Below are 72,089 nucleotides of genomic sequence, written 5' to 3' on the forward strand. Positions count from 1 at the left end.
ATACAGTCTGAAAAGAATAAAAAAACTATCCTATGAAGAAGGCACCATCAGTGGCGTGCTTGCAAGGGAGCTGAGTCAAGGCCAGAAAAATCTTAGTATCTTTAGTCATCCTTAGAATATTTCCTGCAAACAGAGCCTATGGGCTTGCTGCAAGCGGAACTGGAACATCAGGCTCAATCATCATCATCACTTCCTTAGGCACTAAGCCTGTCTATCTCAGCTGTTGACGGCAATCAAGAACAATCTCGTCATAAATGGACAGCACTCATTTGTGCACCTCTGTATCAAAAGACTTTGAGACTCAGTAAGAGGCAATTTATTTCTCCTTGTTGCGCAAGAGGAGTGCCACCCACTTCGGGGAGCTAAGACAGAGATCATGAAACGTCCCTATACTTTTACATTGTTTTTAAATTTGGATTTATTCTTTACTAAATTGCACCAATAAAGAAATAACTCAACCATCTAATTACTTAAAAGTCAATAGCTGCTGTAAAAATCTTAAAATCGTTAACATTCAAGAAAACTTGTTGTAACTTTTCAAGATCGAGATCTTTGCTTAATTTTGATGTTAACAAAACTTGTTATTTTGTTTCTAATAACCTACCTTAGTGCGCAGATAGATGAAACTGAAATGATCAGTTTAGAGCCAAAACTAAAGCTCTCGGAGATGCTAACTGAAAGAACCAACTAATTCAACGAACTGAACCAGTTCAACTGATTCATCGCAACCAGCTCCACTGAATGTTCAGCTGGTAGGTAGTTCAGCAGAAGATCATCAGAAGCCCGGCCAGCTGATGAAGACTTCAACTGATGAAAAGCCCAGTCAGCCAGGTAAACTGAATCAGTGAAATCAATTCAGCTGACGAGTCAACTGATTTCACTATATCAGTTCAAAGACCAGTTGCTGATCAGTTTTAAGAACCAGTTCAGAACATCAGTTAGGAGCAATCAGTTGCAGATCATGACAAGCTTACTTAATGGATTACAGCTGTACGCAAAAGTACAAAAGCAATTGTACTATCGCGGTACAATTATGAACGTTGCATCAGAAGCTTAAAGCCAAAAGTGCCGGAATGGATTCCAAGGAACAAATTCAACATGCAACGGATACAATAATTGAGTCTCACTGTACGATCAAGCTTCGCGCCTATAAATAGAAGATCTGTGAAGGCTCAGCAAGAACGATACACAATACACAGTGTGACTGAAAGAGAGAACACAACAAGAAGAAGGGCACGCATATTGTATATATGCTTACTAGAAGCAATTTGCCCAGAGGGAACACTTCAAGTTATATCAGCTTAGATTAGAAGCTTATTTTCCCTCAGTGTGTGAGAACACCTTCGGGTTGTTATCATCGTTCAGTTCTCACACACACGCACACACCACCACCGAAATACAGTCTTACACAAAGACAATGAACTTATGTATGTAGTCTTTGACACACAGACGTTAAACAAGTGTTGGCTGGAAGGTGCTGCCTTCAGTCTAGACTAGGAGTTCAGTTAAGCAGTGGGTAAGTCCTAAGCTGTGTAGGATTTGTACAAGGTGTTGTATAAATCTAAGTCTTCTAGTATATCCTACCTGTGGAGGTAGAAGGGGTGACGTAGGAGCAGTGAAGTCTCCGAACATCCATAAACATATCATGTGTCTTTTAACTGTTTAACTGCTTGTTTTGTTTTTTAACTGATTTGATCAGTTCAGTTCTGTCCATAACTGAACTGATATAAGCTCTAACTTATTTTTCCGTAAATTCAGTTCTTCAGTTGCACAATATATAAAATCTATCAGTTTTTGTTAACGAATGATTATTTCAAGTGTTTTCCTCTTGGTTTAATACCAAACTTGATCTAATTTATCGGTGTATACATTCTTAGAATACGAGCTATTGCAGCTCATTGATTTATTGTGTTGAAAGTACCTCTAAGGTGCCGAGCACACGATCCGTCAATTGGTATCAGAGCAAGTTGTTCTAAGAAGAAAATTTTAAAATTGATATCTTAAAATGTATTTTAAGATATTATTTAAAATGGTTTTGAAAACCCTTTTTAAAAATTTTATATATCATGCGTCTGTTGGAGAAAAGTGTATTGGCTCTGGAAGTAACATTGTAGCCACTTCACTCGACTCCGTAATTTTGTTGTTTGAGCAGCTTGTAGGGTTTTGAGTTCAACTGACAGCAGAACAGCAAAACTTATCTGTGGACAAGACTTCAGTTTCCAACCTACCAGTTCAACTGATCAGCAGATGAAGCCCAACTGACAGCTGAAATGTTGGATGATTAGGAGCTTAATCATTAGCAGTACGCCGCCGCTTAACTGCCATAACAGATCAGAAGAGATGATCAATGCGGTTCAGCGATCAGTTGAGTCCAGTTTGCATCAGCTAGACCAGTTAGCTAACACAGAAGTCAAGTTCAAAGCAGCTAGCTGTTCATCTGGCAAAGAAATTCGAGACTATGCAGTATATCAAGCATTCAAGGCGACCAATAGTTGGTACATTTAGTTCTACTATATGTAAACTTATTGATAACTGATGTTGTTTAAAATTCAGCTAAGTGTAATAGCATTTTTCCCTTACATAACTGATGCGCTTAATTATAATACAAGGGAAGTTTATTTGTTTAAATAAACATCGTGTTATCCAGTTAGTTTAAATACAAATGAACTGATATTTCCAGTTTTTGTGTAACCTTAACTGCTTGAATGATAATTGCTGCTGAAAATATTTTTTAAATCATGTGACTGATTATATTTTTAAAGGAAAGTTTTTAATTCAGTTCTTGAGGGGGAGTTTTCTTTTCCCTCGAACTGAAAAATGTTTTAAAAATATTTTTAACTCAATTTTTAAATTCAGTTTTTGAGGGGGATCTTTTCTTTTTAAAACTGATTTTAAATATGTCATCTCTCAAACTGAAATTTCTTTTATTTGTTATAAGATTTGTTAATCGCTTTAATTGTTCAAGTTTTGTGATCATCAAAAAGGAGGAGATTGTTGGAACTTTTCAAGTTCGCAATCTTTGCTTAATTTTGATGTTAACAAAACTTGTTATTTTGTTTCTAATAACTTACCTTAGTGCGCAGATAGCTGAAACTGAAATGATCAGTTTACGAGCCAAAACTGAAGCTATCGAAGATGCTAACTGAAAGAACCAACTGATTCAACGAATAGAACCAATTCAACTGATGCATAGCAACCAGCTCCACTGAATGTCCAGCTGATAGGTAGTTCAGCAGAAGATCTTCAGAAGCCCGGCCAGCTGATGAAGAGTTCAAGTGATGAAAAGCCCAGCTGACCAGGTAAACTGAATCAGTGAAATCAATTCAGCTGACGAGTCAACTGATTTCACTAGATCAGTTCAAAGACCAGTTGCTGATCAGTTTGAAGAGCTAGTTCAAAGAATCAGTTCAGAACATCAGTTAGGAGCAATCAGTTGCAGATCACGACAAGCTTACTTAATTGATTACAGCTGTGCGCAAAGGTACAAAAGCAATTGTACTATCACAGTTCAATTATGAACGTTGCATCAGAAGCTTAAAGCCAAAAGTGCCGGAATGGATTCCAAGGAACAAATTCAAAATGCAACGGATACAATAATTGAGTCTCACTGTACGATCAAGCTTCGCGCCTATAAATAGAAGATCTGTGAAGACTCAGCAAGAACGATACACAATACACAGTGTGACTGAAAGAGAGAACACAACAAGAAGAAGGGCACGCATATCGTATATATGCTTACTAGAAACAATTTGCCCAGAGCGAACACTTCAAGTTATATCAGCTTAGATTAGAAGCTTATTTTCCCTCAGTGTGTGAGAACACCTTCGGGTTGTTATCATTGTTTAGTTCTGACACACACGCACACACCACCACCACCCGAAATACAATCTTACACAAAGACAATGAACTTGTGTATGTAGTCTTTGACACACAGAAGTTAAACACGTGTTGGCTGGAAGGTGCAGCCTTCATTCTAGACTAGGAGTTCAGTTAGGCAGTGGGTAAGTCCTAAGCTATGTAGGATTTGTACAAGGTGTTGTATAAATCTAAGTCTTCTAGTGTATCCTACCCGTGGAGGTAGAAGGGGTGACGTAGGAGCAGTTGAAATATCTGAACATCAATAAACATATCATGTGTCTTTTAACTGTTTAAGTGCTTGTTTTGTTCTAATTGATTTGATCAGTTCAGCTGATATCAGTTCAGTTCTGTCCATAACTGAACTATTATAAGCTCTAACTGATTTTCCCGTAAATTCAGNATAGTTCAGTTATGGACAGAACTGAACTGATATCAGCTGAACTGATCAAATCAATTAGAACAAAACAAGCACTTAAACAGTTAAAAGACACATGATATGTTTATTGATGTTCAGATATTTCAACTGCTCCTACGTCACCCCTTCTACCTCCACGGGTAGGATACACTAGAAGACTTAGATTTATACAACACCTTGTACAAATCCTACATAGCTTAGGACTTACCCACTGCCTAACTGAACTCCTAGTCTAGAATGAAGGCTGCACCTTCCAGCCAACACGTGTTTAACTTCTGTGTGTCAAAGACTACATACACAAGTTCATTGTCTTTGTGTAAGATTGTATTTCGGGTGGTGGTGGTGTGTGCGTGTGTGTCAGAACTNGCCTTGGTAGGGAGGGGGAGATCCTATGAGTAACCCGTACGACGCCTCTGGAAAGCTCGTGAGGGAAAAGGCCCCTTTGAGGGAGCCCAAGATCGGGATAGCCTGGGGTCGATCGGGGCAGTGGGCCGTATGGGCGGTCCACTGGGCCTGTAATGGGTCGTTACAATAAAAGGCGCTCAATTGGTACCAGACTTGTGCTGAGTATCTATATATCCATGTGATCTCAGGTTCGAGTCTGGGGAGGTACAAACTCCAGTGCATGGGCTGGAGAGTTCTATGAGTAACACGTACGACGCCTATGGAAAGCCCGTGAGGGAAAAGGCCCCTTTGAGGGAGCCCAAGATCGGGATAGCCTTGGGTCGATCGGGGCAGTGGGCTGTATGGGCAGTCCACTGGGCCTGTAATGGGTCGTTACAAAAATATTTAAAGTACTGTTTAATCATCAGATGTGCGGAAAACTAGCAAGGTCCTCGGGTTTCCGTGCACCATCAGTCCGATCAGTTCAATCACCAAGTCCTCCTATCTCAACAAAAACATTCTCACCTGCATCGTTCACACCTAGTGAATCTAATGACTCAACATGCCTTAATCATTATAACAAGTAATGCGTACACATTTACATGCAATAGTGAAAACATGCTTCTAATAAGATGTCTTTTAACATGAATATTTGCATAAACTTAAACATTTACTTTCATCTTTATACATATACATTTCTTTTATGGGTAAAATCAGTTCATTAATTGTGACCCTCCTTCTATCTTTCGGTCGATTGATCAATCTCAGCTGTAACCAGGGTACCAAGAGTTGGGACAAGAGTAACCACTTTTCTGTTTTGTGCCTTGGCCTATAGTTGGAGGGGAGACCATCAACCACTTTTCTGTTACTGGGTCGTGGCCTATGGAAATCCGATTTTGGGTACCCTCGGTGATTTGTCTCTCACGAATCTCCATTTCTTTACCGTCACAATCAAATCACTTCATTCAAAACATTTTCGTCATTTCCATCACTTTATAACATACATGCATAAATATCATTTTTCTTTTAAATCAAACATGCAACACGTCTTTTAGCATTTATCATTTATCATTTTTCATTTTTCATAATAAAAATTGCATAACCTTTCAAAATAAATATTTTTAGCATTTATTACAGTTATCCGGACACTGCCAGGACTCTTGAAATTTTTCCGTGTAAAATGACTGTTTTACCCCTAAAACCCTAACTTTCCCATTTTACCCGGGATCTTAAAACTTCGACCCGAACCCATCCAAACTTACCATAACACCTTAAAACACATTCATAATCATTTCTTAGACGTGAACTTAAAACAACCGACTAAGTTTCGTAATTCGTTTTAAAAATTAGACTGGAGTCCCGATTTTAACCCGAAAGTTAACATATCTTTGCCTAACACGAACAAAGACTCGACCAGCCCATTACGCCACAACCTAGCCTCGGGCTAGACCATAAAAACAATCCCTAAACCTGTTGCAACCTATGGAACGCAGGAGACCCTCGGCCCTTAAGAAACCCCCTTGGCCATGGGGTGAACTCGATCCAAACCAAGCCTAGCCATGGACCAGCCCGTACCAGCCTCTGACTAGACCACCCCAACACCCCTCTAGACCATCACGACTCAGCCTAAGACCTGCATACAGTCCTTGCACCGAACCATGCACGAATATTCCCGAACTGTGCGCATAGGGTGATCGTGCAACCAAGCTTATTCATTCCAGCCCTTGCCCATTAACAAGGCATGACTCAACCCATCTAGGACCATGACACAACCCTCCTAGGTCTTATAGATGCAACCCAGCCACCGCACACAACATGCATCCTCGAAGGGCCAAGGCTGAACCCTAACCATTGCAATTCCCATGATTTCATTAATCTCTTTCTCCCCTCTTTTCCAGACCTTTCAAACCCCATCTAGGACTCATAGACAACCCTCAAATCATGCCCATACCATCCCCAACCTGGAAGCCCCTTATGCAACATCAAGGACATGAGTTATATAACAAGAAATCCAAGATTTTTCCTTGCTTTAACCATAAAAACAAAAATAAGATCATGATATCAGATTTTTCATGCAATAATATATATTCACAAATAATACGGCTTGAATGATGAGAAAACAAAGGTACAAGGCATGCCTTCGCGTGATTCACACACGGATATTCGAGTCTAAACACGAAGGAGTTGTCGGAGGGACATGGAACCCTTTGATGTGATTTTTGCGTTCAAAATCAGCGTGAGACGGCCTCTGGAAGTGAGTGTATGTGCTGCTGATGCTTGGGAAGAGAGCCCTAGTTTTTTTTTGTTATTAACGTGAGATTTGAGAAGGAAAATAGGCTTGGGAGTCGAGGCTTTTGATATAAATACTTAGGTAGACATCTAGGCCCAATAGTCCAAGTATAATAGGCCCATTAGTGCGTAGGAAAAATATCTCGTTTAGGAAAGTTTTCGAAAATATTATTCGAGCCTCCAAAAAGTCATTATTTTAGTCGGAAATTGATTACCGATTTAAAATATGACTCGACATGTAAAAGTGATGGATCGTGTGAACACCTGCGAAGGTGCTTCGAACACAATATTCTCCATGAGGTTCAATAGCTCATGTTCTAAGAATATTTACATCGATGAATTAAATCGAGTTTGATTAAAAATCAAGCGGAAAAAACTCGAAGTAATACTTCGTTAAGAAAAACTGATATATTTTATATACTGTGCAACTGAATAACTGAAAAATATAGGGAATCAGTTCTTGGCATATATCAGTTCAGTTATGGTGAAAACTGAACTGACGGATGCTCTAACTGATCAAATCAGTTAAATACACAAGATATGTTTATGGATGTTCGGAAACTTCAACTGCTCCTACTTCACCCCTTCTACCTCCTCGGATAGGATACACTAGAAGACTTTGATTTATACAACACCTTGTACAAACCCACTCAGCTTAGGACTTGTGGGGACTCGAACGCTAATCATCTTCTTAATCATTCTTTGGGAATAAATGGATCACTTAATTAAGCTGGGTCTACATTTTTTTTATTTTTTATATAAATGCGGAACATATAATAATCAATCTTGATAAAAATATTAAACATAACAGTACAAGTCTTGTACAAGATACAGTCAGATCAGACTAAGGTTCGACAACTATACATCAAGTGATGAACCAATCTACATCAAAGTCCGGAATCACCACTCTAATCTCGATCTCTTATCCTCTTCTCGACCCTGATCATGTCTCACCTGTTGTCATGCACACATACAAACACAACAACTGCCGGATAACTCCGGTGAGAAATATATCAAGTATAAACAATGTATCATGCAATTCATATAACAATATATGAAAGCATAAACAGTTATAAAAACATGAATCGTAATATACGAGACATGACTCAATACAATTCTGCAAATCAAACTCTTGACTCGCCTCATCTAATCTAGGGATCCCGGTTGAATAAGAACGCAACAACTCACCTACTCTCCACAGCTAGATGGTGGTACGTTCTTATTCCCAGACTCTGGTAATCTATATCGAATATCTGCAATAGAAGTCGATCTGCTCCTAAGCACATCGATATACACCAATGTCCAATGACTTGGCACCTCTGCCAAAGACTCTCTGTCTCAAACTCAATCATCTAAGGCATGCGTTCTATAAATCGATAGAACAACCATATACATGCAATGAATTCAAATTATTGAAAACAATAGTCATTAAGTATGTGATTTTAGGGAAACTCAGGTCATATCTGAATCGAGTTATCAATCCCGGTCTAACATTGATTTATACCTTCTTTTTCGCATTTCTGACGAAGTCAAAGTCTTGAATTCGAAGCTGTCAATACTCAATCTGGCAATGACATTTTGAGGAGTACAATATCAATATCCAACTCAAATCAATACTGGATATAATCAGAACTCAATATAATTCTGTTTCGGCGGCATAACAGCATAATCTCGATATACCCATCAATACAATATCAACCGATACAAATCATAACTCATAATCAATCAACAAACATAATCTGATATCAAAGCTGTATTATCTCACTCAACTCCACTCTGAAAAATCATAACAATTCCATAAACAATCTGGTCGTCAATCCGGTTTCAATTCTACTATGTCTAGTATGTCCAGACCACATAGCAATAAGCAAATCACAAGCCCTCCAATATCACAATTTCAAACCATATCAGAAATCAAGAAAACTTATGTCCTTGTGTAGCTCTTGATGAGAGGATCACAACAATAAACTCAGATCAAAATTCAGACGGTTGGATTTTACGCAACCTTCAAATTTCTACAATGAAAAGGCGTAAGGATTTCTGAGAGATTTGCTCGGTTTCCTTCTTTTCACTCTGAGCAAGGAATGTTGCATATATATACAATGCATGGTGAAGGACATGTGGCTAACTCTATGCACTGCACGTCTCGCGCATATGCGCGACCATCACCGGCGCATATGCGCGAGACCTACTGTCTCGTCGCATAACATGTCCACTTCTCGCGCATATGCACGCCATGTCCCCGCGCATATGCGCGAGACCTACTATCTCAGGAATTGGAAATCTCACACGCTCGCGCATATGCGCGCCTCTTCTCGCGCATATGCGCGAGGTCTTCTGCCTCGGCACATGATCCTCGCGCATATGCGAGCCTCTTTGTCGTGCATGTGCACGAACTCTGCTGTATTCCACATATTCCAACCTCATGCATTTCCAATTCTGGTCTCAGAGTGGTCTGTCTATAATCGCAACAAGTCATAATCATTAATCTCATATTATCAACATAAAATTCTCGGGCATCACAGGACTTACCCTACTGCATAACTGAACTCCTAGCCTAGACTAAAGGCATTATCTTTCAGCTAACACTTGTTTAACGTCTGTGTGTCAAACACTACGTACACAAGTTTATTGTCTTTGTGCAAGACTCACTCAGCTATTCAATAAGCTCAACTCTCTGATATATGTAAGTGATTGTGTGTGCATGTGTGAGAACTGAACAATGAATACCACACGAAGGTGTTCTCACACACTAAGCTAAATAGGGCTTCTATACTAAGCTGATAAGAATTTTACGCGTTCCCTCTCTTCTTTACACACACTTGTTCTATATCCTGTTGGTCTTCACTGGTCTTCTATTTATAGGCGGGAAACAGATAGTACAGTGAGACTCAATAATTGTATCCGTTGCAGCTTGAATGAATTCTTTGAGATTCGTGTCTCGACTTTTCCGACAGCCATTCAGGAACATTTTGTCTTTAAGTATTGCTGCAACGTCCATTATTGTACCTTGATCGTACTGTTGCTTTTGTATCCTTGCGTGTAGCTGGCCGGGCTTCTGAAGTTCTCCTTCTTAACCACCTATCAGCTGGACAATCAGTTAAGTTGTTCTTGATATATCAGTTGAGCTGATTCAGTTTGAGCAATCAGTTGACACTTTTAGTTTGCGAGATTGCTTCAGTTTTGGCTCGGTAATCAGTTTCATCTTCTTGCGTGCTTCGATAAATAATTAGAAACAAAATAACAAGTTTTGTTAACATCTAAATATAGATTGCGAACATAAAATGTTCCAACAAAAAGTATCTCAAAAAACATTATTTTCGAAATTTACACATTAATTATACCATATATTAAATAATTATTTAAAAATATTTTTCATATAACTGTCTCCGGTCTCCGTTCCTCGGTCAAGCCTCGAATAACTCTTGAAAACACTGATTTATGCATTCAAATAGAAATTCATATTTTTAAACATGTAAACATGCATACCACATTTAATTAATGTGCAATTAAAATAATTTAATTAGGTATTTTCTATTTTTTTTAGATTTGCTTGAAGTTGAATTACGTTATCGCTTTTTGGACCTTATAATTCCTCTCTCCCTTAAATGAATTTTCATCTTTGAAATTAAGACTTACCGAATAACTCCGGGTAGTGACTCCTCATGTCAGTCTGAGTTTCCCAAGTAGCTTCTTTCTCTGAATGATTAAGCTACTTGACTTTGACCATGCGAATAACTTTGTTACGGAGCCTTCTCTCTTGCCTATCCAGAATCTGTGTAGGCCTTTCCTTGTAAGACATGTTCGGTGTCAACTGCAGAAGCTCGTAATTCAGTACATGTGAAGGATTCGACATGTACTTTCGCAGCATCGAGATATGAAACATATTATGCACTCTAGCTAGCATCGGTGGCAACGCCACTCTATATGCTATTGTTCCAATCTTCTCCAGAACCTGAAACAGTCCTATGAACCTTGGACTGAGTTTGCATTTCTTGCCAAATCTCATAACACTCTTCATAGGTGCTACTTTCACGAACACATGGTCACCCACTGCAAAATCTAGTACCCTTCGTCGCTTATCAACATGGCTTTTCAGGCGACTTTGAGCAGTCTTCATCTTATATCGGGTTTTGACTACTGGATATATTGTATGTTTGATCAAGTCCGGACCTTCCAAAGTATCGATGATCTGCATTTCCTCCCATGAAGTGCGCCATTAGGAGCCATACCTATAGACAATTGGTAACTATTGTTATAGGTGAACTTCACTAGAGATGACTTCGTTCTCAGCTGCCTTGGAAATTGATCACACAATCTCGGAATAGATCCTCCAAAATCTGAATCACCCTTTCGGACTGACCATCGGTATGAGGATGAAATGCTGTACTGAACAACAACTTCGTTCCCATAGCCGAATGCAGACTCTTCCAGAAAGACGATGTGAACATCAGATCTCTGTCTGAAACAATAGACACTGGATTCCGCGTAATCCGACTATCTGTCGGATGTACAGCTCTGCATACTGAGTCATTTTGAATGTCGTCTTAATAGGTAGAAAGTGCACAGATTTTGTAAAACGGTCAAATATCACCCAAATGCCATCGAATCCCCTGATAGTCCTTGGAAATCCCACTACGAAATCCATAATGATATTTTCCCATTTCTACTCGGGAATAGGAAGTGGCTTTAGCTTCCCAGCTAGCCTCTGATGCTATGCCTTAACCCACTAGCATGTCAAACACTTGAATACGAAATGCAAGATGTCTCGTTTCATTCTTGGCCACCGATACAATGATGGCAAATCTTTATTCATCTTCGTATTTCTAGGATGAATAAAGTACGCAGTATTATGGGCTTCTGTCATAACAACATCTCTCAATGAATCACAACTTGGGACCCAAAGTCGATCTCGATATTGAACTATGACATCCTCAACTGAATACAGCTTCTGACCCTTAGATTCATCTCTCAGTCTTCATTTTTGCAACTTCTCATCAGAAGACTGGCCTGCTCGGATTCTATCCCTCAGACTCTACTGAAATTACAAAGTAGAAAGATTAGGAGCCTCGACCCTAGCATACACTACAAGCTCGAATCGCTGAATCTCTGCATGCAATGGTCTCTTAATTGAAAACTGAGCAATAACTGATGTCTTACTTAAAGCATCTGTGACCACATTAGCCTTTCCCGAATGGTAGCTAATATCGCAGTCGTAATCCTTCACCAGTTCTAACCATCTCCGTTGCCTCATATTCAACTCAATCTGAGTGAAGAAGTATTTCAAGCTTTTATGATGAGTAAAGATCTTGCCCTTTTCCCCATTTAAATAGTGTCTCCAGACCTTCAGAGCAAATACTACGGCTACAAGCTCGAGGTCATGAGTCGGGTAATTCTTCCCATGAACCTTCAGCTGCCTAGACACATATGCTATCACTCGATCATTCTAAATTAGGACTACGCCCAACCCAAGCTTCGCAACATCTCTATAGAGAACATACTCTCCTTGCTCCGATGGCATCGATAGAACTGACGCTGAAGTCAAAGCTTGGTTCAGCTTCTCGAAACTCTCCTGGTAGTCTGATCTCCAAATAAACTTTGCATTTTTCTTCATCAAGGTGGTCAAGGGTAATGTAATAGAAGAGAAACCCTACATGAACTTCTGGTAGTAGCCAGCTTGACCCAAGAAACTGCGGATCTCGATTACACTTTTAGGTACTGGCCACTCTCTAACTGCCTCGTCTTTACTGTGATCGATCTTAACTCCATCTCTAGAAATAATGTGGCTAAGAACGCTACTAATAAAATAACTTTAACATAAACATTTGCATAGACTTAAACATTTCCTTTTATCATACATATACATTTCCTTTATGGATGTAATACGTGTACATCCACATGCAACAGTGAAAAACATGATTCTAATAAAATGTCTTTAACATGAATATTTGCATAAACTTAAATATTTTCTTTCATCTTTATACATATACATTTTCTTTATGGGTGAAATCAGTTAATTAATTGGGACCATCTTTTCATCCTTCAGTTGGTGATCAATCTAGGCTATAACCATGATACCAGGCGGCGAGGCAACAGTAACCACTTTTCTATTATGTGCCTTGGCCTATAGTTAGTGGGGACACCAGCAACTATTTTTCCGTTACTAGGCCTTGGCCTATGGAAATCCGATGTTGGGTTCCCTCGAGGCTTTGTCCGTAAACGGGTTCCACTGGAGTTTTGTCCATTACGAATCCCTATTTCATTACCGTCACAATCAAATCACTTCATTAAAAATGTTTTCCTCATTCTCATCACTTATAAAAATATATATGCATAAATATCATTTTCTTTTTAATCCAAGCATGCAAAATGTTTTTTTCCTTTTGTAAATTTTTCATCATAAAATTTCACAACCTTCCAAAATAAACACTTTTAACATTCATCACAGTATTCCGGACACTGCCAACACTCATAATATATTTCAGGTGTAAAATGACTGTTTTGCCCTTGAAACCCTAATTTTCTCATTTTACCCCTGCACCTTAAAACTTCGACCCGAACCCATCCAAACTTACAATAACATCTTAAATGACTGTTGGGCACGCCCTGCGCGCGCACGACGTCCCGCACGCGCGCGCACGCTGCGTGCACGGGCTGCCCAAAACAGTTCCACATAGATTCGAAAATTATTTTTTTTTTGTTATTTTTAATTTCTGGAAAAATAAATTTTTATGGTGCATCGATTTTCTGAAAAATTTTCTCGTGTGGTTAGAAATAAATTATTCAATATGATTTAAAACATACGATAAAGAGAACCTGGCTCTGATACCACTGTTGGATCTCGGTTTTCTCGTGCCCAAAACGCAGCGAAAGTTTTAGAAATTTTTTAGATCTTGACATTAAAGATATATTTGGACACTCGTATGGTTTAGATTAAATAACATTTATAGGGAGAAAGAAAATTTTACCTTAGGTGAATAAATTTCACTTGGCTCCAACTACACCGGTATTAGCTGACGTAGCTCTTGTTGTAAATCCCTACGATTTTTCTTCGATCTCCGAATCAGGTCCACGACCGGATTACTCATTCTTCTTCTAACTTGCACTAGAAATTTAGAAGATATTTTGCATTCGAGATCAAGAAAACAAAATTTGGTTCAAAACCTTTTTGGGAACAAGAATTGACCGATGGAAAAATTGGAGACTTTCTCCTCTTTTTCTTTTTTAAAGTTTCGGTCATCTTCCTTGAATGTTTTCAATGAATTGGTTTCCACCGAATAGCATGCCTCTTAATAAGTATAAGAAATCCTTATTTTAATACTAATCCTTCATTTAACTTAATTAATCTAATTAATCAAGTAAATGAAATATTCTTATTGCATGCTAATCGTGATTCTCGAATATTATGCCTTTTTCAATGTATATTCTTTCTTTTCAATTCTCGAAAATGCATGCAATTAGAATAATAAAATATTCTAATTATACTTTTAACCTTTTTTTTTACTTAATTAATCCAATTAATTAAGTTAACTAAAGATTCTAAATCCATGCCATATTAAATGCAATCTCGAATATTAATGCATTAATATTATTTTGCTTTTTATGCAAGTTTTTAAAATTATGGTATCATGAATATTTTCATATTATATAAATCAATATCATATTTTATAAAAACTTAATGGGCTATATTTTAACTCAATTAAAATACAATTAATTATTAAATCACATTTGAACTTTAATAAATTTGCATGATGAGCTTATACTCTTACAAGCCCATGATCCATGCTCTCATTATATTAATCTCATCATAATCCCAATCGACGATCCAATATCATCGATGTGACAAATTCAACTTATTAGTTATTATGATGCACATTTTAATTTCGAGATCACCAATGTCTAAATAAGGCAGATGTACTCCTTTGATTGTCTTAACAGTCATGCTCTCAAAATTTCTATAAACTTTTATAAACTTTATTTATAAGCTTATCGATTGATCATATCAAACTTATTTCTTAGAAATTCAACTCATTGAATTTATTATCTCAACGTTTTCTATAAATTCAACTCCTTGAATTTATTATCTCAACGGGAACAAGTAAACCAGTGTTTGTGTGATCCTCAATGGTTCAAGGATACAGCTAACCGTGGGTGCACAACTCCTTGTGATCAGGACATAATCCTTTATTCGGAGTAAACCAGTGTTTGTGTGATCCTCAATGGTTCAAGGATACAGCTAACCGTGGGTTCACATCTCCTTGTGATTCAGGACATAATCCTTTATTCGGGCTTACCCCAATTTGCCTCATTCTATGTATCAACAATTGAGCATTAGAATGTCAGAAATCATATTTTTGATTTAACCCATCGAATCATGGTAAGAGCAACTAGTAGCATCGCCCCATGATTCCCTAGGTATCACTGATAGTGCCTACAAGAACCAGTCGATTATGATTAACGTACAGTACGGTCACTTCATCTCATATATCCCGATCGAATCTGCAACCATTGGTTCATCGAGGGTTGCATAAGAATTCGATAACTATGTGACACATATTTGAGAATAAATAGTGGCATCGCATGTACAATTGGAGAACTCCTTCTCTAACGTACATCTCACACTCTGGCCAGAGATTTCACGCACTATTATTTCATCAGATCACATAGGATATTTACACCCGTAGGTGAGCGGTGAATTCCCGACTACAATGCACTGGTTCCTACATGTGTCACAACTGTACCCAATCTCGCCACCTGATGACTCTCCTGGAGTCGGTAAACGAGTCAAAGCACAACTCTAACATATAGAGCCTCAGTGTTGTCCCGGGTCGTAAGGACTAATGGTGTACAATCATAACCACGGACTTATCCTCTCGATGAATGATAACTACTTGGAAAGTCCAAGGGAGGGTGGTTCGGCATAATCATCATATGACTACCCATCTGTATGTTTGGACATCTCTATGCCCTTACCAAGAAACGCGGTACACAACATCACAGATGCTAATATCATAGATGCTAGTCTCGAGCTCAAGTAACCTTTATCCATGTTTTATGTGGCTGAATCGACTAGGAACGAATTTAGATTATACAGTGTTTACAAATGAGTTTCAACATCGAATTACGATTCATTTGTATTAAAGTATAATCAAGGACTTTATCTATGCTGATTGCATGGGTATACAGATAAAGTAAAACAAAACCAAAAAAAGTTAAATTATATTAAAATAAAGATTGTTTATTACACTTGAGTCAATAAATTCCCTAGCCAACCGTTGGCTTGCAGGGCATCTACTCTAACACACCTGACTCTATCAGCATCCCCCATATTCAGATAGCGAAAATGCACCACAAGGGATCTGATCCAACCCTCAACAACAAATGAGTCAGTGGTACCTGAAAACTCCTTCGGACCAAGAATCCTGAACTGGTCATAAAAATCATGTTGTGGCCTGGGAACCTGCTGCTCAAAGAATCGTGCCATTCCTTCCAGCACCCGAGTGGCAACATCCCTATTTGGAGGTGGCCGTGGATTCACTTGATGATCATCATGTGTATCATCTTTCTATCAGTACTAGGTTCTCGTCTAGGAGGTATTTTATCTGAACATATTCCAAATTCTAAACGTAGCCAACATGCAATTAAATCTAAGCATTTAACCATTTATCTTATAAAAAATCATTTATCGAGCGAACTTAAACATAAATACCAATTAACTTCAAAAAGCATTTAAACATGTAACTTAAATATATAAACCATGTAACATGCAGGTGTTATCATTGAAATCATTTAAAGCATTTAAACTTACATACTTGAGGGTTAACGACTGAGCTTTCTGGAACTGCTGTAAAATCTTAAAATCGTAAACATTCAACCCAACCTAAAGCTAACATTTTTTTTTAAAACATGAACATCTTAAATCCTCTCCAAACCACTTCTATACATAAAAGTCATAAAAATATTTAAAATATTGTTTAATCATCAGATGTGCGGAAAACTAGGGGTCATCGGGTTCCCGAGCACCATCAGTCTGGTCAGTTCAATCATCAAGTCCTTCAGTCTCAACAGAAACATTGTAACATGCATCATTTATACCTAGTGAGTTTAATGACTCAACATGCCTTAACCATTATAACAAGTAATGCGTATACATCCACATGCAACAGTGAAAACATTCTTATAATAAAATGCCTTTAACATTAACATTTGCATAAACTTAAATATTTACTTTCATCTTTATACATATACATTTCTTTTATGGATAAAATCAGTTCATTAATAGTGACCATCATTTCCTCTTTCGGCCGATTGATCAATCTCAGCTGTAACCATGGTACTAGGCGGCATGGAAATAGTAACCACTTTTCCGTTCTGTGCCTTGGACTATAGTTGGCAGGGACACTAGCAACCACTTTTCTGTTACTGGGCTGTGGCCTATGGAAATCCGGTGTTGGGTGCCCTCGGGGCTTTGTCCCTCACGAATCTCCATTTTCTTACCGTCACAATCAAATCACTTCATTCAAAATATTTTCATCATTTCCATCACTTTATAAAATACATGCCTAAATATCATTTTCTTTTTAAACCAAGCATGCAACAAGTATTTTAGTTTTTTTTTCATTTTTCATCATAAAAATTCCATAACATTTCAAAATAAACATTTTTAGCATTTATTACAGTTATCCGGACACTGCCAGGACTCCTAACATTTTTCGGTGTAAAATGATTGTTTAGCCCCAAAAACCCTAACTTTCCCATTTTACCCCGGAACTTTAAAACTTCGACCCGAACACATCCAAACTTATCATAACTGAAACGTCCACTACTTTTATCTTTAAAATCCTACTTAATTTTTTTTTCCATACTTAATTTTGAATTCCATCCTTTAAAATATTTTTCCTTTCCTTTTATACATAAAAATCGTGTCCTTTCCATATTTGTAAAATATAGCATTTTTAACTGTAAAAATTGCACAGCTTTACCATAAATCACAAAATCTCATATTTTCATCAAAACCATCATAATATATCATTTAACATGCGTTATGATCCTTCGGGATGCTGCCAACCCTTTTTGTACTACCCAGATGTAAAATGACTATTTTTTCCTTGGACGTAAAATTTCTCGATTTTGACTTTTTCTTACTTTCATTGACTCTAGACCATCTCAAATAATTATTTAAGCTTAAATTAAATTTTTAATATTTTTATTTAGTTTAAATTCGAGGCTTTCGATTTAATTTCCTATTTACTAATTCGTGAAGCGTTTAATTCTCGAAATAATTCAAACTTTAATATTTTCTTTCAAAATTTTAAACATAAACTTTTATTACCTAAACCACCCTCGTGAACCATGAATCGACCCCCGTGGACCATGGCTCGACCCTTTTCTTTTTTCGTAGCCCTAACTCAAACCTAAGCTAATTCCCTCGAACCATCTTTCGTTTTTCCTCGAACCACACCCGAGCCACCTCAAGCCAACCCCTGACCAGACCGCATATGGACCCTACGGAACCCACTTGGACCAGCACCGAGCCTTCAACCCGTGCCAAAGACTATTCACATGAGCTGTGACCGTTTCGTAGGAGACTACCGAACTAGGATTCTTTTTCTCAAGCCACCACCGAGCCCCAACCCTCGAGTACATCACTGGAATAGCCTCAGACCCAACTTAGCCCGGCCCCGAGCCCCTAATCCACGCACGAAGCCACGCGAACCCCTCCCTCGCACACAGCCGGCCGTAAGATCGCATGGGAAGAGTCCTATCTCACGTGGACTCTTCCCTAGCCACTGTGCTTGGCTAGGACTGTTCCTAGCCCTAGACAGGTCCCTCATATAGCCCCACAACATCCATGTTCAAGTCCATGCCCGACCGAGTCCTCACCCGAACACTATGTCACCAAAGCATGCAAAGAAACCCTCCTTTCTTCTAACAGCCATGCACGACCCCTTCTAGTTCGAGTATAGCCCTCGAGTTGTCCCTTAAACGAAGCCTTCCTAGCCCTTTGACATCCTAAATTGGCAGCTTGTCCCATAAAAATCATAACGTTAAATAAACAAACGTAAAATCATCCAAACATTTGAAATATCCGTTCTATCGTTAATCCAATCAAGCATAAATATTTTTCATGCAAAAATAATCAAAACATGCATAATATAGTTTGAATGATGCGTCAAAATAATTTAGAAACGTGCCTTTACGTTTTATAACGCTCGAATACGCGATTGTTGGCGTGGGGTGCGAAGAAGAGCGAACGGGCGACGAAGACTCCTTGTTTTCTTCCTCCTAGGTTTTCGAATTTTAATGTGTGTTGTGTTCGGCTGGTTGTAATGTTTGGAAGCCTAGGTTTTCTATTTTATATATTTTAATTTCATTGGTAATGTGCTTGGATTTTGGGCTTTTAAGTTTAGGAGCAATTGAACCTAATTATCCTAGGTAAATTGGGCCCAATAAATTTTAAAAATGATACTAATTTTTTTTTAAAGCTAATACTCGAAAATTCACCTTTAGATCAACGAACGAGATCCTTCCCCTTCGTTTATATAAAACGATAAACTCCCTTCATTTGTTACTTTTACAATTTCTGAATTTTTCCCCAACCTTCCTTCAACTCTCCGAAGTGCGGCGCTCCTACATTCCGGTGATTTACAATCAACAAATTCTCCATTCAATCATTCTTTTTAAGTTCTTCTTCCCTTTTTATTTTCTAGAAATGTCGAATTCTACCTCTTACACCTCAGGAGCAAATGCGCGAAGTTCGTCTAATTACGAGTGTACCGCGATGCGCTCCGACTCTCCCCCTTTTCCTCCCCCACAACACTTTCCCACACAATCTTCTTTAAACCCAAAACCCTGAAACAAAAACCTTCATCTTTTAGCCGTTCCCGAGCTCTGAAAAAGGGCAAGGGTAAGGGCAAAGCCCGGGCTTCGAGCCTTCCTCTTTCTAAGACTCCGGGAGCTCCTAGATTTGCTTCAATGAGCAGCACCTTGCGCTTGGGAGCGGATGAGGAGCTTAGGTCTCTTGACTCTATCCCCTCTTCTTTTCCCATCTTAATTCCCGGTCCTTTTGATAGGGCTGAACACCCTCCGCCTGGTTTCATTACTTTCTTCCGGGACCAAGTTAGGAATGGCCTTTGATTCCCCATTCCTTCTTTTTATATCCTCTTTGGTGTACCGGTTAACCAATTTCATCCCAACTGTTTCCAGATTATGGCCTCGGCCTATATCCTTTCCAAAATGCACAACCTTTTCATTAACCCTCTTGTTCTTCACTATTTTTTCATTTGTTGGCTGCCGGCTGGGAGATAATGCCCGGCTAAAATCTAGATTCCTCGATGATATCTCTTCTAAGAGGGATGGAAATGACGTTTCTTTTTTATTCACCTCACGGCTCCTCTTCCTTGCTTGACCGGATTTCTCCCTTCTCTTTCTTTACAACATTCTCTTCTACGATCTTATAAGTTTGAGGAGCTGTATATCCGAAGCCAGGAACTGGTGGAGGGTAAAAAATTTTCTTCTTCTACCCTCATTTCCGAGGAAAATTTGGTAAACTACGGGTTGAGTGCCCAGATAGAGGACCCCATTAACCGGGTGATAAAAGAAGTTGCTGGCTCTGACGCTCAACCCGGTAACTTTCTATTTTTGGACTTTTCCCTTATTTCTATTGAATACTTGATTTTCAATAACTCTACTTTTCTCCTCCTTTGTTTCTGACGGATAACTCAAAAATGCAAGAGGCCTTCGCCAAGAACTGGGCAGCTGAGAAAGAGGCGAAGGAGAAGAAGCTGGCAGCCCGGAGAGCGGCTGCTGAAGAAAAGAAAAGGGCCAAGGAAGAGGTGGCCCGGATGAATGAATCTGTCCTGGTGGAGACTCAACAAGAACGGGAGGTGACTCAGGCTGATTCCCAAGAAGACTCTGCAGATCACGTTCCCCTTATTCAGAGGAAGCGAAAGGCTGTAGCAAGATAACTGGCAAGCCTCCTTCCTCCAATCTTCCGAGTTCAAGAAGACAGTCGAAGATCGGGCCTACTCTTTCTTCCGGACCGGCTTTGACAAGTGCCAGGATCAATTTGAAGAGGCCGGGTTGATTCCAGAAGACAGGGAAGACTTTTCCGGTTTTGAACGGGCCATAGCATCCCTTCTCAAGGACGTCGAAGATGGGGAGGTCCCAAAAGAAGGGGAGCAGCCGAGCTCAAGTCCGATAGATGTAGAGTAGGATTGTAAAAATTTTCCTTTTATTTCATGATTTGTAAACTCTGCCTTCGGGCTTTTTTTAATAAAATATTCTTCTTTTCAACTACCTTACTTGTCATTGATAAACTGAGAACATTTGTAAAATATCCTGTCTTAGAAATAATTGAATTCTTCACATTCGTAAATTGCTTTTGGATGTTGAATCTCTGAATTTTTCCCAGTGTTGGAAGTGATCGGGATACTGAGCCCTAAGCTAAGGTATGAGTCCTTGTACTTAGCAAATGAACGAGGTGTGGAACCCCAAGCCAGGGTTCGGATCTCTGGGCTTAATGAATAATCAGGGTACAGAGCCCTGGGCCAGGGTACGGTTCCCGAGACTTTTGAGTGGTCGAGGTGCGGAGCCCCGAGCCAGGGTACGGAGCACTGGGATTAATGAATAACCATGGTACGAAGCCCTAGGCCAGGGTACGGATCCCGGGACTTTTAAGTGGTCGAGGTGCGGAGCCCCGAGCCAAGGTACGGAGCCCTGGGCTAGGGTACGGATCCCGGGACTTTTGAGTGATCGAGGTACGGAGCCCCGAGCCAGGGAACGGAGCCCTGGGCTAGGGTACGGATCCTGAACTTTTGAGTGGCCGAGGTTCGGAGCCCCGATCCAGGGTTCGGAGCCCTTGCCTTAATGAATAACCAGGGTACAGAGCCCTAGGCCAGGGTATGGATCCCGGGACTTTTGAGTGGTCGAGGTGCGGAGCCTCGAGCCAGGGTACGGAGCCTCGAGCTTAATATGTAACCAAGGTGCGGAGCCCTGGACCAGGGTACGGATCCCTATGCTTATAGATTAACAGGAGCGTTATAACTCCCGGATTTAGATAAAATTTTTAATGCACTTTCTGAGAAGAAAATAACTTCATTATCACTTCAAACAAGTCCTTCCCACTGAGCTTCTAATTTACCACCATCTCCAGTTGGATTGAATTTTCATTACCAGATCGCCTATCTGAAAGTCTCGGATCCGAACTCGCTTGTTGTACGATTTCAAGACCCGGCCTCGTTAAGTTTCCATTCGAATCATAGCCCGCTCTCTCTTTTCCTCCACTAGATCTAATTCCATTGCCCGACTCTGATCATTTGTAATCTGGGTAAGATTCTATCCGGCAGAAGATTGCCCAATTTCATCAGGAAGAACTGCTTCAGAACTATATATAAGATTGAAAAGAGTTTTTTGAGTAGGTGCTCGGGGTGTAGTCTTGTATGCCTAGAGAACACTAGGTAGCTCCTCCACCCAATCTTTTTCTTTTGCCTTGCAGCCGAGTTTTCAAGGCCTGCACAATAATTCGGTTTATTACCTCTGTCTGCCCATTTGCTTGGGGATAAACAACCGAGGTGAAAGACTGAGCGATCTTTTTTCTTGACACCAGGATGTGATCTCTTTTCCTTGAAACTGCCTTCCATTATCTGAAATTAATCTCCTGAGAACTCCAAACCTGCACACAATGTTCTTCCACAGAAATTTGAACACCTCCTTCTCAGTGATTCTAGCCAGAGGTTCAGCCTCAACCCATTTGGAGAAAAATAATCCACTGCAACCAAGAGGAATTTCTTTTGAGCTCGAACAACTAGGAAATATCCTACAATATACATGCCTCATTGGTCGAAGGGACAAGTTGCCCAAATAGGTTTCATAAGAGTGGCCGGGCTGTGCTGAAAATTGGAATGATGTTGACACCTTTCACAAGCCCGGACAACTCGAAAAGAATCTTGGCTTATACTCGGCCACCAGAATCCAGCAATCATTGCTTTCCAGGCCAACGATGTTCCTCCGAGAATCTCCCCACAACATCTTTCATGTATTTCATGGAAGACATACTCCACCTCTCCCATAGACAAGGACACCTTTCACATACTCCACCACCCGGGGTCGTCCCACCAGTACACCTGGGAAGAGCATGCCAGAGCACCCACGCAGACCAAGCCAGAGCACCCGTGCAGACCAGGCCAGAACACCCGGGAGACTAGGCCAGAGCACACGGGCAGACCAGGCCAGACCACCCGGGAGACCAGGCCAGGGCACTCAGGCAGACCAGGCCAGACCACCCGAGAGATCAGGCTAGAGCACCTGAGCAGACCTGACCAGACCACCCGGGGATCAGGCCAGGTCATACTCATCCCATCATGTCAAAATCATTACAAGGAAAGTGAACTTCTCTGATCGAGTAGATTGCCCACCCAAGCTCACCCAATCTACCCGGGCATCATCATTGGCGCCGTCTGTGGGAAATCCGATCTATAGACGTAGATATAGTTTTCATTCAAAAATAACTCAGCACTAAGATTTTATCTGTGGATTTTCCTATGGGCTCGAAGTTAGGCAGCTATTCCGGATTGGCGTGGAAGAGCATTTTATATGCACTCAGTAGCATAAAACTATATTAGTCACTTAATTTGGCTCAACTAAGAAGTTTCACTCTACTGTAAATGAATTCGGATTCAGTATTTTCAGGTTAGTGATTTGGTTTTTAATAAAACTAATATAGCAAGAGAAGTAGAGAAGTTAAAGTCTGGGAGGCATGAGGCCCCAACACCTTATCTTAAGTCCGGGAGACCTGAGGCCCAAGCAACTTATGTTAAGCCCGGGAGGCATGAGGCCCCAACACCTTATCTTAAGTCCGGGAGACCTGGGGCCCAAGCAACTTATGTTAAGCCCGGGAGGCATTAGGCCCCGGCACCTTATCTAAAGCCCGGGAGACATTATGCATCGGCTATTCTATAAGTCCAGGGACTCATATCCTGGCTCGGGGCTCCGTACCTCGATCATTTCTTAAAGTACAGGGACCCGTACCCTGGCCCAGGGCACCGTACCCTGGTTATCCAGTAAGTCCAGGGACTCGTACCTTATCCCAAGGCTCCGTACCCTGGTTATCCAATAAGTCCAAGGACCCGGACTCGGACCCGTACCCTGGCTCGGGGCTCCATACCTCGATCATTTCTTAAAGTCCAGGGACCCTCGCCCAAGACTCCGTACACTGGTTATCCAATAAGTCCACGGAGCCGTACCCTGGCCCAGGGCTCCGTACTCTGGTTATCCAGTAAGTACATGGACTCGTACCCTGGCCCATGGCTCCGTAACCTGGTTATCCACTAAGCACAGGGACCCGTACCCAGGATTCGTATTTTACCCAGGAGACATGAGGCCCCGGCACCTTATCTTAAGCGTGGGAGACACGAGGCCCCGTCACATTCTTGTAAGCTCGGGAGACATGAGGCCCCGACACCTTATTTTAAGCCCGGGAGACATGAGGCCCCGGCACATTCTTGAAAGTCCGGGAGGAATGAGGCTCCGGCACCTTATCTTAAGTCCGGGAGGAATGAGACCCTGGCACCTTATCTTAAGTCTGGGATACATGAAGCCCCAGCACATTCTTGTAAGCCCGGGAGACAAGAGGCCCCGATACTTTTATCTAAGAAAAAATTAATTAACTTTTCGGTGGAGTCCAAGCATGACTAATCGAGACAGCGAATGTGACTCTGGCCCGACTATTTAAGGAGAGAGTGGTGATACCTTGGAAAGGGCTTGGGTCATTCTTGGACTCAGAAGGAAAGAGAAAACTTAAACGAGTCAAATTCCAATTTGCTCCAAAGAGTAGAGTGTGGGTAAAATTTAGACAGGGGTCCTATAGCCCGGACAGGGTCCTCTTGCCCCGACAGAGTACTCTCGCCCGACCAGAGTACTTTCGCCCGACCAGGGTCCTCCAGCCCGGCCAGGGTGCTCTCAACCGACCAGAGTACTTTCATCCGAGCAGGGTACTCTCGCCCGACCAGGGCACTATAGCCCAGACAGGGTCCTGTCACCGACCACGATACTTTTGCTCGGACAGAGTTCAGGTCACCCAACCAGTATGGGTCACCATGCATCATTAGCATGATCATCAGTGCCCATAACAAGAACCGAATAGTATGGGTCACCATGCCTACTAACAGATGACAGGGCATGGGCAGTTGTCAGAGTAAAGGGTATACGCAGTTGTCAGATGACAGAGCATATGCAGCTGTCAGAGGACATGGCATGGGCAGCTGTCAGGTCAGGAACAATGTCCATGCACTATAATCAAGGTCATCTTCTCTCCTATAAATACCCAGGTTTGCTCATTTAATAGATAGGGCAATCTAATGCATTCAATAAATTCTCTCTCTACTTGGTGAACTTTTTACTGACTTGGGCGTCGGAATGGCTACGCGGGAAATCCCTCCGGCGCCCAGTGACATTATCTTGTTGAGTGTGTGCAGATTGTCAGACCCGGGGTCATCCCACCAGTGCACCTGGACAGACCAGGCCAGAGCACCCGGACAGACCATGCCAGACCACCTGGGGTCATCCCACCAGTGCACCTGGGCAGAACAGGCTAGAGCACCCGAGCAGACCATGCCAGACCACCCGGGAGACCAAGCTAGAGCACCCGTGCAGACCATGCCAGAGCAATCTTGCAAACCATGCCAGACCGCCTGAGAGACCACTTGGGATATCAAGCCAGGTCATACGCATCCCATCATGTCAAAATCTTTACAGGGAAAGTAAACTTCTCTGCTCGGGTAGATTGCCCACCCAAGCTCACCCAATCTACCTTGGCATCATCATGATTAAAAAATACAGTGCCGGTTGGACTGATTATGGCGAGATTCGCCTCGGTGATTTAGTTGCCCATTTTGTTGTCTCTTTTGTCGGTGAATCTTAAAGGGGTAAAACAAACTTCTAGCTATTTGATTGGGCTTGGAAGTTATGACATCACTGTGTTGGTATACCGTTTTCTCCCACTTCTAGAACAGCGGAAAGTTTTGAAATTTTAGTTCTTACGTTTCCTTGGCCGTCGTATTATTTAAATAAATATTCATAAGGTGTTTTGTAAATCTTGATGCTGGGATGGCATCCCAACTTGTGATAATAAAAGTTCCTGAGAGATTGAAGGCCAGGTATTTATCACTTCCTAATCAAGTATGGCTCTTTAATTTTTGATGTGGCCATGGAATCCAAACGTTATTTGTAACTTGCAGTTTCATATTGTTACTTATGGCTCCTGTTCTAGTAGTTTGGTTAATGGCGTGCTATCGAATCGATCTAATATGAGATTATTTTTGCTTCTCGAGGTACAGAGATATCTATACTATAAATAATGTTGCTATTAGTAGCATTCATACCCATGCTGGTCCAGCTGGTTATCTTCAGTACATTCTGTATCTTGTAACTTCTTTTGGTTTTGTGCGGAAAAAATTTGATGCCCTTGTTGATGGCATTGAGCAGGCCATCATTCAAGCCCACAACAATCTTCAACCTGGATCATTGTTTGTGAACAAAGGTAATTGAGCTCGACTTTTCCCACGTCGTTGTTAAGCAACAAGTAAAATTTGTATGGCAGTAACAGAATAAAGGTTCTGTATCTCTTTCTTGAGTCTCCACAATTTAATTTTTAGTTCATGGTCTGTTGTTGCTTTAAGAGAATAGGCATATTTTATTCACCGTATTTGGCACTAAATTACAGGGGAGCTTTTAGATGCTTCCACTAATATGATCCCAATGCTTATCTCAACAATCCAACAGCAGAACGTGGTAAATATGCGATGTGGATAAAGATATGACCCTCTTAAAGTTTGTTGATCATGAATGGGGCATGATCAGGAGCTTCCTTTGGTTTGCAACTCATGGAACTTCAATGAGTCATAAAAATGCTTTGATAAGTGGTGAAAATAAGGGAGCTGCGGCACGTTTTATGGAAGACTGGTTTGATCAGAGTAGCAAGGGAAGTTTGTCTTCTGACAATGTAAAGGCAAACAAGGTTACCCGACGTGTCTCAAACATTATACCAGCAGTGAAAGATAGTTGTAAGTACTTGGGTTGTTATCTTGCAGCACTAATAAGAAAAACATACATTTATTTTGGATGCCTGTCCTGCAAGTAGAAGAATTATAGTAGAGGATCTTTGTTCCTGTCTTTCTTTCACCTTTTTCAATATATCATTGGAAATTACGATAATGGTATTATTGTTTGTTAAAAAAATTGTTGGTTTTCTTTAGAGTCAAGATTTAGTTTCTCCAAGCCTTTCTAACACTTGCCTTAAAATTTTGACCAGGCCCTATATAGCCACTGCATCATGACAAAAAAGAATGGTTTGTTTGTTAGAAAAATTATGGCAGCTTTCTAAGATCGTGGACTAGGTTTTCAACACCATCAAGGCTGTGATCCTTACTGATCATGGGCTGGTTAGTGTGTGCTTTACTGTGCTTTTTTGTGAACCTGAAGTCCGTGCCTCAGTGCAATAGGAGAGATTTCTCTCCTACCTAAACTCATATTCTGGGTCTATAACTATGTGAACTAGATCTTTGGTAACTAAGAAAGGCTCTGGATATTCTAGTGGTTAACCTTTTGTTTTCTTGATCCACTGCAGACCATGATTTACAAGAACTTGCTGCTTCTCATGAGGCATTGGTGGGTAAATAAACCACCAGGTTTATGAGCAACACAAGACATGTAAGAGGCTCTCTCAGTCAGGCTGATAGGCCTAGATTTGTATCTGCATTTTGTCAAACCAACTGTGGTGATGTTAGTCCAAATGTTCTTGGAACCTTCTGCATAATGAGTTAATGAACAAAGACCAGGGTTTGTATAATTGCACATTTAGTACTCGTGACTTTGTGAGTACGTTGCCATGATTCAGGTCTAGACTAAACTATGATATTTCAACTCATTGGCAGGTTTCCAGATGAATTTGAAAGCAGACGTATTGTTGGAGAAAGACAGTTCAGAAAAGCAGTGGAACTTTTGAATTCAGATTTGTAGCCTGTTCTGCTTGATATTGGTGAAATGAAGGAACCTTACGATTGGGCAGTTAGTGATAAATCTTCCACTGTGTTTGTTTCTACGATAATGACCTTGAAATATTTTCTTGGTTTTCAAGTAGCTATATGAAGCTAGCGATATAGATTGATCAAACATCTCTATTCTGCATCTTCTAGAAAAAGTGAGCTGTGTATCAGATTCATACCCAAAATGTTGTCACTTAACAATGGAGTAATGAAGTGGAGCTTGTAACTACAGACTGTAGTAGTTTTTTTTAGCATCTTTTGATTTGAGTAAAGACGAGTCAGGTTCTTCAGGATAAGGTTCCTTGGAAACCTATTTTCAATTATCAGGTAAATGAGTTGGCAATCGGAAGTTCAAATATCTTTTTTCTAATTCTAGTTGGTTCACTATATTCACAATATGTGACAACCTCTGAGGAGTATGAGATACAGAGATATGAGGTCAGTTACTTCACCATGGCATTTAAATGATGCAGCATTTAGACTTGTGTTCATTTCACCATAGTTTTTCGGAACACAGTTGCTCTACTTAGAGGTACAGCCTACAAATGATTATGTCCTCCTTTCGATATGAAAATTTAAGGACTTGTTTGATCGATTTCAGGGTGCTTTGACGCTGTATGGCCCACACACAGAGCGACTACTTTCAGGAGTTCACTAAGCTTGCAGAGGCCCTTGTTCAAGGGACGTCAGTCAAACCAGGTCCACAACAACCAGATATGCTACAAAAACAGATAAGCTTAGTAAGACAAGTTGTAGTCGATACAACTCCCATCGGTGTAAACTTCGGGGATGTCACCTTAGACATACCCAACAACTCCACCATCAAGAAGGCAGTTATCTGGTCTGCATGTCCGAGAAACGACCTTATGACCGAAGGTACATTTGCTCTTATAGAGATTCTTTGAGGGAACAACACTTGGGAACCAGCTTATGATGATGATTTTTGCCTCCTGTTTAAGTGGTCCCGACCCGCTAAACTTAGCTCTCAAAGTCAAGCAACCTTATAATGGAGAATACTGGAAACAGCTGCTTCAGACGTTGCATGACTTTGAGAGGTAAGCACATTTGATGCGGCAAAGAGAATTATAGAAGGATCAATTGAAAATTTTACAGATTATCGCCTTTTCCATAGAATGAGATTGACTATAATCGAAATGTTATAATCACTATCCAATAGGAAGTGAGCAAATATTGTGCTCCAAAAAATATTAAGAACGCTCCAATTTACTTACTCCATTACTTAAATAAAATACCATTATACATACTTTTTCTTGCACTATACAACACTTGTTATTTCATTTTTAAAATCAATGAGACGCCCCGTCCTACTGAAATCCAAATCGGTGGAGGCTGGTGTCCACCATGATTTATCACTAATTTAGTATGGGTGGAAACAAACATATACATATACATACACATTTAATATAGCTTGATGATAACATCAATGAAACTGACCAAACTTGCACTCGATGTTAATTGAAATCAAATTCAAATCCAAGATAATTTGAACACTCAAATTTTATCTCAGATCCAATTCAAATTCATATGTAAAATATTAATAGAATTTCACACATTTTTGCACCAAATGCAACAAATATGAGGTGCTACATTGCACACAAAAAATACAATGGTCTCGTAATAAATCCTTGATCTGTTCATAATCTACACTGAACCACTGATGTATTCAACAGCAAACTTTTGAAATAAAGAATTTAATTTAATGTAACTAACCTGTGCCCGTTTACATCCTCTCGAAATCGCCAGTCAACAAAACAGCATCATTACAATTTGAATTAAAGAACACGTGAGAATACAATGTGAAAAGGCAGTACTTAAAACGATGCGCATACAATGATTTGAAATAAGATGCAACGAGAAAGGAGAAGAAAATTCACATAATCTTAGTCATTAACAAGAAAAGAGAATTAGGAGAAAAAACTAGACCTGTGGCTTAGAGATAACTAGTAGCCTTATAAAAACATAAGAGTTCACAGTGAGTGATCAAATTAGGCGTTATTTTCTTCATCCTCCTCTATTTTGGGAGCCAAATAGAACCGTATATAGCCCATCTCTGCAATCTTGTACTCAACTACCACAGGAAGCTCTGAAGACAAGCTTATAGTGACAGTGTTGGACAAGGGAGTTGCCTTAGTAAAGGAATTCAAATACCTCAGAGCAAAAGTTAATGAAACTGGCTCGTTCATCTCAATAACTGTTGCATCTTCAGGCTGCATAATATAAGAGACAATTTCGAGGGAAAACGGTCATCTTCTCAAGATGGTCGAAGGGTGTTAAGATAATTATATTAATCTTGTGAGGAAATAGTAAGAACTAACCTTGTCCACAGTGGTGTTCTGCCTGCAAACAACATTTGCAGTTCCAATGTCACCTCTTGTTGAAAATTTTACGCCCTCCTTTGTGACAGAGATCACAACTGCACTCACCAGTCAATGCAAAGTCATATTTAACTACTAAAAAAATTAAAATCTACAATTTATTATTTGCATTGGAGAACATCACCAACAAACCTGTGTCACCAATGCTGCTAAGATCTTTACAAATTCTTGCAAACTCAGAGGATGGCATCCGAACTATAGCATGGTACTCAGCTTCAGGGATTCCAAGATGTTCACTGTCAATGTCCATAAGCTTCATCTCAAAATCGGCAATTTTATCTTGTGCTGTGTTGGAAACAAATATTGTGTCAAAATACCAAACTAGATTGACATAAAAGTTCTAACAAGGAAACCAGTAACGAGAGAATAAAAACATCATATGAAGATCAGATTTAAAATTCGACAGGCATTTAATATTTGAGCTTCTTGTATTCAATGGCTATGTAAAAAACTCTACTTACTTGAACCAAACCAGGATTCCATGCAAACCCAACAATTATAGCTCAGAATTACTAAATAAACTTTTTGTGCTCGATTATATGTCTCTCACATGCATTACCTGCATTCCCTTCCATCCTCTTCCCCCATTCAACAATTAAAATATTTTGGGTTGCAATAGCAAATGAAACCTTTTTTATTCAGTTATTCATCATGATATTCTTTGTACAAATAGATCAAGGAGATTTTTCCTTCATTTTTTTTAATCAGATTTTGGTCTCCAGCCACTTAAATATAAACAAAATGAAGACCCTGATTATTCAAGGCGCTGTCAACATATTAACAAAATGATGTATCACAAAATCTTGCGATAGATACATCACTATAATTTTTTAGCTTCAACATCGAAGAAAGGATTCTAACATTGGACAACCAGAACTTCATCATTTTCAATATACTCATTTAATACAAAAATCATTGTAACGAGGATGTGAATAGTTGGAGCTTTTGGCACTCTCAGTCACCAAAAAGAAGGTACAACTCCACATTTCTTCACAACCACGGTAAATTTTAAAACTTTCAAGTACCAAGATTATGGTATGAATCCCTAACAGCGAGAATATGCTTAAATATTCTACGGTACTATTTCTTCGAAACATTCCTTCTGAATCAGAGAAAACAAACCAATTTCCACAAAATTCCCAACAACTAAATCAGAGAACAAAAGTGAATCATATCAAAGCATGAGCCAAAAAATAAAACCCAGAAGAAGAAAAAGGAAACATACTGGGGCTCTCGAACATGAAAGTGACGGTGTCGCTACCGTCATCAGCTTTTATGGTTATGATGTCATCATTCCCGGCGCACTTCAACATCTTTCCCATGTTGTTGAGGTTCATACCCATGGACAGGTTGCGGTCGCAGCGGTAGTGTTCGAAGCCCTCCGATCTGAGCAGAAGCGCCACAAGGGCCACGTGACTCGAATCCATGGCCTGCAGAGAGAACCCAGTTGCGGAGCAGTCGAAATTCGCTTCCGTAACAAGATCCTTAATCGCTTCCATGACCTTCTTCAGCAAGCTACCCTGCACCAGTCTGAGCTCCAACATCTTGAGGTAGTTGATATGCGAATCCCTTCCGAATTTGGGAGCAGGAAATGAGTTTCCTAAACAAATTCGCGTAGGAAATTGAAAAAAAAAATGGAAATTAGGGTTTATACATGTCTATATATAGAAGTCAGAAGCAGATGGGAACGGACCGAGGGGTTGCAGGAGAAACTAGGGCTCGTAATTGGCGGGAAGAGCAAACAAATTCTTTTCATTCCCGCCAATAAAATTCTTAACTCGTTTTTTGCGATAAAATTTATGGTGGGAACCATACTTCTTAACATTAAGAAATTTGTATTTTAATTTATTTTTCGATTCAAAATTTTGGATAATAACAAAATATAACAATAATGCGAAACGAACAAGTCCTATATTTTAGTCAAAAATCATGAACCCCAAACAAATAGTGTTCTTTCTCCATTGACTTCAATTTTATCTAGGAATGTTGTACAATATAGGACATTCCAAACATGAGAATCATTTATAGAATACAAAATAGAAATTCTAAATATAATAGTAGCAATCTGTCATAACAGTAAAAATTACACATTTTTACCATAAATCATAAAATATCATATTTTCATCAAATTCATCATATTTAACATGCGCTATGATCCCTTCGGGACGCTGCCAACCTTTTTACGTATTACACAAGTGCAAAATAAGCGTTTCGCCCCTAGACGTATAATTTCTCGATTTTAACTTTTTCTTACTTTTAACAACATGGGCTTATCCCAAATAAATGTTTAAGTTTTTATCTAATTTTTAATAATTTTATTTTGCTTCAATTCATGGGTTTCAATTTAAATTCTTATTTGATTATTCGTGAGGTGTAATTCTCGAATTAATTCAAACTTTATTATTTTCTTCTCAAATTTTAATCATAGACTTTTTAGTACCTATACTACCCTTGTGAGCCATAAGTCACCCATGTGGACCCACGGTTCGAACCATTTTCATTAAATTCGAGTTATTGACCTTTAACCAAAACCATCGAGCTACACCCGAGCCATCTCGAGCCAAACCATAGCCAGCCCTCTCATGGACCCTCCTGACCAGCCCTAACCCCTTGAAACAGCCCCTATCTCACGCACGAACCCTGCACAGAAGTCACGAGTGTTGCACGAGTTGCTCCTCCACGCCTAGGACTCTTCCTCGACTAGGACTCATGCAATCACTTAACCCTCGACCCCAAAATCCCATGACCTTCCCTAGACCATGCTCAGACCCAACCAAACCTAGCCCAAGCCCCTGAACCACCCAGGAGCCGCACGAACCAGCCCCCACTCATATGTGCATGCGCATCAGGCTGTAGGGTTGCTAGGACTCTTCCTGACCCTGACCCACGTCCAGAACAAGCCCCTACCCGAGCCCTGGTCGAGCCACGAGCCTCCATGCACACTAGCCGAGCCCTTGGAAGAAGCATGCGGCCATGTCCCCATTAGAAACCCTATGCGAGTTACCCCCTTGCCACCTTCGATTCCAGCATGTATTTTAGCACTTAACGACTCTTTTCCCGCCCCCAAAACATCTCTTAATGACTGTGTGTCCTTAGGAATCATAGCGCTTTTCAACCAAGCGTAAAAACGTCATATTTTTGTAAATAATTGTTCTATCGTAAAACAATCGAACACAAGTATTTTTCATGCAAAAATAATAAAAACATACATATTATGGTTTGAATGATGCGTCAAAGGGTTTAGAAAATGTGCTTTTGCGTTTAAAAAGCTCGAATATTCAATAGTTGGCGAACGGCGCGAAGAAGAACGGGCGGCGAAGAAGAACCTTAGCTTTTCCTCCCTTATAATTTTTGAATTTTTTGTGTGTGCAAGTGTGTGAAGTGGACGGCTGAATGGTGTCAAAAAGACATAGGAATTCCTTTTATAAAATTTTAATTTACATGTTAATGGGCTTGGGTTTTGGACTTCCAAGTATAGGAGCAATTGAACCTACTTAATTTAGTTAAATTGGGCCAAATAACTCTTATTTAATTAATAAATAAAAGTTTATAAAATAAGTTTCCAAAAATAATACTTTTGATCTTGTAAAAACTCCTCGTTTGCCCAAAACCAGCTTCTCGGGTAAAAACGAGATCGTCTCGTAAAATAATTCGAACTCTATCATTTTTATAAAAATTTAATCATTTTCAATCATATTAATAAGTTGTTGGAACATTTTATGTTCTCAATCTTGATTTTGATGTTAACAAAACATGTTATTTTGTTTGTAGTTGTTTATTGTAGTGCGCAGGAAGTTGGAACTGATCAGGTTTCAAACTGATCAGTTAATTGAGCCAAAACTGAAGCCATCAAGACGCAACTGAAAGTACCAACTGATTACCCAAATGAATCAGCTCAATTGACATATCGAAGAACTGTTCAGCTGATGTACAACTGATAGGTGGTTTAGCAGGAGAATTTCAGAAGCCCGGCCAGCTGATGAAGAGCCCAGCTGATCAGTTCAACTGAAAGAGTGAAATCAGTTCAACTGAAGAGTCAACTGAATTTACAGTCAGAAGAAATGGAGCTATTAGCATAAAGATCTTGAATCTCCTTGGGATAAATTTATTGAGTTGATAACCCCAGAAATTTGTTCAGTCCAGTTGCTTCAAACTTGATAAAGACGCTTTGAACATCTTCGTCCTTGACATAGAGGACTGACTCGAAGTCAATAGCCATCGCATTGAGAATATACGCAGGAGTTTGGATTGCCATTTCTGAAAGTTTTGAATATCTGCTAAGAAGAAATGCTTTGTTTGTTTGATTTGTTCTGAATGTTTGAAATGTTTGTAAAGAAACTGAATAGAAGCGGCATAGTTACTTATGTTGGTGACTGTTCAAAGTTTTGGACACGTGTCAGTCCAATATTGATTTGAATAAAACGTGTGTACGTCGTGTGTAATTGTGAATAAGAGTCGGTTGGTGTTAGGATCGGTTGATTGGTTGAGATGTGTTTAGAAGGAGGTTGAATAAACACTCACAATTTTATAATCTTTTCGAATGAAGTGTCAGTTTTGTGACAAACTGAAACTAGGAATCTCGTCAGTCAATGACAATCAGTTTAACTAATAAAACTTGTGGAAATAAATTGTCTGAAAGATAGAATAAATAACTGAAGTAAGAACACACAAAGATTTATGGATGTTCGGAGACTTCAAATGCTCTTACGTCTCCCCTTCTATCACAAGGATAGGATATGCACTAAAACACTTTGATCGATACAAAACTTGTACAGACCCACTTCAGTTTGGACTTAACACCATCAAAACTGAAACTCTTCGATGTCAAGAATGTCCAGCCACCAAAGCAGAAACTGGACATGTTTCCTGAGCAGTTCTTGAAGGTAAAGAAGGAGATTGGGACACACACTACAAGAAAAAATGCCTACGACAACGGTTTTTCCCCGTTGTTGTAAGACTTTTAAAACTGTTGTTAAAGCTCATGTGGTTAAAGAGTGCGGTCAAAGACAACGGTTTTTATCAGTTGTTGAAGCTACAATTTGCGACAGTTTTTAACAAATCGTCGCAAATAACTATCGCGACGGATTTTTGTTAAACCGTCGCTAGTTAGTGACGGTTTTTAATACCGTCGCTAATTTTAGCGACGGTTAGTTCATGATTTCCGTCGCTAATATTTTCAGTAAAATAAAAAAAAAATTTACTTTTAACAATTTAATAATTCTAAAAAAACTTGTAATTTGAATAGACTAAGATCTTAACTAAAATTAAAAATTCAACAAAAAATAAAACGAAAAAATTTACATAAATAAGCGGACGTTTCAAAAACTTGGTACAATTTTTTAAAAATACCGAAACTAAAATTACGTAAGAAAAATTTTAAGTGTTGTGAAGTTGTGTGTTTTAAAATAGACCGAATGAGCGGGTTTTTATAGAAGAGTTGCGACGGATTTTGGTTAAATCGTCGCTAATAGTGACGGTTTAACAATGAACCGTCGGACATTTATAATTTGCGACTGTTTTCTAAACCGTCACTAATTTTAGAGACGGTTGTGCTAACACCGTCGCTAAAAGTAGCGACGGTTTAATAACCCGTCACTAATTTTAGCGACGGTTGTGCTAACACCGTCGCTAAAAGTAGCGACGGTTTAATAACAACCGTCGCTAATTAAAACCATGCGACGGATTTATTTAAAACTGTCGCTAAATATAGCGACAGATATGATACCGTCGCTATATATAGTGACGGTTTTAGGACAAACCGTCGCTATTTTTAAATTCGCGACGGTTGACATAAAACCGTCGCTAACTGTAGCGACGATTTCAGCAAAACTGTCGGTAAATACGTTTTACCTCACCCTTTTCCACAACAGTTTAAGAAAATCGTTGTCGATTGTCCAAAAAACACGCTAATAGACAACGTTTCTATAAACCGTTGTCTTTGACCCTAAAAAACGCTCAAATGACAACGGTTTTATAAAACCGTTGTCATTGACACTAAAAACCGTTGTCTTTGACACCTAAAAGTAAAAGACAACGGTTTTATAAAAACCGTTGTCTTTTGTTTAAAAAACACACCTACGACAACGGTTTTCACTAAAAATCGTTGTCAAAAAGCATACGACAACGGTTTTAGTGAAAACCGTTGTCGTAGGTGTATTGTTGATCTTGATTTTTCTTGTAGTGACAGGAGGCTCCCAAGTCAGTTTAGAAAAAGAAGACTCTTTAGAAGAAGAAGATCAAGCGCAAGTTGATTATTAGTGAAACTGACTCTGAGAAGACTCCATCTCCCAAGGTCATCAAGAAGCCAAGAACTTTGAAGACAAAACCTACTACTGTAGATGGGACCATACCAACTGAAAGACCGATGCAGTCGGAGGCTCAACAGCCTATCAAGGCTATCCCTCTAAAAGTTATTCCAACTGAATCCTCAACTGAGGATCAGTTACCTCTATCAACTGTTCTACCAAAGAAGAAGGTCATCAAATCAGGTGATAAGAAAAAACTTGCTGGAGTTAAGGCTCCATTGATCACTATCACTGGCTACACCCCTCTACCTTCTGCCAGACCAAAGGAGCTAATGATCAAAGAACTAATTGATGCGACTACATCGGGGTTGAGCATTCCTCATGTCATGACTGACTCAAAAGGCAAGGGCAAAATACAAGAAGAGCCCAGACCAACCAATGCCACCCAAACACACATCGATCTTATTTGGCAAGTGATCAATGAATTTTCAGGAAACAAGCTCAAAACTTATGATGAATGGGTGAAATTCAGAATGGAAGTCTTTGCCAAGGAGCTACAGAGGAAGTCAAAATTGAAGAAATTTTTGATTTGGAAAATGTTGTTATGAAGGTAGTCAAGGCATCTACCATTGTTCAAGCTCTGGAGTGAAATAACTATTTCTTCAATCAACTGAGAGCAAAGAAGCTACAGAAAATAGTTGCTCAACTGCGACTAAACTATGATCCTACCAGTCCAACTGCATACAATGACATAGCTGTGCATGACCAATTGGACTCGAATCTTCTCTCGTTGCAGATGGGGATCAAAAGTTAGGAAATGGATCAAGAACTGATCATTCCAGAAACCTCCCAAGATTTTTCATCAGAAGATCCAGCTGAAGAATCAGTTCAAGAGCCCTCCAAGGACACTGTTGATGAATCTTCTCAACAAACAACTGCCCCTTCCACATCAGTTGTTCAACCATCATCATCTTCAGTACCTCCCTCTTCAACTGCTGATCCGAAGCTTTATTCCGAAGCTGAATTATCATTGGCCAATCTTGATGAGGTCATCAAATCAGTCACTTCGGATATTCAGCTGGAAACATCCAAATCAGTTGAAGATGTTGTCTTGACTGAGGAACCAGCAGATCCACTTATTGTTATTGAAGAACCAGTAGATCTTCTTATTGTTGAAAAACCAGTCAATCAAGATGTTATTTCTGAAGAACCGGCCGAGAAAGCTATTTTTGGAGAAACTGAACAGCCAGTTCAGTCAATTGTTATGACTGAACAGGCAGTTTTTGAATCAACTGAAGAGGCTCAGCTGCACTCAGTTACAACTGAAGAAGTTCCAGCTGAAGAGCCAGTTAATCAACTGACTGAAGAGCCAGTTAATCAACAAACTGAAGAACATTCTACTACTCTTGGTCTTCCATCTGTCTCTTCTCCTCCCCAGGAACATACAACTGAAAATATTTCAGAAATGGTGACGCATGAAACTGAAGCAACTGACGGCACCATGGTTGTCTTTACTCAACAGGAACATGTGTCGATTCCAGAAACTTCCAGAACCATGTCTCCTGGCATTTCAGATACTGATGCCCTGTTTGAAGAAATTCAGACTGTTCAGACCAACAACGTCAGTATGATGAATTCTATTTCTGAAATAAAGTCAACTCAGCTTGCACAATCTTTGAAGCTTAACTCTAACAATGAGTTTACCACAAACAGACTACATCTCATCAATCAGACTGTGTCTTCTCTTCTTCTCCAGATGGAAGAAATCAAGAAATACAGACTGTCGACTGAATCTCATTTTCAAACTCAAGCATTAGTTGGCAGACGCTTTGATTTCTGGAAAGCAAAGTCACCAAAAGGATTGATATGCTGCAAGACATTGTGATGAATACTATGACAGATATCGCAGCGGATGTTCGAATTTTATCCAATAAAGTTGATGTGCTTGATAAAAAGGAGGAAATAGGAGAGATAGAAGAGTTAAAAGATCAGAAAGACAAAGGAAAGAAGAAGAAATGAAGATCAACTGAGTACAGTTATTGGTTGAAGACTATGACAGGAAATCTTTAGTTCCTGATTTTCTCTTTTTTTGTACGAATCTGTACAGTAGAAGAATTATTTTATCTACAATAAGTTCGAATAATATTTTTGAGTTCAGTTGATCAGTTCATACTTTACAAGTTTTGTAAAACACCAAAAAGGGGAAAATTGTTGGAAACTTAATTTCGGTTGTTTAACAAACTAAGTGTTTAATTTATTGGACTAAACTGATCAAGAAGTTTGAAGTAAGTGAACTGCATAAATCAACTGACAGTTGCCTAACTGAAGATTAATGCGCAGTTTATCGACGACAACTGAAACCAGCTGAACTGAACTTACGAAGTCAACTGACTGATCAGTTGATATATTCAGTTGTGAGCTTACTAGCGATTGCTTATCAGCTGATCATTCAGTTGTACACGTCATCAATTGGAGAAAAAGACATCCAACCGACAATAGTACAAAGCAGACTGCAACTCATAGTGGAACGCCGCATTTCAGAGCTTGCAGTGTACGAATGTCAGATGAATATTGACGTGTCAATCAATGAGTATAAATTCAACTTATATGATAAGATCAGTTGAGTCAATAACTGAGTGATCAGTTGAGAATTGAATCAGTTCAGTTGAAGATCGACTGACAATTTTCTTATTAGTTAGCCAATTTAAAATCGACATTCTCCCTAAATAAATGCATAAAATAAAATAGATAGGAGATCTTATTCTTGGAAGATGAATCATCGGATGATCAATGCGTCCGTCCAGATGGTTCGAAGCTCATCTATAAGAAAGGATAAGATAGTTAGTCACAATATTACTTGAAAATTTCAGCAGATATCACAATTTAAAGGAGCAGTAAATGAACGCAGCAAGCAGTTCCAATCAACCATATTTGGCTGAAGAATTCAAACGATCCATTTAAGCTGCTAGGAAGCTGAAGATAGAACACCTGGTTTTTGAAAAGACATGGTCGACCTAGACCAAGATCCAGGAGTTGCAATCTTTCCGAGAGGAGGGACTGGTTGTCAATAGGAAACGAGTGACAATTGAAAATAAGTATAAGTGGCGTCTCAGCATTGCTCATACCTCAGACATCTTCACATACGAAGGTTTCTACTACCTGATGCTTTTCAAGGAGCAGAGGACTCTGGAAAAAGTAATTATGTCATAGGAATTCACGAGGACTACCACTGGCAGGTTATCCGCTTGGATGTCGTTCTGGCTGAATGCAGTAGAGAGGGAAATAAACAATGTAATAGCTGCTCGTATTTATCAATAAAAAGTTTATTTCAGTCAACGCTTGTTTATTCTTTACTGCTTTGTTATATTCTGTGTTCAAACTGATACTAATCGAATAATAATTAGTAACAACTGAATAACCACTGACTGAAAACACTAGCTGACATAAAATAATGCAACTAAGATTAAGGCAAATCAATTAAACCAAGAATACTACGAAAGTAAGAAAACATAGTTTCGGGTAATGGCTTGTTGAAGATGTCAGCTGCTTGTTGTTCAGTTGATATGTACTCCAGCCTGATTGCCTTCTTTAGAGCATGACCTTTGATGAAGTGATGTCTGACATCAATGTGTTTGGTCCTTGAGTGAAGAACTGGATTATATATGATCGCAATTGTGCTTGTATTGTCACAGAAGATTGGTGGTTCTTCTGCAATGACTCCATAATCTTTCAATTGTTGCTAAATCCAGAGCAGTTGAGCGCAGCAGCTTCCGGCAGCTAGATATTCTGCTTCAGTTGTTGAAGTTGCTATGGATGTTTGCTTTTTGCTGAACCATGAAATCAGTATGTCTCCTAAAAACTGACATGATCCACTGGTGCTTTTACGATCAAGCTTACATCCTGCATAATCTACATCTAAATAGCCAATTAAATTGAAAGATGAGTCCTTAGCATACCATAAGCCCACATTTTGTGTGCTTTTAAGATATTTCAATATGTGTTTGGCAGCTAAATAATGCGATTGCTTAGGATCTGTCTGAAACCTAGCACACATGCAAACATCAAATACAATATCAGGACGACCAGCAGTTAGGTATAATAAGAACCTATTAAACTTCTGTAGAGTGCCGTCTCAACTGATATTCTCCCTTCATCTTTATCTAATTTAATTGATGAGCTCATGAGAGTATTTGCAGCTGAACATGACTCCATGCCAAATTTCTTAAGCAGTTCCTTAGAGTATTTTGTCTGACTGATAAAAGTACCAGTTTTCAGTTGCTTCACTTGCAGACCAAGAAAGAACATCAGTTCACCCATCATACTCATCTCAAATTTTTCCTGCATTAACTTGGCAAATTTCTCACATAATTTGGAGTTATTTGACCCAAAAATAATATCATCAACATATATTTGCAGAAGTAAAATATGATCATTCTTAGAAAATTTGAACAAAGTCTTATCCACTGTTCCAACAGTGAAATAATGATCAGTTAAGAATTTTGATAAGGTCTCATACCAATCTCTGGGAGCTTGTTTAAGACCATACAAAGCTTTGTTCAAATGATAAACATGATTAGGAAAGGAGTTATTAACAAAACCTTGTGGTTGTTCAACATGCACTTCTTCCTGCAACTGACCATTAATGAATGCACTCTTGACATCTATTTGGTAGACTTTGAAGTCTTTGAAAGAGGCATAAGCAAGAAATATTCTGATTGCTTCCAGTCGTGCAAATGGTGCATATGTCTCGTCGTAATCAATTCTTTCTTCTTGCCTATATCATTGTGCTACAAGACTTGCATTATTGCACACAACTGAACCATCTTCGTTCAGTTTGTTCCTATAGACCCACTTTGTACCTATAATGGTTTTAGAAACTGGTCTTGGAACTAAATTCCAGAAATTGTTATGGGTAAATTGATTTAGCTCTTCTTGCATAGCATTTATCCAGTTAGGATCAGCAAGAGCTTCATCAGTTTCTTTAGTTCAATTTGAGAAACAAATGTTGAGTGAACAAATAAATTAAACATGTGATTTCTTGTTCTTACCGGCATTTGATTTCTTGTTCTTACCGGATCAGATGGATTACCTATCATCAACTCCTGTGGATGTGATTTCTTCCATCTTTAGTTTGGGTTAGTTGGATCGACTTCAGCAACTGGTTCAGTTTGTAACTGAATGTCTTCTTCAGTTGATGTCGTTTCAGTTGGTATTTGAATATCATCGTTTTGTTCTACCAACTGATTATCAGGAACAATTTCTTGTTCAACTGATTGATCCACTACTTCTGGTTCTGGTGTTTGAAGAATATTTCGATTGATGTGAACTTCTTCTTCACTATCATCCTCCAAACTTATATCTGTGAAGCGATCAACTAGCTCAACTAGATCATTTGTGAAACATCCACTATTTTTTTTATTATCATAAACTCGAGAATACTAACTAAAATAACTTAACATACCATAAGTCATAATAATTTAACATTAGAAATCTTGAGTGCAGAAAAATCTTTAAATCGTCCACTAACCAAAAATCATACGTCGATTTTACAAAGATCAACTAACAATATAAAAGCATAAAACTCCCTAATAAAATCATTAACAATAAATTTTTAAATCTTTTATCTAACAAGCTAGTACAGAAAATAAAAGTCCCTCGAGAGTGTACTGCCGCTCTCGATCCACTCAAGCGTTAGCGCCTCCTCAAATCATCAAATCCTGCATCATTCAAACCTAGTGAGTCTAATGACTCAACACGTTCTAAACATGAGTAGCAAGTAATACATATACAATCACATGCAATAAAATCATACGTTTATTTAAAATAGCTTTTAAGCATAAATAAATCATAAATCGTAAAATCATTTAATCGTAAAACTTTCAATCCTTTATCATTTTAGGTGAAGTTTGATCCTTGAAAGTGACTAGCTTTTATCCTCTGCTCGACTTATCAGTCTTCAACTCCACATGGCCCATGGGGGTGGGCTCCGCCATGGAAATACGATCGTCGGACTACCTCTGGGGCCTTTTCCCGTAAACGAGCTCCCTCTTGGGTCTTTTCCCTCATGACATCCCCACAAAATTGTAAGTTCACCGTTCTTTCTTAAAACGGATCCCCCACATATAATATATCATTTGCCACAGTCAATTCACATCCCTCAAAATAATTTTTTTTAAAAAAAGCATAAAATATCATAACTTTCCAAAAAAAATATTTTAACCGTAAAAATTGCACATCTTTACTATAAATAATAAAATATCATATTTTCATCAAAATCATCATTTTAAATCATTTAACATGTGTTATTACCCTTTCGGACGCTGCCAAGATTTTACATGTTACCCAAGTGTAAAATGACTGTTTAGCCCCTAGACGTAAAATTTATCGATTTTGATTTTTTCTTACTTTTAATGACATGGGAGTATCCCAAATAATTATTTAAACTTAAATATATTTTTTTTATAATTTTATTCAGCTTAAATTCGAGGCTTTTTATTTAATTCTTTAATTACTAATTCGTGAGGCGTTTAATTCCTGAATAATTTCAAACTTTAATATTTTCATCCCAAACTTTAAACATAGACTTTTTATTACCTAAACTACCCTTGTGAGCCATGAACACCCCCGTGGGACCCACGGTTCCAATTTTCTTATTAATTTTCGCAATATTGCCCTTAATTGAACCCACCGAGCCATCTCCCAATTTTGTCGAGCCACCTCAAGCCAGACCCTAGCTAACTCACTTAGGGACCCTCTTGACCAACCCTGACCCATATAACCAGACCCTAGCTCACGTAAACCCTCCTAGAAAAAGAACCTGAAGATGCGCGCTTGAAGCTTCTCACGCCAAGGACTCCTAGCAAACCTAGGACTCTTCTACTTGAGCCACCCTGGACATTCTCAGACCCAGCCTAACCCAGCCCAAGCCTTGAACCAGCGCTGCGAGCCCTGCCATCAGAACAAGAGCCGCGTGCCTCTCCTAGTATCGGCCCTCATTCCCTCGAGCCACCACGAACCAGGGCTGCACCAGACCATGTTCCGAACCCTAACCCTCTACCCTGGACCCTACTTTACCAGTTTGGCCAGCCCCTAGCAACGCTGCACTCCCTCCCGAAGCACACCAGCCGCGAGCATGCATTTGGAGAGTCCTTGTGCGTGTGGACTCTTCACTCTTGCTGCTGCCACGTCTAGCCCAACCTAGACACCTCCTAGAACCTCGCCCAAGCCCTGCTCAGGCCTTGAAACACTCCCTAGGCATGGCCCTCCCCTAACCGAGCCCACAAGCCAAACCTCATAAGAAAACCCTATCCTCAAGCCTCCTTCATGCAAGGTTCCTTAAGCTCTTCCCTAGCCCTCGTTTCCCCTTAAAAATTATTCATGTTTTATCCATAAATCATCCCTAGTTGGCAGCCTATCCCTTGAAATCATAACGTTTTCAAAACAAGCGTAAAAGCATCCAAGTTTTTAAAAATATTTGTTCTAACGATGAACCAATCGTACAAACGTATTTTTCATACGAAGATAATCATAACATGCATAATATTGTTTGAATGATGCGTCAAAAGGTTTCGAAAACGTGCCTTTGCGTTTTAGAACGCTCGAATATGTGATCGTCGGCGAGGAAGGACGAACGGGCGACGAAGACTCCTTGATTTTCTCCCTTCTTAATTTTTGAAAATTTGAGAGTGAATTGTGTGTGATTTTTGGCTGGTTATGATGCTCTCAAAAGCCTAGGTAACATATTTATAGATTTTTAATTTGCAAGTTAATGGACTTTGGTTTTGGACCTCCAAGTATAGGAGCAATTGGGCATACTCAATTTAGTTAAATTGGGCCTAATAACTCTTATTTAATTAAAACATAAAAGTTTATAAAATTTAGTTTCCAAAAATAATATTTTTGATCTTTTAAAACCTTCTCGTTCGCCCAAAACCGGCTTTCCAGAAAAAATCGAGCTTGACTCGTAAAATAATTCGAACTCCAACATTTTTAGAAAAATTAAATCATTTTTAATCATATTAAGAAGCCTTGAAAATATTTAGTGAAAAATAAATATTCTTGTCTTGGTCGTCTCCGGTCTCTTTTTCTCAGCCTATTGTCGAATATTCGGGTAAAATTCTTCAATTTCATGAAATCATGTCATATAATCATTTAATCATGCAGTCATACCTTTAATCATTTAATATGCATCAAGTAAGCATTTAAAATCAATTAAATAAAACAATTAGCAATTCAAGTAAATTGCTTGCATGTGGTTTATGTGGGTTTGGTTTTTCGGACGTTACAATTTGGCTTATCAGTTAGTCCCGATACATCAAATACAACATGAATCGATTTTTCTACATTCAAATTACATTTATTAAAAACTTTATAAGCTTTACTGACTGATGAATAACCCAAAAATATTCCCTCTGCAGATTTAGCATCAAAGGTTTTTAAATAATTTTTGCCACTATTATGGATAAAACATCTGCAACCAAATATTTTGAAGTAGGATACCACACTTTTATGTCCATGCCAGATTTCATATGGGGTTTTCAAATGATTTTTGTTAATCATTGATCTCTTCTGAGTGTAACATGCAGTGTTTACTGCTTCTGCCGAAAATCTTTGAGATATACCAGAATCAGCAACCATTGTTCTAGCAGCTTCTTTAAGAGTTCGATTTCTTCTTTCAGCTACACCATTTTGCTGAGGTGTTCTAGATCTGAGAACTCATGCTTAATTCCAGTATTTTCTAAAAAATTGAGAAAGATTTTGATTAACGAATTCATTCCCTCGATCAGACCTTATTCTGTCAATTCCAACTGATTTTTCATTTGATAATCTTTTGAAAAACTTAATCAGTTGTGCAGCAGTTTGGTCTTTTGATTTAAGAAAGATAATCCAAGTAAATCTTGAAAAATCATCAACGATTACTAAGGTGTATTTCATTCCCCCTAAACTTATGACTGGTATAGGACCAAAAAGATCCATATGTAGCAGTTCTAAGCATCTGGAGGAAGATTTACTACCCTTGTTTTTAAATGAAGATCTTACTTGTTTACCAAACTGACATGCTGAACAAATTTTATCTTTTGAAAAATCTATTTGAGGTAGACCAGTTACAAGAAATGGTTACTCAGATGAGCAATAGACTTAAAATTTAAGTGGTTCAATCTTTTATGCCACAACCAGTTTGTAGAAGATTTTGAAGCTACAAAACATACTGGTGCATTAGGTTGATCAGTCCAACTGACTTTGTAAGTATTGCAACAACGATTGTCAGTTATAATGATCTCATCAGTTGAATTCTTAACTGTGCACGTGTGTTTGTTGAACTGAACTGAAAAATTATTGTCACGTAACTGACTGATGCTAATCAAGTTATACTTCAAATTATCAACCAGTAAGACATCATTGATAATAATGTTACCATGGATAAGCTTATCCTTACATACAGTTCTACCTTTGGAATTGTCTCCAAAACTGATGTTTGGACTAGTGTATTTGATCAGTTTGGATAGCAAATTTGCATCCCTTGTCATATGTCGTGAGCATCCACTGTCCAAGTATCAAATTGATTATTTTGTTGTACATGTTACCTACAATCACACACAATAAATATTCTTGGTATCCACATCTATTTGGGTCCTAAACTGATTAGTCCTTTAGGAACCCAAATTTGGATCAGTCTAACTGATTTTCCAGTTGCTGTGTTCCAAATGGTTTTTCTCGATTTGTATGTAACTAGTGAGTTGTGTGCAAAAGAAACAATATGTGTTTTTAACCATTTTCAACTGATTATTCTTCCGATATCTATTCTGGGCTGGCTTACAGTTGTAATAATTAATAGCCATTCCTAAAGTGCTGATTTTTGTAGCTGAGCCGTTTAGGTGACCAGCTTTTTGAATCAGTTGAACTCTCAGGACTATATCCAATTCCATATCGTTTTGCCTTGTTCATATTTTCAGTCGGTTGAATAATAGGTTTACTTGGTTTAAATATTTCTAGTACCACTGTTGATTTCACAAAGTTAATGTATTTCTCTTTGTACTCATTCAACTTTGGCAGTGTATCACTTGTAGAAGTTTCATCAATTCTATTGAAGCCTAAACCAGTTTTATCTGCAATTGATTTTTGCAAACTCTGCATTTCAGTCAAAGTGACTGATGACTTGTTTCAAGCTTGAATCAAATCAGTTTGTTTTGAAATTTCGGTTTTTAACTGCTGAATCAAGGATTTGTTTTCTGTCATTTCAGCTTTTTGCTTTGCAATCTCCCTTTTCAGACTCAACAATTCAACTGACTCATCAATTGCAGTTTTGTTGTCTTTGGGATCAGTTTACTCGGTTTTAGCTTTCTCAAATGACAGAACAAGTTTGTAATACTCATTAACCATATCATGCAGTGTGGTAATGAGTTCTTCTCGTGTAAAGTCAATAGAAATGACTTCAAATACATGTTCACTTGTTGACTCCAGTTCTGAATCATTTGCCATCAAGCACTTAACTTTTTCTTCATCATCACTGGAGCTGCTCGAGCTCTCAGGCTCTGACTCTTCAATGTCAGTCTCTGCCCATTTTGATTTGTTTCTTCAGCTAGCAAGACTTCATGCTTCTTCTTGAATGATCTTTTATGTTCCTCTCTATTCTTTTGTATTCAACTGATTTCTTCCCTTTTCAGTTGAATGTTTACTGCACTTATTTGGTTTTGGACAGTCAGAAATAAAGTGTCATTGCTTTCCACAGTTGAAGCAAGAGTTTGGTTCTTCCTTTCTCTTGTTTTTCTGATAATGTCTTTGGAAGGAAACTTGATTTCTTCTGATGAACTTTTCAAATTTCTTGACAAATAATGACATGGCGTCATTACTCAGTTGTTCTGCACTTTTTTCAACTGAACCAGTTGGTTCCAATTTGATAGCACTAAGAACAGTTGTGATTTGTGGAGTAGATGGCTCTCCTTCTCTTGTCTGTAATTCAAACTCATAGGCTTTGAGATCAGCAAACAAATCATGTAACTCAACCTTATTCAGATCCTTTGACTCTCTCATAGCGATGGTCTTGACATCCCACTCCTTGGGAAGACCTCGAACCACCTTCAGGGCGACTTCTTTGTTTGAACACACTTTTCCAAGTGCATTCAGTTCATTTATAATGCTGCTGACTCTTTTATCGTACTTGTTCATGGACTCTCCAGTCTTATTTTAATATTGTCAAACTTCTAAACAGCAACTGAGAGTTTATTTTCTTTTGTCTGCTCATTTCCTTTGCACAACTAGATCAGTTTCTCCCAAATCTCTTTCAGTGTTCTGCACATCTTTATTTTACTGAAAGTAATTTTATCCAGTGTCTTGTACAGAATGTCTTTGGCCACATTATCCAAATTGGCTTTTCTTTTATCTTTTGATGTCCACTCTTCACGTGGTTTGTCGATGTGGTGTGGTGCACCATCAGTTATGGCAACTGCAGTATTTGCTTTCACTGTTCTCATTGGTCCGTCAGTTATGACATACCACATATCATCGTCTTGTGCAACTAAATAGGCCTGCATTCTTATCTTCCAATCATCAAAATCTTCTCTGAAAAACATTGGAATCTTATTGAAGGAAGACATGGTATTCAGATGTAAAGATGAAAATATTCAGAAACAAGATTCAACTGCTCTGATACCACTTGTTAGGATCGGTTGGGTGTGATAAATTGTTTAGAAAGGGGGGTTGAATAAACACTTGACAATTTTCACAACTTTTCGATGGGTGAATCAGTTTAGTGATAAACTGAATTCGGGAATCTTGTTGTCAATGTCAATCAGTTAATTAATGAAAGCGCGGAAATAAATTGAATGACAGATAGAATAAAACTGAGAATAAAGAACGTAAGATTTGTAGATGTTCGGAGACTTCAAACGTTTCTACGTCAACCCTTCTATCTCGAGGATATGATATTTACTAAAAGTATTTGATCTATACAACACTTTGTACAAACTCACTTCAGTTTGGACTAAACACTGCCAAAATTGAAACTCTTAGTATCACTATAATTTTATCAGTACTCAACTGATATAATTTTTCAGCACAACTGATCTCTAAAAGATCGAATATTAAAACAATGACTGTTTGTGCGTAAGTATAGCCTGAAAGCTATGAATAAAAAGTGATAAGTGTGAGCTTCTTGTAACTGATTTTTGAAAGTTTTTAACTCAAGAATGAATGTGCGTGCAAAGGTTAGATACTTTCTCAGCTGATATTCTCGGCTATTTATAGGCTTTACTTTCAACGGTAATAGTCAATGCGTTCAAATAATTATATCCGTTAGATACGTCAACATTCTTCTGACAATCGTATACTGTAGCTTTTCTAATATGCGACGTTCCCACTATAAGTTGCAGTCTGCTCTTGTACAAATTGTCGCTTGATAGCTACGTTCCTTAACTGATGATGTGTCAAGCTGATTTATCAGTTAACTCTTTATAGTCGATTGGATTAACTGATTGCTGTGTAACTGATCAGTCTTAACTGATCGTCCAGTTGACTACACGACTTCAGTTAGCTTTGAACATTTCAGTTGCCTTTACTAATTTGCGCATTAATCTTCAGTTCGGGCAACTATCAGTTACATATCTTCAGTTCAGTTATCTTCAGTTGTCTTGATCAGTTCTTCAAACTTTTCACGCTCAATTTGTCAAACTCTGAAATTATAATTCCAACACTTCTCGTAGAAAATGTTCTTGAATTGCACCCAAGTGAGTGAGGCAAGATTGACACCAATTTCAGCTCTTTCCCACCAAAGAGAAGCATCATCTTGAAGCATATAAGTAGCACACCTAACTCGGTCAGCGTCTCCCAGATTTAGATAACGAAAGTGCACCTCAAGTGATCAAATCCAACCCTCAGCAGCAAACGGGTCGGTGGTGCCAGAAAATTCCTTCGGACCTAGCCTCTGGAACTAATCATAAATGTCGAGTTGTGGCCTCGGACCCTGCTGAAACAGCTTTTCAAAGAAACGTGCCATGATCTCTAGAGCACGTGTTGCAGCATCCCCATTAGGAGGTGGGGGTGCTTCCCTTGACGATCCTCAGTGTTCTCGGCTTGCTTATCGGTACTAGGTGCTCGTCTAAGAGGCATTATATCTGAACGTTTTCCAAATTTCTAACGTAACCAACATGAATTTAAATCTAAGTTTCTAATCAAGCAGCATATATTAATCTCTTTTTGAGCAACTTTAAGCACGAATAACATTTAACCTCAAAAAGCTTTTAAACATGTAAAGTAAACGTATAAACCATATAAACATGCAGGTAACATCATAAAAATCATGTAAAACAATTAAACTTAAAGACTTGAGGCTTGCCGACTGAGCTTTCCGGAACTGACGGTGGCACAACCCTTTACAGGAACATTGCTCTGATACCAACTGAAACGTTCACTACTCATTTTTCTTGAAAATATACTAGAAATTTTTTTTTTCTACTACTCTCGACCGAAATACTATGCATATATGTATAAATATTTTTGCTATTAAAATACCAACCAACATACTATTATTTGAAAACCCAAAAGAAAGTAATTCAAAGCATAAAGTCGTAAACTTCAACCAACCTAAACTAACGTTATCTCAAAAATAAACATAACTCTAATATCCTCTCAAAACCTCTCAAAAGCATCATAAATAATAAAAATCTTTAAGTAATCATAATTCATAAACATAGTTTTATTTACGGAAAACTAGAGACGGTCCTCGGGTTGTGTGCACCTTCAGTCCAACTAGTTCAATCATCAAGTCCTCCATCAATATCAAGCTCACATGTATCGATCACACCTAGTGAGTCTATTGACTCAGCAAACCTTAACCATGATAGCAAGTAATACATATACATTCACAAGCAACAGTGAAAATACTTTTAAAAAAAAATCTTTTCATGAACATAAACTTAAAAATATTTTCTTTCATCATATACTTTTTACTTTTCATCATATACGCATATGTTTCCATTTTTATTGAATTCAGATCTTCAATTGTGACTTTCGTATTAGTCACAATCAATTTACCTCCTTCAACTTTTCATATTTCCATCACTTATGAAAATTCATGCATATATAAATCATTTTTCTTTTAAACCAAGCATGCAACATATCTTTTATACCTCTAATCGACCAAACCCTAGCTTAAAATTCCATGTGCCTCCGCTTCTAGACTTTAGCCAACCCAACCAGGCCCTGGCTAACCCTCCTAGGACCTTGAATGAGCCCCTTAGACCCTTCCTAGGCCAACTCTACGGCCCATGCATGAGAACATGCACCATCCGCTCGGATCCTCACGCGCATGGCTAGCAAGAGTCCTAGCTGTGCGCCTCCCTTTCCTGGACCATCCAGTCGCCTATGGACCACCATGGATCGTGGCTAGGACCCTCACGAGCCCTTAACCTGGCCTGGAAAGCAGCCTGCGCAGCCCACTTCCCTTTTTCCTTGAAAAACTGCACGCCCTAGCAGATCGGTCCTCCTTGCTGCACCACATCCGTCCTCACCCTTGCATCTAAGGACCCTTAATCATGTGAAAAAACATTCCTTCTAGTTCCCCTACCATGACAGTCCCTTTGTGCATCATTAGAAAGAGTTTAAAAAAAGAAAAATCTATGTTTATGCATATTTAGCCATAAAAACGAAAATAAAAGTGGTGCATCATATTCTTCATGAAAACACAATTAAATATACATAATATGGTCTGAAAGATGTTTGAAGGGAGATTAAGGCGTGGCTTTGCGTTTATTACGCTCGAAAATCAACTTGTGATGCGAGGGACGTTGACGAGGAGGAGACCTTTGCTGAATTTCCTTCAAAAGCGTGAGTTTTCCTTCTCAAATTTCTCGTGTGTGCATGTGTCTTGGTTGATGAAGAGAGTCCTTGTATTATTTTATGGTGAGGGGCGTGTGATTGTGAGGTTATGGTGAGGGTTTTTGGCTTAAAGTTTGATATAAAACACATGGTGCAAGCTTAGACCCGTTAGCCAAGTATAATAGGCTCATTAAGTCCATTATTTATTATTTAAAATATTTGTTTAGGAAAGTTTGTGAAAATATTAGTCGAATTCTCAAAAAGTCCCTATTTTTATCGAAAATCGATTGCCGACTTAAAATACGACTCGGCTTACTTCATTTTCAAAAATTTCATTTAAATACCCCACACATTAAACAATTAAAAATAATTATTTAATAAAAATATTTTCCCTCATATGATCATCGGTCCCCGTTTCTCGATCGCGTCTCAAATAACTTTTAAAAACACAGTTTTATACATTCTAATAAAAAAAAATCTAATTTAAACATGCAAACATGCACGTCATAATTAATTCATGCAATTAAAACCATTTAATTAGTCATTTTTTATTTTCTCTAAATTTTTATGCTGTTGGATTACATTATTGAATTTTTGTACCTTACATTTGTATACAAAGTTTTTCAAAATTCTAAGTTGATGAGTCCCAAATTTTGTATTTTTTAAATGTTTTTAGAAGTATTTTCATCGTCGGAGCAAAAATATTTCCCATCACCTGAGAACAAATGACTGACATTTTTGTAAACTATACATCACAATGAATAACTTTGTGAAGATCGCCTGAGAACATATGGCTGACAATATTACTTTCTTTTATTATTATTGTTGTTAGAATTATTAATCTTTATTAGTTTTAGCTTTTTATGAAAATAATGTATACATACATAATAAAATTACTCTTTGTACCCTTGAACATATTCAAACGTAAAATTACTCTTTATAGGAATGTGAGGTTTTTCTTTATCATGAAAAAAAATATCCTATTTCATAAGCGTACCTAATCATAAACACACCACATCGCTGTGCCGGCCGATTCTTCAACTGCATTGACGTTTACATATTCTTCCAATTTCCAAATCAACAAGGAACCATTCACTCTCAAAAGAGTTGTATACAGAGGACATATATCTTGGGTTAAAAAATGGCCGACACCCCTTTATTGACAATATAAACACAAATCTTTAGGCATAATGATTAGAACTTGAAATAACTTGAAATCACAAAACAATGCCATTTTAACAATTTTCCGACAAAAGACAAATCAGCATCATACACAGATCACATAACAATTATAGTAGCACACAAATGAAGGGTAGCAAGAGACAGGAGACTAGCCAACAGCTAGTGATAATGATTCAACGAACATTAATATGCCAGCCAACCAACTAATAATCTTCACCTTCCTCCTCTTCATCATCTGCACCTTCGGCGCCAACTTCTTCATAATCTTTTTCGAGAGCAGCCAGATCCTCACGAGCTTCGCTGAACTCACCTTCCTCCATTCCTTCGCCCACATACCAGTGAACAAATGCTCTCTTGGAATACATGAGATCAAATTTGATGTCAATGCGTGAAAACACTTCGGCCACTGCGGTGTTGTTGCTGATCATGCACACTGCTCGCTGCACCTTGGCAAGATCACCTCCGGGTACGACCGCTGGAGGTTGATAGTTGATGCCACACTTGAAGCCAGTTGGGCACCTGTTACATTCACAAGATCCAACATAACAAGTAACCATGGCTACAACAGTGCTAGCAAAAACCAGGAATATCGCCTCAAGAAACAGAATTGGTACCAAGTGCAACAATTAAAACAGCTGAAAACCAAAGGAAGAAAAAATTGGTATAATCCTTGGCATTATGTGAATATTGTCAAAACTAAGTTGGATGGCAGTAGATGTCAAAATCACCCAAAATGCAAACTTACTAGTACGATAACAAGCTATGAATTTCAGCTTCCTCAACTAGGAAATTTATATGCAGTTTTCTTACCAGTCAACAAACTGAACAGTTCGTTTAGTTTTGATGGTAGCAACTGCGGCATTGACATCCTTGGGAACAACATCACCACGGTACATCAAGCAACAAGCCATGTACTTCCCATGTCTAGGATCACATTTCGCCATCATACTTGAGGGTTCAAAGACTGCATTTGTAATCTCAGGGACTGATAGCTGCTCATGGTATGCTTTCTCAGCTGAGATAACGGGGGCATATGATGAGAGCATGAAATGGATACGGGGATATGGTACAAGGTTGGTCTGGAATTCTGTAACATCAACGTTGATGGCTCCATCAAATCGTAGAGAAGTAGTGAGGGATGATATGATTTGAGAAATCAAACGGTTCAAATTGGTGTATGTAGGCCTCTCAATATCTAAAGACCTTCTGCAGATGTCATAAATGGCTTCATTGTCCAGCATCACAACAACATCTGTATGCTCAAGAAGGGAATGAGTTGAGAGAACACTGTTGTAAGGCTCAACAACAGCAGTGGAGACCTGCATTTTGGAGTAAAAACCATAATTACAACACACTGCCGACATATGAAAATTATCAAGACACGATAGCAAGAAAGAGAGGCCACTTGGAAATGATACATGTAATCCCGAATTAATAAAAGTAAGAGCATCAGGAGACTAATTATTACATGGACTACACGAAGTCAAGTTTCAGTACCTGAGGAGAAGGATAAATAGTGAAACCGAGCTTTGATTTCTTCCCATAGTCTACAGACAATCGTTCCAACAGCAAAGAACCCAAACCAGAACCAGTACCACCACCTACTGCGTTAAAAACTAAAAATCCTTGCAGCCCGGTGCAGTTATCAGCCAACTTCCTCACCCTATCCAAGCATAGATCAACAATCTCTTTCCCCACTGCAAATAAATTAAAACAGGCGAAGAAATTTGTATGTTCATCAGTTCAACCCATGCCTCAAAATGCCAAAAGAAAAGCAAAAACAACATTAGATCTGCAAATTAAGATTTTACCTGTATAATGTCCTCTGGCAAAGTTGTTGGCAGCATCTTCTTTACCGGAGATAAGCTGTTCTGGGTGAAAAAGCTGGCGATAGGTCCCTGTCCTGACTTCGTCAATGACAGTAGGTTCAAGATCAACAAAGATAGCTCTTGGGACGTGCTTTCCTGAGCCAGTTTCACTAAAGAAGGTGTTGAATGCATCATGGGCCACACCCACCGTGGTGTCACTGCGCATCCACAAACAGTTTATGCATCAAAACTCAATATTTTTTATTCAGAAAATTCATCAGGTATTAACCAACATTTAAGTCTAAACAGAATCACATTCATATATATTTTCTCTTCTACATGGGATGCATTTTCACCAGCCAACCAAACCAAACCAAACAAACAAAATTCACACCATTCCATCATTATTCAAATCCTCCATAATACAGGAGATAAATCAAAGAACCATAGGCAATCAGCAATTTGCAAAAAGACAAGAGGAACTAACAATGGATCAGGAACAATATAACACTAAAAATGACAATGGATTTAAAACATCAGATCTATCAAGCGGCATTACACACTTGTGTCAGATACAATGTAGCCCCAAAGAAACTTCAAAAATAAAAAATAAAAAACTTTCAAATTAAGTAGCAAACCGTAACTCCAAAAATTCAAGGCTGGGACAAATAAATCTCTAACAGCTGGTCATCCGAGAAAAGAAAGCAACCAAAACATGAAGAAACACAAGATCCACATGCCACAACATAAGAACAAATGCCGAATACATTTAACACGCAGATCAATGCAGGTAAGAAAACGGGGTAAAAAAAAACCTGGGCATCATCCCATCTGGATGGATGTCATGCTCGAGGCAATACAGCTCCCAACACGAATTCCCAACCTGAATCCCCGCTTGCCCGATGTGTATGCTGATAATCTCCCTCATTTTGCTCTACGAAATTTCCCCCCTTCACACAGAAACGTACAACCCTAACTTTCTCTCACTGGATCTGGGCGAAATGGGATACTTTATAGATAGAGAATTACGTCCTAAAGGGACAGAGAAAATGGCCAGCGGACGCGAGAGACAATTGAGAGTTGGATCTGATAAATGGATTCAAGTCCGCACTGTGGGCTCCATGTATCGTTATCCATTCATTCGTTGGCTCGGATTGTTGAAATGACATTGATGCCCTCAAGTTAATTCCAATGATTTGGTCGATATGGAAGGGTAGTGTGTGAATACAAAGTGGTGTGGTGTAACTGGACCAGGTGTACCATGTGAAGTGAGAGTCGGTGAGTCCAAATAAGTAGTGGACCAGTTGGCAAATTTGGGAGCATTGCTGATTTTAATTATTAGTCCTTTGCTAAACAACCGATAATTTTGGTTTTAATATTAATTTTAATTATCAGTTCGTGAGTGTGTATTTAATATTAGTGCGACGTGACTTTTCAACCGTTTTGAGATCATACATGAGTGTGTTTCATGTGAGACCGTCTCATAGATCTTAATCTGTGAGACGGGTCAATCCTACCCATATTCACAATAAAAAGTAATACTCTTAGCATAAAAAGTAATACTTGTTCATGTATGACCCAAATAAGAGATCCGTCTCACAAATACGACCCGTGAGACCGTTTCACACAAGTTTTTGCCATCATATATTTGTGTATTATTTATTCGCGTTTTTTGTGGAGCAATAATATATGTTAAAATAGTTTTTTTTTTCTTTTACTTATTTTTTAAAAAGATTTTAATGTTTTTTTTTATTATTTTAACAAATTTATTTTATTTACATTTTGTGTTACTTTTTTTTTTTATTTAATGGGCAACGAGTTTTTGTGATTTGATGGAAGTTTCTAAACTATATATTTTTTAAAAAATATGACTTTGGTCAAATATAAATTTTAAAAATAACTTTAAACATAACTAAACAACGTGATCATATCCTCATGATCTCGTATGTTTTAATAAATGAACCTCATTTTTTTTTAAAATTTATGATTGACCAAAATTATCTTTCACATTTTCTTGAGTTTTATTGCTTGTAAAATCTATTTGAAAGTAAAAGATATATATCGATATAAACTAATAGGTTGTTTGAGTTAATCTCAAAACACTTATACTCGAACCTCAACCAGATGAACAATACAAGCCCGGAGACTTAGGGGGAACAAAATATGAGAATGGAACAAAACATACAATTTGTAATCAATCTTTTACACGATTAAAGAACTTTTGACCTAGCCATTCCAACCTCGTAAAAATCGAAAATTTAAGCTTTGTAACTCCCATAAAACTTTTAAAATGCATGTAACAACAAAACAACCCAAATTCAGAAAAATTAGGGAAATGAAAAACCATGTCGTGACTCCCATGATCAGCCATTGGGAGGGTAATTAAGAGGCCATAAAAATCGAAATTAAATCCCCTTTTTTTGGCTGAAAAATGCCTTGATTTAGCTGCCTCGATCCACTATATAAACCGTCCAAAGTTGTGAATAAGACACACACAAAAAAAACACTCCATAAATTTCTGAGTGAGTGAGAACTGTTTAGATATCGAAATTCATTCACATTTTCAAGCCAAAGGTTGTGTTATTCAAGCAAGAAGTCTAGCAGAGAAGTGTTGTCCATTTCGAGCCAATTCCTGCCCAAGTTCGTAACACCTCGAAGAAGAGCATTCTTCTACGATTTTCTTATGATGTAGAAACTTGTAAGTGGATTTTTGTATATATTATTTAACATACTTGTTTTTTGTTGAGTGTGCTTAAGTATGCTATAAAAATGTTATGTTATCGTTTAAAATTCGATCGGCATGATATATTCGTTTCTAGTTGATATGAAAATCCTTGATTCATTTGTTGATTCGAGATTAGTTATAAATTTGAAAGCATGTCTGAAGTAATTGAAATGCAATGTAATTGTAGAACCCAAAATTCAATACACGTAAAATCAATGCATACATTTAAATTGTTAACTTATTTATTTAATTTTAAAATGATTTGAGTGATGCACGATTTATGAAATTTCATTATTTTAATTATTTAGGTTTATGCGATGCACGTTAAAAGGTTTTCTTGAGTTTCATGTTTCAGCCGATTATTCGATGCTGGATCGAGAAAAAGAGACCCGCGACGATTTTGGCGATTTTAAAATATTGTATTTTATTTTAAGTTAGGATTAGGACATTTTAAATGATTTATTAATTTTTAGTATTTTAAAGTCTAACCTAATTTATTAGGTGATTTTAAGTTTTATAAACTTTTAAAGGTTTAACACTTGTACATTTTATTTTAAACTAGGGGATTTTGTTTAGTTAGTGGAGATTAACATTTTTAATTACCATTTTAATTGTTTAATTAAGCAATTTTCCCCTAAAATAAATTTAAAACACATGCACACACACTCCTACACACACGTTATACACACACACTTATACACGTTAACTTTGGGAGTTGAGGTAGGGTTCTTGAGCTAATTCTTTTCAGCAGCCACCACCACCTCCCTCTTCGATTTTTCCAGCAACTTCACTCTTTTTGTAGCAATAAAATCGTGCCACGTTCGTCCCGTATCAACCCTCGCATCGTTCTCGCTTCGGTATCGTCGTTTCTGTATTTTTAAAGATCAAAGGCATGTATAATCTATTGTTTCTGCATCGATATCGTTATAATATGTGTTGAGTTGTTTATTATGCGTAAAAATCCATGTATGTTGTGAGAAAGTTTGAGCAAAAACGTTTGAATGATTTTTGGATCAAAATTTTTAGATCTAAAAACGTGTCTGCTGTTATTTCGATTTCTGTGAAAATTCGGTTGACTTTTTGGAAAAGTTTTCAACATAAAAAACATAGTACTTTTTGATACCTTCGATTTACTAGTAAATTCGTAATTTTTGGACAAGAAACGAGTTAGTTATGATTGTTTTCGTGGGACTGCTCAAACCGTGATTTTAGGAAAATGCGTTCTTGACGTGTTTATGACGTTTTATTGTTGCAGGCTTTGTCAGAGGCCGACGGGTGATCGCTGCTGCATTTAGGTATATTAAGTATGATGTGGGTTCGATTTTTGGTGCTTCGTTTCTTGTCGATAGGCATTTGGTTACATTAGAAGTCATAGGAAAAGCTTTGGTGTCAAAAGGTCGTGTTCACGAGTTGTGTTGCGTTGTTTGTGGTGCGTCGTTGTTTTGGGGGCATTGTGTGAGTTTGGAACATTGCCATAGCATCCTAGGTTGAGTCTCGTTGCATCGGTTTGAGTCGTTTGAGCGTGAATTTTAAAATTGCATCAAAATGTGTTATTTTGGTTGGTTGTGCGCAGGATTAGAGTCGCAGCGCTCGCCAGGGAGCGCCGCAGCGCCCGTTCTGCGCAAGCCTAGCGCCGTGGCGCTGCCCTTGTGGCGCCGTAGCGCTAGTCCTACGGCCGTGTCTGCGCCGCGGCGCTAGGCACTGTCGCAGCGCAACGCTTGTCCATGACTTTGTAAACCATTATTTTTAGGTCCATGTCTTCCATGTTTGGGGAAATGTTCACACTTCATATAGAGATTGTTTGGGGTTCGATGTCGTGGGTTAGTATAATGATTAAACGAGTTCAAGTCCCGTGTGATTTAGAGCGTCATAAGTAATGTGTCATTTTGGGTGGTGAGCATGACTAGTACGTCCAAGTTATAAAAAAATTAGTGCGTGTAATTGTATTAGTATGTGCAGCAGTGGCCCCAAGCGAGACCCAATGAATCCCTCAACACCATGTAAGTATGTTCGACGTGCAAAAGAAAATATTTTATTTTTGAGGTATGCTAAATGTCTTGTGACCAACTATGAACGGGTTTAGAAGCTGGTGGACGTGGCCGATGACCTTTCCACATCTGTAAAGCATGACCAGGTTTATATCAAGATTGGAAAACGGTAAAGCATGACCAGGGACCAATCCACCGAGTAAAGCATGACCGGAGAACTCATGTATGAGGTAGTGGACATCCCTACCAGCCCAGCACTGTGGTTTAGTCAGATCAGGCACATTTATGTATGAGTCACTTGCTTTGAAACATATCTCTACGCAAAATTATGAAGTTATGCATGTTCTAGTATGCATGATGCAAGTATGTTTATGAAAAATTTTATGATGATGACACATCTATGTTTATGTTATTACGTTCAAGATTCAAGTATGTACGCTCTACTTTAAAGATGCATGTGATTTTATTATGTATTACTTGTTATGCTCAGTTTATACGTGTTGAGTATTTAGACTTGCAAGACTTGATCGATGCGGGTGAGGATGAGGATGAGGAGACGAGAGGTGGGGACCAATGAGCTAGCTTGGGCTGCGCAGGAGGATAAACCCGAGGACCGCCCATGTTTTAAGAATTTTATGAATGCTGTTTCAAATACTCTGATTTTCACGAGTTTTCTTTACGATGTTTAAACAGGTAATTTTTACAAACTTGATTGTAGTTGTTTTACTTCAAATATTTTTGGACGTACTTTTATCGCATTTTGAATGACTACTATTTTTTTATGAAAATTTTTAAAGTAGTTAAAAAGTACGGTACGTTACAGTTGATATCAGAGCGGTGTTCTTGTAAATGGTTATGCTTACTGTCAGTTGCGAGAAGCTCACGAAGTCACACATCAAGTCTGTAAGTTTTAAAGTTTTAAATTCATTCTTGTGTTTAGCACAAAGTCATGATTTCAGCATGTACATGTTTTAAGTTCAAAATTTCGTGCATCTTATGATATAATTATTATGTTCATGCATATTGGGTTTACGTGTTGGGTAAATATTGGAACAGAATGTCTCCCAGACGTAGGATCGTGCGTAGAGCAGGAGAGGAGGATAGAGAGTCTCAGAATGATGAGAGGGCCACTCCTCTTAGTCCACCCCCAGACATGCAGGCTCAGATGCTTGCAGGGATGACTCAGTTTTTCGTGCAGTTTGAGGGGAACAAGGCTGCAGTGGACACAGGGCCGAGGCCCAGACCTGAGGTTGTGTATGAGAGGTTTAAGAAGATGGATTCGAAGGAGTTCTCGGGGACTACTGATCCGATGATAGCGGAGGGATGAATTAAGTCCATCAAGGTAATCTTTGTGTTTATGGAGCTGCAAGATGAAAACAGGATCAGGTGTGCCACATTCTTTCTGACCAGAGATGTCAGACTATGGTGGGAAAGCGCATCAGTGTCAGTGAACTTGCAAACATGTCGTTGCGACAAGGAGACAGCAGCGTGGCAGATTTCATCAGAAAGTTTGAGAGGGGGTGTCACTTTGTGTCCTTGATTGCTAATGATGCCCGGGAGAAGCTGAGACATTTTATGGATGGGTTGCAGCAAATCTTGCGTCGTGATGTTCGAGTTATGGGTCCTATTACTTATGTCGTGGCAGTGTCTAGAGCATTGGCGGCGGAGCAGGACCAAAGAGACATCGAGAGCGATAGACAGGGCAAGAGGCCCTATCAGGCACCTCATCATCATCATCATCAGCAGCAGCAGCAACCCCAGTTCAAGAGACCTTTCCAAGGGCAGCAGGGGAAGAAGCCATTTCAAGGACCGCCGAAAGGCAAGGGTCTTATCCCTCAACAGAAGGCTCCACAGAAGCCCGGTGAGTACCCAGTATGCACGAAGTGCCATCGCCAGCACTCAGGACAGTGTTTGTGGGGATTAGACAAATGCTTCAAATGCAGAGCCAGCGATCATGTGCTGAAGGACTGCCCATAGTAGAGGCAGCCGACCCAGGGGAGAGTGTTCGCCATGCAGGCAGAGGAGGCGAACCCAGACACGACCCTGTTGACTGGTAACCTATTTAATTCAGCACCACATTATTTTGCTATGCATGTTTCGGTAATTGTTTTGGGATTATTAGCGTGCTAGTTTGTACTTTGGTGAATTTGTGTAGAGACTTTCTGTTATGCATGAGTTTAAGATTAGTATATTGGGATGTAATTTTTGTGTGTTGTGCTAACGTCTCTTAGGAAATATTTTCATAAAAAGAGTTGCTATGAAGACCCTGATAGATTCAGGGGCCACACAATCTTTAATCTCGGAGACATTCGCTAATCACCTGGACGTCAAATCTATTGGACTCGACATGAGCTATTCAGTGACAGTCTCGTCAGGGGAAGAGTTATCAGCTACTAGCGTGGTCAGAGATATTGACCTTGAACTGCAGGGCCACCTAGTGCATGCCGACATGCTTATGTTGCCAATGCCAGAATTTGATATCATTTTGGGAATGGACTGGCTGATGAAGAACAAGGTTCTTATTGACTTTCAGAAAAGGTCAGTGCTAGTAAGACCGTTGGGCATGGAGCAGTTTTTTTTTGAGCCAGATAGATGGAGTAGTTTCCCTCGCATGATCTCTTGCATGCAGGCACGAAGACTTATTTACAAGGGGTGTCAGGCTTTCTTGGCCAGCGTTACTTCCATACCTGACGTGCCCACTCCGTTGATATCTGATGTACCAATAGTCAGAGATTTTCCTGACGTTTTTCTTGATGACGTCACAGGGCTCCCACCAGAGAGAGAGGTTGAATTTGATATCGAACTTGTGCCAGGCACAGTGCCAATCTCTAAGGCACCGTACCATCTAGCTCCAGCTGAGATGTTAGAGCTCAAACAGCAGATTCAAGAGCTTCTTGACAAGGAATTCATCCGCTCTAGTTTCTCACCATGGGGCGCACCAGTGCTCTTCGTAAAGAAGAAATATGAGAGCATGAGGTTGTGTATCGATTACCGAGAACTGTACAAGGTAACGATCGAGAACAAAACCCACTTCCAAGGATCGATGACTTGTTCGATCAGTTGCAGGGAGCTACATTGTTCTCTAAGATAGACCTTCTATCAGGGTATCATCAGCTGAAGGTAAAAATGCAGATGTGCATAAGACAGCCTTCAGAACCAGATATGGGCATTACGAGTTCTTAGTGATGTCGTTTGGACTGACGAATGCTCCAACAATTTTTATGGACATCATGAATCGAGTATTTCAGTCTTACGTAGATCAGTTCGTCATAGTCTTCATTGACGACATTCTTATCTACTCGAAGAGCCATGAGGAGCACAGACAGCATTTGGGTACAGTTTTGCAAGTCTAGCAGAGCCGCAAGTTGTTTGAAAATTTAGTAAGTGCGAATTTTGGTTGGAGGGATAGCGTTTTTGGGTCATATAATTTTTAGAAGTGGCATTGAGGTGGACCTAGCCAAGGTGGCAGCAGTTAAAGAGTGGATTGAGCCGAAGAATGCACCAGAGATCCGTAATTTCCTAGGCTTAGCAGGCTACTACAGGAAATTTATGCAGGGATTTTCTTCGATAGTAGTGCCGCTCACTTCATTGACCAAGAAGAATGCTAAATTCATTTGGAGTGATGAGTGTCAGAAGAGTTTTGATACTTTGAAGCAAACTCTTATCACAGCGCCGGTGTTAGCCATACCAGCAGGGCAAGGCGATTTTTTGCTATACACCGTTGCTTCTAAGCTTGGTTTAGGCTCAGTTTTTATGTAGCATGGTCGGATTATAGCTTATGCCTCCAGACAGTTGAAGGTGCATCAGAAGAACTACCCGACTCATGATCTCGAGTTAGCAGCTGTTGTCTTTGCGCTGAAGATTTGGAGACATTATTTGTACGGCGAGAAATGCCAGATACTTACCGATCACGAAAGTCTCGAGTATTTTTTCACGCAGAAAGAGTTGAATATGAGACAAAGACGGTGGTTGGAGTTAGTGAAAGACTACGATTGTGAGGTTAGCTACCATCCAGAGAAAGCTAATGTTGTGGCAGATGTTTTGAGCAGAAAATTAGCCATCGTAGCTCAGTTGTCAGTGCAGAGATCTCTTCAGTCAGAGATTCAGAAGTTTGGCCTAGAAGTTTATCCTAAGGGCAGAGCTCCTAAGCTGTCTAATCTGACAGTCCAGTCTTCTTTGTTAGATCGAATCCGTAGAAGTCAGCCTTTGGATGAGCAGTTACAGAAATGGAGATTGAAGAATGAGGCCAAAGGCAGTGTACTCTACACAGTGTCTGATGGTATTGTGAGATACAGAGAGAGAGTATGGGTGCCTAGTGTTGATTCGATCAGAGAGGATATTCTGACAAAAGCACATGCATCTCCGTATTCCATCCATCGAGGAGGTATCAAGATGTACAAGGATTTGCAGATTCTGTATTAGTGGCCAGGGATAAAGAGGGACATCCGCCGATTTGTATCTGAATGTCTCACTTGTCAGCAAGTGAAAGTAGAACATCAGAGGCCAACAATAATGCTTAAGCCGCTCCCTATCCCCGAGTGGAAATGGGAGAATATCACCATGGACTTCGTTGTTGGTTTGCCGAGGTCAGTCAGAGGATCCAATGCCATTTCGGTTATAGTGGATCAACTTACTAAGTCGGCACATTTCTTGCCAGTGAAGACGACTTTCTCCATGACTCATTATGCATAGCTCTATATCAGGGAGATAGTCCGATTACACGGAATCCTAGTTTCTATTGTGTCCGACAGGGAATCGAGGTTCACATCGTTCTTTTGGAAGGGTTTACATGCAGCCATGAGCACGAAGTTGCTATTCAGTACGACATTCTACCCTCAGACAGATGGCCAGTCTGAATGTGTGATTTAGATTTTGGAAGACTTGTTGCGAGCTTGTGTGATCGATTTCCATGGGAGTTGGGAATCGAAACTACCTTTAGTGGAGTTTACTTACAACAACAGTTTCCAATAATCTATAGGTATGGCTCCCTACGAGGCACTGTATGGAAGGAAGTGCAGATCGCCGATTCATTGAGATGAAGTCGGTGAGAGATCAGACCTTGGTCCAGATATTATTCAGCAGACTTCAAATGTGGTGGTCAAGATTCGAGATAGGATGAAGACCGCCAGAGTCGTCAAAAGAGTTATGCTGACAAGAGAAATAGGGATCTTGAGTTTGCCGTAGATGATAATGTTTTCGTAAAGATAGCACCTATGAAGGGTGTCATGAGATTTGGGAAAAGAGGCAAGCTTAGGCCGAGGTTTATTGGACCGTTCAAGATTCTTGACAGAGTTGGGAAACTAGCTTATCGTGTAGCTCTACCGCCGAATCTGGCCGGTGTACACAATGTGTTCCACGTTTTGATGCTGAGGAAGTACATAGCGAATCTTTCGTATGTCTTGAGCTTTGAGCCGTTGTAGTTGGCTCCAAATCTGTCGTATGAGGAAAGACCTGTCCAAATCCTAGACAGACAAGAGCGGAGACTTCGGAACAAAGTGACTAAGTTGGTCAAAGTTCGGTGGCTAAACCAATCAGTGAATGAGGCCACTTGAGAGACAGAAGCAGATATGAGAAACTGCTACCCGGAGCTGTATGGTAAGACTTAATTTCGAGGACGAAAATTTATTTAAGTGGGGGAGGAATTGTAGAACCAAAAATTCAATACACGTAAAACCCATGCGTACATTTCAATTGTTAACTTATTTATTTTATTTTAAAATGATTTGAGTGATGTATGATTTATGAAATTTCATTATTTTAATTATTTTTGTTTATGCGATGCTTGTTAAAAGTTTTTCTTGAGTTTCATGTTTCAAGCGATTATTCGATGCGAGATCGAGGAAAAGAGATCGGCGACGATTTTGGCGATTTTAAAATGTGGTATTTTATTTTAAGTTCGGATTGAGGCATTTTAAATGATTTATTAACTTTTTAGCATTTTAAAGCCTAACCTAATTTATTAGATGATTTTAAGTTTTTTAAACTTTTCAAGGTTTAACACTCGTACATTTTATTTTAAACTAGGGGATTTTGTTTAGTTAGTGGCTATTAACATTTTTAATTAGCATTTTAATTGTTTAATTAAGCAATTTTCTCCTAAACTAAATTTAAAACACACGCACACACACTCCTACACACACACACGTTATACACACACTACACATACACACACACTTATACACGTTCAAATTGGGAGTTGAGGTAGGGTATTTGAGCCAATTCTTTTCAGCAGCCACAACCACAGCCCTCTTCGATTTTTCCAGCAACATCACACTCTTTTTGTAGCAAGAAAATCGTGCCACGTTCGTCCCGGATCAACCCTCGCATCGTTCCCGCTTCGGTATCGTCGTTCCAGTATTTTTAAAGATCAAAGGCTTGTATAATATATTGTTTCTGCATCGATTTCGTTATATTATGTGTTGTGTTGTGTTGTTTATTATGTGTAAAAATCCATGTATATTGTGAAAAAGTTTGAGTAAAAACGTTTGAAATGATTTTTGGATCAAAATTTTTAGATCTAAAAACATGTCTGGTGTCATTTCAATTTCTACTAAAATCCAGTTAACTTTCTAGAAAAAATTTCAACATATAAAACGTAGTACATTTTTATACCTTCGATTTGACAGTAAATTCGTAATTTTTGGACAAGAAACGAGTGAGTTATGATTGTTTCCGGGGGACTGCTCAACCTGTGATTTTAGGAAAATCCGGTCTTGACGTGTTCTTGAAGTTTTATTGTTGTAAGCTTCGTTAGAGATCGACGGGTGACGGCTGCTATGTTTAGGTATATTAAGTATGATGTGGGTTTGATTTTTGGTACTTCGTTTCGTGTCGATAGGCGCTTGGTTGAATTAGAAGTCGTAGAAAAACTTTGGTGTCAAAAGATCGAGTTCACGGGTTGTGTTACGTTGTTTGTGGTGCGTCATTGTTTTGGGAATTGTGTGAGTTTGGAACATTGCCATAGCATCCTAGGTTGGGTCTCGTTGCATTGGTTTGATTCGTTTGAGCGTGAATTTTAAAATTGCATCAAAATGTGTTATTTTGGTTGGTTGTGCACAGGATTAGCGCCGCAGCGCTCACCAGGGAGCGCCGCAGCGCCCGTTCTGCGGCCTTGCCAGCGCCGCGGTGCTAGAGCCTAACTCCTAGGCGCTAAGTAGTGCCGCAGCGCAACGCTGTCCAGCGCCTAAGCGCTTGTCCATGACTTTGTAAACCACTATTTTTAGGGCCATGTCTTCCATGTTTGGCGAAATGTTCACACTTCATATAAAGATTGTTTTGGGGTTCGATGTCGTGGATTAATACAATGATTAAATGAGGTCAAGTCCCGAGTGATTTAGAGCGTCATAAGTAATGTGTCATTTCGGGTGGTGAGCATGACTAGTACGCCAAGTTATGAAAAATTGGTGCATGTAATTGTATTAGTATGTGCAGCAATGGCCCCAAGCGAGATCCAATTAATCCCTCAACGCCATATAAGTATGTTCGATGTGCAAAAGAAAACATTTTATTTTTGAAGTATGCTAAATGTCTTGTAACCAACTATGAACGGGTTTGGAAGCCGGTGAACGTGGCCGGTGACCTCTCCACCCCGGTAAAGCATGACCGGGTTTAGATCAGGATTGGAAAGCGGTAAAGCATGATCAGGGACCAATCCACCCGGTAAAGCATGATCGAAGATCTCATGTATACGGTAGTGGACATCCATACCAGCCCAATATTGTGGTTTAGTCTGATCAGGCACATTTATTTATGGGTCACTTGCTTTGAAACATATCTCTACGCAAAGTGATGAAGTTATGCATGTTCTAATATGTATGATGCAAGTTTGTTTATGAAAAATTTTATGATGATGACACGTCTATGTTTATGTTATTACGTTCAAGATTCAAATATGTACGCTCTACTTTAAAGATGCGTGTGGTTTTATTATGTATTACTTGTTATGCCCAGTTTATACCTGTTGAGTCTTTAGACTCACTAGACTTGATCGATGCAGGTGAGGATGAGGATGAGGATGAGGAGATGAGGGGTGGGGACCAATGAGCTAGCTTGGGCTGCGCAGGAGGCTAAACCCGAGGACCGCCCATGTTTTAAGAATTTTATGAATGCTGTTTCAAATACTCTGATTTTCACAAGTTTTCTTTACGATGTTTAAATAAGTAATTTTTAAAAACTTGATTGTAGTTATTTTACTTCAAGTATTTTTGGACGAACAGTTTACTTTTATTGCATTTTGAATGACTACTATTTATTTATGAAAATTTTTATTTTTTCGCAAATTTTAAAATAGTTAAAAAGTACGGTACGTTACAGTAATGATTTTAGTTAGAAATGACAAAATAAATTCCGACGTTTTGATTTGATATGCCCCTGATGCGGTGGGTTAAAATAACTGTTTATTAAGTATCGCCCCTTAGATTAGTAACATCTATGGGACTGATCAGTAAGCCATAAAAAATGATATGATTTGCAGTGTTATGTTTGTTTGTAGTTGATTCAACACGCTTATTATTAAAATTATGATAATTTATTCGTATATGTATCATTGGTATTTGTTATGCACGATCGGCCCCCATTTACAGAGTATTTCTTCGAATACTCGCCCTTACTTCCTCTTCCCATATAAGAACAAGGAACAAATTGAGGGAGAAGAATAAGAATATTTATGAGGATGTTGAATATGTCGCTTCAACCAAGACCATTCCTGTTATTTTGTTTATATTACTTTTTACGCTTCCGCATTTCGTTCTAGTTTTGTAAAGATGTTAATATGATTTATGAAATAGACTAGTTTTGATATTTGACTATGACAAGATTTGATGTTTAAAATTGTGTAATGTGAAACAATGTCGATGTCGACTAAACTCGTTCTCGGGGCATGACATTTAAGTGATATCAGAGCTACCATGTTCATAATCTAGTCGGAGGAAAAAGTTTTCAAAAAAAATTTCGGTCAAATCTTGACAAAACGTGAAAATCTTTTGTTTAAGCCTCCAAAATCGTGAAAAATCCTACGGCAGGGGTTGAAAACGCAAAAATCCTTCATTTGGGCCTCCAAAATCGCTTTTTCGCCGTTTTTGGTAATAATCATGAAACCAAAAACCTCTTGTAGAAAACTTGAAGTCCAATTCCGTCAACGGTTATTTAATCCTCTCGAATTAAGGTTTCGACCCATGTAAAAATTTCTGAAATTCCTATTTTTGGAAATTTTCTCAAAAAATCTCACCCACTCATACCATATGTCGAAATACTTTAAATTGTCCATTACAATTGCTTTGATCATTACTAATGTTATTATATTGTTCTAAGCCTTTCCATTTGTTTTTATTTAAGGAAATGACTCCCCGTACTCGTGCTGGAATACCCCGACGCATGCATGAACTCACCCTTAGCAACCACCGGATTGCAATGACGAACCTTAAGCTCGACTCTATGGAGATCAACAAGAACACCAAGAGAAATTGTTGGCCAAATACTTGGTGTATGAAGACTTGAAAAAGGAGAAACAAGAGTTTGAAGAACTCAAGGACCATCTCCAGGCAAACGTACAGAGGTTTGCTTCCTATCTCAACTCAAAAGAAAAACAACATGAGATGAACAAGAACAAACTAGAGGCTTCCTTGACAATAGTCCTTGAACTGCACGGCTTACGCAAAAAAATGTTAGGGGAAGCACAGACACTCCAGGTTCAGATTCAATAGATTATGCTGACGGAAAACCAACGTCGTCAGCAAGATGAAGCAACCATCCAAAGACTGCTGAATTTAGTGTAGGCCTTGAATACTCAAAACAACCAGTTGCACAACCATGTCAATCATCTTCAGGATGTGCTGGCCAATTTGGTTGAGGATGATCCTAAGAAAGAGCCTGAAGTAGAGCCTATAGAAGATGAAACGGTGGGAGCTGGAGAAATTTTAGACAATTAGACTAGATTCTGACATTGTACTCTTGTAATAAGGATTTATAATCTATTTGCTTTCTTTTGCATTTTCTTTCCCTTTTCATTTCCTAGAAATTTGATTTGTAATGTTTTTCTTTCTTCGTTGAAATCAATAAAAAGTTTATTTGGTTAAATAATTGGTCGATTTCATAATTTCACGTTTGGACCAATAGGATTTTGTGATCATTAGTAGTTTCCAGCTCAACATCTGAAGTCTCCATCTCAACATCATTCATGATACAGTGGACCTTTTCATCATCAGTCTCACTAGAGGATGCCTTTGAGCTGGGCTTGTCTGAATCTGAGTCTGCTCATTTGTTTTTACTCCTCAGCAACAAGTACTCTCTAGCTATTTTCTTCTTGAAAGATCTCTTGTTGTCTTTGGACTGTCTCTTCTCAAATGGTTTCATATTATTTATCTTTGGTCTGTTGCAATCTGTAAAGAAATGGTCTTGCTTCTCGCAATTAAAATAAGCTTGATTATCATCAGCTTGGCCCTTTTTATGATAATAATTAAATTTTGATTGACTTTTCACAAATTTGCCAAATTTCTTAACAAATAAAGACATAGACTTGTTGCTTATCTGGTCAGAAGATTTTCTACAAGAGGCTTCTTCGTTGCGGTTGTAGTTGTGGTTGTGGCGGTTAGAGTTGTGGTTGGTTTTAAAGTGGATGGTTTCTCTTCTGTTCATATCCCTACCTGAGATCAGCAAATAGGTCGTGCAAGCTCAAGTTTGTTGAGATCTTTAGACTCTCTCATAGCAAAGTCTTAACGTCACATTCTATGCGCAATGTTCTCAAAACCTTCAATTAAATCTCACGTTTAGAATATTCTTTACCAATAGAAATAAGTCCAATAATGATATTACTAAATTGTTCATCGAACTCATTAAGAGTCTCGCCATGCTTTATCTTTGCATTATCAAACTTTTGGATTGCAACGATCAGCTTGTTTTCCTTGGTTTGATCATTGCCCTCACAGAGTTGGGTCAACTTCTCTCAATTCTTTTTGGTTGTTTTACAAGTCTTTATCTTGCTGAACATGTTATTGTTTGGGGTTTTGTATAATATGTCCTTGGCCATGTTGTCAAGGTTTTCTTTCTTTTTTTTCATAAACCGTCTACTCTGACCGGTGCTTCTCGATCATTGGTGGAACACCACAAGATACTACAACAACTGTATTTGCTTCGAGTATATTCATTGGACTGCCACTGATTACAAACCACATGTCATCCTCCTGAGCAGCTAGATGTGCATGCATACGTATTTTCTATCCGTCATAATTTTCTTTGGAAAACATATAAATTTTTAAAATGGTGTTATTTAAAAATATAGTTATCAGAATTTAAGAAAAACCCTATCTGATACCACTTTTTGGGATTGAGTTAGAGTTTAGAAGAGGAAGTGAATAAAATCTTTCAAAACTTTCTTTGTTTTGAATCGTTCTTAAGAGTTTTCAGGTTGTTAAAAAATATTTTTGGACGGCTAGACTTGTTGGTCCACTAAAAAGTATAAGTGCAGAAATGGTCTGACTTGACTATTAGTGTATTAAATTTTTTAAAATTAAACTTCTTGAAATGAGATTTCAGGAATGTAAGTATGCGATGTAATAACACAAGTATTTTTATGAATATTCGGAGATAAACTCCTACATCACACCTTTTTCCACTTAGGAAGATTTTCACTAAAGTACTTTGGTTTTACAATGTCTTGTAATAACCCACTTCAGTTGAAATTTATAAATGCCTAACTAAACTCATAGTAATCACTTTAAACTTCTAGATATTTAAGAACTCTCAATTCATCGGACAACAAATACAAAACCCAATGGTCAGACTTGATGGCTTGAGTTGTTGGTGTAACACAAATTAATCCTTGATTATGTGATATGATTTTGATAAGCATGTGCTAGATTGAGCAACCTTAAAGTATTTCTTGTAGGAGTGCTAAAAAATCTTGATAATGCAGATTTGAAAGTGTAACGCCCGAAAAATTCAGTACACGCAAATCGTATGCGTGCAAATGATTTAAATTGCTTATTCATTTTATTTAATTGATTTTAAATGCTCAAATGATACATATTATATGGTTGAAGCTCTAATTACATGATTTCATGAAAAACTAAAGATTTTATCCGAATACTCGATAATAGGCTGAGGAAAGGAGATCGAGGACGACCAAGATAAAATATTTTTGATAAGTATTATCAAGACTTATTAATATGATTAAATTTTTCTAAAAATAGTAGAGTTCAAATTATGTTACGAGACGTGCACGATTTTATTCGGAAAGCTGGTTTTGGATAAACGAGGGACTTTTAAAAGACTAAAAGTATTATTTTTGAAAACTAATTTTTATAAACTTTTATTTTTCAATCAAATAAGTGTTATTTGACCTAATTTACCTAAGATTAGTAGGCCAAATTGCTCATAAACCCAAAGGCCCAAAACCTAAGCCCAATAACATCCAAATTTTAAATCTATAAAATAGAAACCTAGACTTCTTTGGATTCCATAGCAGCCGAATCCACAAACAACACACACAAAAGTTTTCAAAAAATTGGAGAGAAAAAAACAAGGAGTCTTCGTCCCCCGTTCGTCTTTCTTCACATCCCACGCCAACTATCGTATATTCGAGCGTTCTAAAATGCAAAGGCAAGTTTCTAAATTTTTTTGATGCATAATTCAAATCGTATTATGCTTGTTTTATTTATTTTTGCATGAAAAATATGGAAGAATGAACCGTTTAACGATGGAACAAATATTTTTAAAGTTTTGACGATTTTACGCTTGTTCGAAAAACGTTATGATTTCCAAGGGATTGGCTGCCAACATATGATGTTTACTGGGTGGAACATGTATGATTTAAGGTGGAAACGAGGGCTGGAGCTGAGCTTGGCTAGGAAGAACAACCTAGGGTTTTCTAGGCTTTATGATTGGAAGATGGCACGGCTAAGAGGGATGGTGCACCGGGGCTCGGCCAGGACTGGTCAGGGGCTCCGTGTGGG

General features: G+C 38.7%; 2 protein-coding genes and 1 pseudogene across 3 annotated transcripts; 1 reads left to right on the forward strand and 2 right to left on the reverse strand.

The window, feature by feature from the left end:
* Window positions 1-25,193: 25,193 nt before the first annotated feature.
* Window positions 25,194-29,033, forward strand: LOC140981630 (neutral ceramidase 1-like; annotated as a pseudogene).
* A 650-nt stretch (window positions 29,034-29,683) lies between these two features.
* Window positions 29,684-32,066, reverse strand: LOC140981302 (proliferating cell nuclear antigen). Its single transcript, XM_073447663.1, has 4 exons — window positions 31,609-32,066; window positions 30,516-30,668; window positions 30,324-30,421; window positions 29,684-30,215 (listed from the first exon to the last, which is right to left on the reverse strand). Exons 1-4 carry the CDS (start codon window positions 31,925-31,927, stop codon window positions 29,994-29,996), a joined length of 792 nt encoding a protein of 263 aa, XP_073303764.1. The 5' UTR covers window positions 31,928-32,066; the 3' UTR covers window positions 29,684-29,993.
* Window positions 32,067-52,607: 20,541 nt separating this feature from the next.
* Window positions 52,608-55,503, reverse strand: LOC140980611 (tubulin alpha-5 chain). Of its 2 annotated transcripts, XM_073446546.1 has the most exons (6): window positions 55,245-55,503; window positions 54,433-54,647; window positions 54,119-54,318; window positions 53,432-53,940; window positions 53,018-53,140; window positions 52,608-52,935 (listed from the first exon to the last, which is right to left on the reverse strand). In XM_073446546.1, exons 1-6 carry the CDS (start codon window positions 55,355-55,357, stop codon window positions 52,770-52,772), a joined length of 1,326 nt encoding a protein of 441 aa, XP_073302647.1. In that variant the 5' UTR covers window positions 55,358-55,503; the 3' UTR covers window positions 52,608-52,769. The 2 variants fall into 2 exon arrangements, with proteins under 2 accessions (XP_073302647.1, XP_073302646.1); XM_073446545.1 differs by having other exon boundaries at window positions 52,608-53,140.
* Between the last annotated feature and the right edge of the window lie 16,586 nt (window positions 55,504-72,089).

Source organism: Primulina huaijiensis, chromosome 7, assembly GCF_012295235.1.
Source record: "Primulina huaijiensis isolate GDHJ02 chromosome 7, ASM1229523v2, whole genome shotgun sequence".
Taxonomy (NCBI): Eukaryota; Viridiplantae; Streptophyta; class Magnoliopsida; order Lamiales; family Gesneriaceae; genus Primulina; species Primulina huaijiensis.

Excerpts from the sequence above, each read along its gene's own strand:
- LOC140981302 (XM_073447663.1), bottom strand. The coding sequence starts at position 31,927 with ATGTTGGAGCTCAGACTGGTGCAGGGTAGCTTGCTGAAGAAGGTCATG. Across the intron at positions 30,669-31,608 it reads TTTCATGTTCGAGAGCCCCA|CACAAGATAAAATTGCCGAT; the intron begins GTATGTTTCCTT and ends TTTCCAACACAG. Across the intron at positions 30,422-30,515 it reads TAGCAGCATTGGTGACACAG|TTGTGATCTCTGTCACAAAG; the intron begins GTTTGTTGGTGA and ends TGGTGAGTGCAG.
- LOC140980611 (XM_073446545.1), bottom strand. The coding sequence starts at position 55,357 with ATGAGGGAGATTATCAGCATACACATCGGGCAAGCGGGGATTCAGGTT. Across the intron at positions 53,941-54,118 it reads CTATTTATCCTTCTCCTCAG|GTCTCCACTGCTGTTGTTGA; the intron begins GTACTGAAACTT and ends TCCAAAATGCAG. Across the intron at positions 53,141-53,431 it reads ACTGTTCAGTTTGTTGACTG|GTGCCCAACTGGCTTCAAGT; the intron begins GTAAGAAAACTG and ends TGAATGTAACAG.